Genomic DNA, 72,089 nt, shown 5'->3' with positions numbered 1-72,089 from the left:
TCTCCTACTTGACTTGGAGAAAGGGGCACATATTATGCTTCTTCTTTAACGAATACACCATTTCTACACAATCACAGAAAAAAACACATTCAAAACAATAGTTAGTCATTAAAGTTCATTACATTAGCGTGTATTAAGTTATATTTGAAGAAAAATGAAAGATAGTCTTTAAGAACCTGTTCTTTAACAAATTAGTAACCCATACAGAAAACATACAAGTCAGTAAACATGAAATTGAAGTCCTAAACCCATACAATGAGTGTCGGAAATCATTCAGTTGAAGCTTACCGAGTCAGATTTAGTTGGATGACCTATTTAGGTTTGGAAATTAAACAAACGACTGAGATTCTGGGTGACGAACAATTCGGCAATAATGGAAGAGAGAAAGAGGGAAAAAGGTGAAATGAAAATTTTTATAAGTCCCCCTTTTATAGTGTACGCTGTGCACATTTGAAAGTGGGTTTTAAATGGATTTTGTCGTTTAGCATAAGAGTACTACCAAAAACCGAATTTAAATGTACCAGCATAAAGCTTGCTTGATAAAGTGGATTTCCATAGCGTGCTCGTCTAAAAGTTTGCTCAGGTATTTAAAGTAATTAAAAATAAACTAAGTGGATAAAATGACGGAAGATTACTATACAAGATTGGTCGAGAAGTAAATCACAAGTTAAACAATTAAGTATGATTTATCAAATAGGCAACCTTACTCGAGATCAATAAAGATCCCAAAATAGTAACTTAGAGATATTTCAAAATGTCAACCTTACTTGAATACCATAGTAATGCTAACCTTACTCGGTTTCACTTAGAGAAGCAAAAAGTTAACTAATCTTTAGAAATATACATTCAGGTATACCCCAAAGCAAAGTTTACTAGACAATACCTTAAAAGTACAAAGTGTGCTTGAGAAAACTTGATATATCAATTTTAATACACAAGTTTGCTCAGAGCATTACGTGTACTCGCAAAGTAAAGCTTGCTCGAAAAAGTTTGAAGTATGCAAGTATGCTTGGAAAACACTTGAATTATTTCATTAATAATCAAGTGTGCTCTAAGCATGAAGTTTGCTCGATATAAACAATAGCCAATTTAAAAATCATGAAGTATGCTTGATAAACACAGATGTCAATTGACATCCAAGTTTACTCGAAACAAGTATTTAAAGCATATTCAAAATTTAATATCACATATTCATCAAGTGTGCTTAATGAAAATGTCGTTCTAAACAACCATGTTTACTCGAAAGTAATAATCATCAATGTGTACTCGATAATACATGAATAATCATTTTTAAGGAAAATAACTAATAAGTATGCTTGAATGAGTTAAACTTCAAATAAAAACACCTAAGTTTACTTGAAGGTTTAAAAACATTAAAGTTTACTCAAAATAACATAATGAGATCAAATTTTGACTTAAACTTCACATCAAACAGTTTTCTCATTAAAGTTCAATGTTTAAGAGCAAATGGTGCATAATGAGATCAAATTTTAGTTATATCCTTCCAAATCTTTTTATTTTTTATGAAAAGATTTCAATATGTGATCATATTGATTAAGTCACCTTTAAATACTTCATTCTCAGCATTATTATGACATAATAGGCAAGTTAATAGTAGGTATATGACTTAGCACTATGATGTTCCATATCTCTTCTCAAAGCTAATTGTGCTTTCACAAGATCACCCCAATTTGACTTCAACCCCTGATATTTGGTCAAAATATTTTTATGACAGAACACTTAAACATTTTTAATAAATTTTCTTTTCAAAACATTTCAAACAATTGAGGTTGAACTGTAAGGCCCCGTTACCGGTAGCCCTACTTTCGTGTTGGATTTACTCATAAACGTAGTTCTAAATATCAGAGTTAATTAAAAACATTCGCGGAATATAAAAACTTTAACAAAACATTTCATAACAATTCAAAACTTGTCTTAAACAACCAACTTGTCTTTCGAAAACTAAGTAATTAAAACATAACATGCCCTGAGCCTTCCGATGCCAGTCTCTTATTCAACACCACGTGTCCCCTCAAGCGAGCTGCCTCATCCTACTCACCTGCGTGCATACTAAAAGTCAGCCATGCTGAGTGATTTCTAGTTAATCATACATTATACAATACACACAATTCTTTCATTCATACTTTCATACTTTCTTTTGTACTAACTTGCTTTCATATCTTACGTTATAAAGGGAATTACGCCCTACATTCCTCGAGTATTATTAGGGCTCGGTACCCTCCTTCCTCGAGTATTATTAGGGCTCGGTGCCCTCCTTCCTCGAGTATTATTAGGGCTCGGTACCCTCTTTCCTCGAATATTACTCGGGTTCGGTTCCCTAGTTCTCGAATATTAGTAGGGTTCGATTCCCTCTTCGTTACCATACAACCATACATCATACCTCGAGTATTATTAGGGCTCGGTACCCTTTTCGTAACTATACAACCATACAACCATCCTTTCCTTCTTTTATTAACTTTATCACGTTCATACACATAAGCATACATATCATACTTACCTTATACATAGCGTTACAACCTGACAGTACGTGCAATATCCGAAGATCGTTCATGTACCATCAAGCAATCATTCAGACATTTCACATTATTCACATAAGGCATACAATTATCTATTAGGATAAGCGTATTAACAAACATATTGAGTATGTACACAGCCCCGAAAACATAACACATAAATGGGGCTAGAAACTCACCTGAACACGGTTACGTTCACCGTTAATTGTTATTCCCTTCTTGAGCTGTGCACGGCTAACTGTATAACAATACACGTATCAATCATCTATCGCTATCTATATTGCATTTCTAGTTCAATTATAACCCACAACGAACGGGGGTCAGGGGGCAGCGCCCCTGGCAGCGGGGTTCTAGGGGCGGCAGCACCTAGCAGGGTCCAAGGGGCAGAGCCCCTGGCTGGGGTCCAAGGGGCAGCAGCTCCAGGTCAGCTTGGAAAAATTTTATTTTCATTAACTGTCTTAACGCATTTTCACTAGGATTTTAATTCATTTCTCAGCGAACTTAACTTTTGGCGAACTTAATATTAAGCGAATTTAACATTAGCGAGCTTGCTGTTCAGCGAAGTTAACATTGGCGAACTTATACCTCAGCGAACTTAACATCCAAGCGAACTTAAGGTTGGCGAACTTGTTGTTAGGCGGACATAACAACAAGCGAAGTTGGCCAGCGAGCTTATTGTGGCGAAGTTAACATTCAGCGAGGTTAGCAGTGAGCGAACTTATATGCCTGAGCGAACATATAAGACAGGTGTACTTGCTTGGCGAACATGCTGGGCGAACGTGCTTGGCGAAGTTAGTTGCAGGCGAAGTTGCCCAGCAGCAACTACGGCTCATCCAAAACTCCCATAACCATCACCGTTTTAACGCGAAATCTTTGGATACGATATTTAACCAACTCGCGATCAACCCTATGGTCGTTTTTGAATAATATTTGGCTCGAAAATGCATAAAGTTCGGACTTTTAAGCTCGAAACGTTCAATACTAGTTTAAGGGTTCATTTAATCGAGCCGTTTCCATTTCCGGGTTCATTACACCATATTTACTATCAAGTTTACAACTTTATCTTTCGTTTATACTCGATCTATTCTAGGTTCAAGTTTCAAGACTAAACGTGTATAAAAATGTAAACTTTAGAGGTAAAACGGCTTACCTTTATACGTTCTTCGGTCTCGGTTAGCTTGCTTAAGGGCTCTAGATCTTGTATCTATCTCGTATATGAGAGATCTATTGTTATTCGATGTTCGTTGGTCGTTTCACCCTCTTCCTCTCTCTCGGCCGTAAATAGTAATAAGGAAGTGTGTGTGTGTTTTTGAGTGTGTAGAGATTAGGATGGATATAAATGAGGGTTTAGGGTTTTAGGTTGGTTTAAGAGGGTATTTATACCTCTTGAAGCCCATGGACCTAAAGCCCATTACCACTTAATCCACCTTAATTAATCTAAGTCCATGATCCGTTCTTTACTCGATATTAATTAATTAATAACGCGAAATCACTAAACGTAACTTTCTTTATTTAACATTATAATATTTAGGATTTTACATGAACGTTGGACTACCATGCCACGCAACACGGACTTACAACCCATCCATTCAAGGTATTTAGGACTTATAATGATGGTCCACCTCTGTAGTTCTAGTTTTAACCCTCATGTTTGTTTTTCAATCAAAATTTGTAAAAAAATATCCACTTTTGGCTGATGATAGTATTGGGTTTTAACAAGATTATCAAAGTCATATAAACCCATTTATATGAAAAACGTAGCGGATTAATTAGTTTTAAATCTAGTTAGTTTAATAAAGATAAAACCGATTTTATATAGATAAACCCAATGCCTGGATCCATATACGAAACACATGCTATCAAAACAACCATAGGGTGTTTTAGCATACTCCCTTTCAAAGAGAAACTTGAATGGGAGAATGATCTTGATTGGCTAGTCTTCAATGTAGAAGATCCTCAAGCTTGTATACCCACAAGCCAATAACAAAGCACCCTTGATTTGCAAGGATTTCACACTTGTAACCTCCTTGTTGTTCTTCCTTGTCCTTGCCCGAAATTGATGTAGAAGGAAGGAGGAGTTTTCTTGCCTTTGTGTTTGTGAGAGAAAGAGTAAAGTTGCAACCTTTGCACACTTCTCTTTGCCAATATATTCTCATGCATGTTCTTTAAAAGGTGTATTAATAAATAGATGAGAGAGAGAGAAATATTCCCTCCTAAATATTTAAACCCTTTCAAATTAATTACTTATGTTATATTTGTTACATAAAAAATGTAACATAACATAATATAAGTAACATGTATCATGTTATTTAACCAACTTAAATAACATTATAAAATATCTCTCTATAAATTATCCATATAATTTATTTAACAGACAAGTGCATATATTTAGAAACCCTTTTTCTAAATGTCGTGAGTGTTGATATTTATTTATTATATCATATCTTAAAACAAATATCATGGGTGTTTGTCTAGCTTGTTATTGGGTATGACCCGACTTGGATCATAACGTACTAGCCACATCAATTCTATTATGTATCTTGGGCAGACCGATTCCAACAATCTCCCACTTGCACAAGATACATAGAAGATTGATGCAAATAACATTTACCGCCTAACAACGGTATACTACCCCTAATACGTATGACGAAGTGCAATTCAATAACATCATCCCCTTCAAGTCCCTCACTTGAAAATGATTTACGTGAATCTATCATTTATCCTTTTGCCACATATGTCATGTCAAGTCCAGAGATACAGAGTGATCATTCTCTGTTGATTTAACTTATCAGGCCTTGGACATCTTACTCTCACGAATAAGAGGGACAAATCCCCTATTGACTACATACGTCTCTCACAATCACCTCGTACTACACTTGAGCTTAGTCTTATGTATCGTCATGTTTCAAAGCAGCAAAGAACTAAGTCAAACCACAATATTTGATGAATATCAAGACCCAATACGTATCTCTAGTCGTAGGATACTATGATATTCTCCATTACTCAAATTTACTTATTACCACCAATCACAAGGATTCCAAGTAGTAAAATTTGAGGGTGGGTCAGTCCAATATTTATATCCCATAAATATCTATGAACTTTGGAAGCAAACCCTTTCTCTATATTCATACATTATGAATATCCACTAATCCAAGTTCGTAGTAGTCTTACCTTCATATTTGTTCCAACAAATATGAACGACTACGGACATTTAGAAAAATTAACTTATTCACGGATTTAAACATGCTAAAATGGAACATAACTCAAAAGTCATAATCATAAACCATAAACATATGAATGAGTTAAAATAACAATTGTTCCGATATCCAAATACAAAAAAGATCAAATCCAATCACTAGAATATTCGAAGTCCTAAAAAAATTAAGACCCTCATGCTTCGGCCTTTCAAGGAACTTCGTGAGTGGATCCGCAATGTTTTGATCAGTGTGAACATTGCGAATACATATCTTTCCTTTTTCAACTTCATTCCTTATGTAGTTGAATTATGCTCAATGTGCCTTGTCCTTTGATGTGCACGGGGTTCATTGATTTGAGCAATCCCACCCTAGTTGTCACAAAAGATCTCTACGGGGTCCCGAATGGTATGGACTACCCCTAGATTTGCAATGAACTTTCTAATCCACGCAGCTTCTTGAGCTGCCAATGAGGCGGCGATGCATTCCGATTCAGTGGTGGACAATGCCACCACATCTTGTTTTGCGCTCTTCCAAGAGATGGTTCCACCATTCATAACGAAAACATATCCCGATTGTGATCAAGAATCATCTCGATCAGTTTGGAAACTCGCATCCATGTAACCCTTTACAACGAGTTCCTCCTCACCAGAGCCATATTTTAGAAACATATCCTTAGTCCTCCTAAGGTATTTCCATATGCTCTTAACCGCCATCCAATGGCTACTTCTCAGATTCTGTTGGAATCTACTTGTCATGCTTAAAGCGCATAATACATCCGGTCAAGTGCATATCATTGCATACATGATGGATTCTATTGCCGAAGCGTATCAGATTCCTTTCATTTTCTCTTTCTCATCCTTTGAGCTTGGACATTGAGTTGCACTCAATACCGTTCCTCTTTGAATAGGTACCAAAGCTTTCTTAGAGTTTTCCATCTTGAACTTTTTCAAGATTTTATCGATGTATGCACTTTGGTTTAAACCTATCAACCGCCTTGATCTATACCAATAGATCTTTATTCCCAAAATATAGGTGGCTTTACCAAGATCTTTGATGGAAAAACAACTCCCAAGCTAGGCCTTTACACCTTCCAAGTTTGGAATGTCATTTCCAAATAGTAGTATGTCATCAACATACAATACTAAGAAGGTAATGATGCTCCCACTAGCTTTCTTATACACACAAGCCTCATCAACGTTCTTGATGAATCCAAATTTCTTAACTTCTTCATCAAAATGGTGATTCCAACTCCTAGATGCTTGTTTCATTCCATAGATTGATTTCTTTAACTTGCATACTTTATTAAGATGTTGTGGATCATCAAAACCTTCATGCTGAACCATATACACATCGTCCTCAAGATGTCCATTTAGAAAAGCAGTTTTGACATCCATTTGCCAAATCTCATAGTCTTAATATGCGGCTATGGCAAATAATATCCTAATAGACTTTAGCATTACCACCGGCGAAAAGGTCTCATCATAATCAACCCCTTGAGTTTGAGTAAAACCTTTTGCTACAAGTCTTGCTTTGTAAGTATCCATGTTTTCATGCATATCGGTTTTCTTCTTAAAAACCCACTTACTTCCAACCGGTTTGGAGTTAAGAGGTGGTACAACGAAATCCCATACTTGGTTGTCATGCATGGATTGCATCTCAACGTTCATGGCTTCAACCCATTTGTCGCAATCGGATTGTGACATTGCATCATGGTATGTGGTGGGTTCTTCCGAATCTACCACATAGCATCCATCCATGAAAAATCCATATCTTTTGGGTGGAATACTAATTCTACCAGATTTGCGAACGTCTTGTGTGTCTTGATCTACCATTTGATCATTCTGAACAACCTCTTGTTGATTGCAAGTATCAACCAAACGTGTATAGGCTTGTGGTTCTCGATCCTCCTCGAACTCGGCCTTTCGTGCAATAAACACCTATTGCTTGGTTGGGTTGTAGACCCATTGTTGGGTTTTAACAAGATTATCAAAGTCATATAATACCATTTATATGAAAAACACAACGGATTAATTAGTTTTAAATCTTGTTAGTGTAATAGATATATAACGATTTTATACATGTTGGGTTTTTACAAGATTATCAAAGTCAAAATAAACCCTTTTATTAGGAAAAACGCATCGGAAATTATTAGTTTTAAAGCTTGTTCACCAAAACAAATAAAACCCGTTTTATAATAAAACCCAATCCAGGATCCAAATACGATATACATACTATCAAGAACAACCATAGGGTTTTTTAAAACATACCTTCAAGTCTTAGAAACACCGAAGGGGATGAATGGTTTGAATGACGAGTCTTCATTGGAGAATACCTCAAGCTTGAATACCCGAACACACCTTCAACAAACACCAAGTTGCTAGGATTCTTACACTATGCAATCCTCTTGTTCTTCCTCTTGTTCTCGGTATCCACATAACTTACTCAACACACGATTGCAAATATTTAGAAAACCCATTTTCCAATATCATAAGTGTTGATTAATATTACTTAGATCATATCTAATAATAAGTATCATGGCGTTTGTCTAGCTTGTTATTGGGTATGACCCGACTTGGATCATAGCGTACTAGCCACATCAACTCAAATATGTGTTGGGCAGATCGATTCCAACATTATTGATAAACCCAGTGCCCGGATCCATATACCAAACACATGCTATCTAAACAACCATAGGGTGTTTTAGCATACTACCTTTCAAGAAGAAACTTGAAGAGGAGAATGATCTTGAATGGCTAGTCTTCAATGTAGAAGATAACATAAGTAAATGTTTATTTACGTATAATGTTTATGTTATAAAACATAACATAAGTAACATGCAATATGTTATTTAACCAATTTAAATAACATCTCTCAAAATATAAATTATCCATATAATTTATTTAATACACAAGTGCAAACAATTAGAAAACCATTTTCCAAATATTATAAGTGTTGATATTTATTACTTAGATCATATCTAATAATAATTATCGTGGCGTTTGTCTAGCTTGTTATTGGGTACAACCCGACTTGGATCATAACATACTAGCCACATCAACTCAAATATGTGTCTTGGGCAGATCGATTACAACAATTTCCCACTTGCACAAGATACATAGAAGATTGATGCAAGTAACAAATACCGCCTAACAACAGTTTACTACCCCTAATACGCATGACACAGTGCCATTCAATAACATCATCCCCTTCAAGTCCCTCACTTGAAATGATTTAGGTGAAACCATCATTCATCCTTTTGCCATAAATGTTATGTTAAATCCAGAGACATAGAGTAATCATTCTCTGTTGATTTAACTTATCAGGCGTTAGACATTTAACTGTCAACGAATAAGAGGGAAAAATCCCCTATTGACTACATACGTCACTCACTATCACCTTGTACTATACTTGAGCTTAGCCTTATGTACTGACATATTTCAGAGCAGCGAACAACTAAGTCAAAGTATAATATTTAGTGAATATCAAGACCCAATATGTATCTCAGGTCGGAGGATAGTATGATGTTCGCCTTTACTCAAATTTACTTATGACCACAAATCACAAGGATTCCATTCAGTAAAATTTGAGGGCGGGTCAGCCAATATTTACCCCATAAATATCTATCAACCTTGGCAGCAACCCCTTGCTATATTCATACCTTATGAATATCTACCAATCCAAGTTCATAATAGTCATACCTTCAAATTTGTTCCCACAAATATGATCGACTACGGACGTTTAGAATAATTAAATTATTCATGGATTTAAACATGCTAAAATGGAACATAACTCAAAGGCATAAGCATAACCAAAACCATAAGATTGAGTCAAAATAATAATTGTTCTGATATTCAGATACAAAATTTTCATCAAATCAAATCACTAGAATATCGAAGTCCTAAGGCACAAGTATGACCTTCATGCTTTGGCCTTTCTAAGAGATTCGTGAGTGGATCCGCATTGTTTTAATCAGTGTGAATTTTGCGAATATATCTTTCCCTTTTCAACTTTATCCCTTATGTATTTGAATCTCCGCTCAATGTGTTAGTCATTTGATGTGCACTGGGTTCCTTGATTTGAGCAATCGTACCCTCGTTGTCACAAAAGATTTCTAGAGGGTCCTGAATGGTAAAGACTACCCCTAGATCGGCCACGAACTTTCTAATCCATGTAGCTTCTTGAGCTGCCAAGGAGGCGGCGATGTATTCAGATTCAGTGGTGGACAACGCTACCACATCTTGTTTTGCGCTCTTCCAAGAGACAGTCCCACCATTTTGAACGTAAACATATCCCGATTGTGACCGAGAATCATCTCGATCAGTTCGGAAACTCGCATCAGTGTAACCCTTTACAACGAGTTACTTCTCACCAGAGCCATATATTAGAAACATATTCTTAGTCCTCCTAAGGTATTTCAATATGCTCTTAACTGCCATCCAATGGCTAGTTCCGGGATTTTGTTGGTACCTACTTGTCATGCTCAAAGCGCATGACACATCCGGTCTAGTGCATATCATGGCATACATGATGGATCCGATAGCAGATGCATATGGGATTCCATTCATTTTGTCTTGTTCATCCTTTGAGCTTGGACATTGAGAAGCACTCAATACTGTTCCTCTTTGAATAGGTACCAAACCTTTCTTAGAGTTGTCCATCTTGAACCTTTTCAAGATTTTGTCAATGTATGCACTTTGATTTAAACCTATCAACCGCCTCGATCTATCCATATAGATTCTTATTCTGAGAATATAGGTGGCCTCACCAAGATCCTTGATGGAAAAGCAACTTGCAAGCCAGGCTTTTATACCTTCCAAGGTTGGAATGTCATTTCCAGACAGTAGTATGTCATCGACATATAATACAAGAAAGGTAATGATGCTCCCACTAGCTTTCTTATACACACAAGCTTCATCAGCGTTTTGATGAATCTAAAACTTTTAACTTCATCATCAAAACGGTGATTCCAACTGCTAGATGCTTGTTTCAATCCATAGATTGATTTCTTTAACTTGCATACTTTATTAGGATGCTGTGGATCGACAAAACCTTCAGGTTGAACCATATAGACATCTTCCTCAAGATGTCCATTTAGGAAAGCGGTTTTGAGATCCATTTTCCATATCTCATAGTCATAATATGCGGCTATGGCAAACAATATCCTAATAGACTTTAGCATCGCCACCGGAGAGAAAATTTCATCATAATCAATCCCTTGAGTTTGAGTGAAACCTTTTGCTACAAGTATAGCTTTACAAGTATCCAAGTTCCCATGCATATCGTATTTCTTATTGAAAACCCAGATACTTCCAACAAGTTTGGAGTTAAGAGGTGGTGTAACCAATGACCATACTTGGTTGTTATTCATGGATTGCATCTCAACGTTCATGGCTTCAAGCCATTTATCGCAATCCGATTCTGACATTGCATCTCAGTATGTGGTGGGTTCATCCGAATCTACCACATATCATCCATCAATGAAAAATCAATATCTTTCAGGTGGGGTGCTAATTCTACCAGTTTTGCGAAAGTTTTATGTCTTTTGATCAACCATTTGATCATTCTCAACAATCTCTTGTTGATCGCTAGTGCCAGCCAAACGTGTATCGGCTTGTGGTTCTCGATCCTCCTCGAGTTCCATAATTCTTTAAGTTCCTTCCATAAGGATCTTTCTTTCCAAGAACTCAGCCTTTCGAGCAATAAACACTTTATGCACGTTTGGAATGTAGAAATAATATCCCATCAAATCTTTGGGATATCCTACAAAGATACACTTAGTGGATCGGCTTTCAAGTTTGGTTTGGGTGTTGTTCTTAACATAAGCCTCACAGCCCCATACCTTTAAATATGATAATGATGGAACCCTTCCATGCCATATTTCAAAATGTGTCCTTTCCACTTTATTGGTTGGTGCCGTATTTAGAATACGGGCTGCAGAGATCAATGCTAAACCCCAAAATGATAGAGGTAATGTGCTTCTAGCCATCATAGATCGAACCATATCCAATAGAGTTCAATTTCTCCTTTCGGACACACCATTATGTTGCGGTGTTCCAGGTGGAGTGAGTTGTGAGACAATCCCACAACTCCTAAGATGATCTACATACGCATCATTGAGGTATTCACCTCCTCTATCGGAATGTAGTACTTTGATTGTTTTGTTGAGTTGATTTTGTACTTCAGTTTGAAAGACTTTGAACATTTCAAAACCTTCATCTTTGTGTCTTAACAAGAACACATACCCATAGCAACTATAATCGTCGGTAAAGGCAATGAAGTATCTTTCACCATTTTTTGTCATTGTCTTAAAAGGACCACATACATCCGAATGTATGATACCTAATAAGTCTTTTGCCCTTTCATTTGTTCCACTAAAGGGCTCCTTGGTCATCTTTCCCAATAAACAATATTCACATTAGTCAAATTATCATTTGATTCCAAAAGACCATTCTTTTGAAGTGTATGAATACGATCCTTGTTTGTGTGACCAATGCGACAATGCCAAAGAAAAGTCTTACTCAAATCCAATTTGAGTCTTTTGGTGCTACATTGGTACAACGCGTTATCAATGGATGTATTATCATGAACTAATCATATATGCCATTAGATAGCATTGCTTTAAAATAAAAGACATCATTCATGAAAACATAAATACCATCGTTTACAAACTTAAAATCATAACCAAATTGTCTTAACAAAGAAATAGAGATAATATTCCTAGTCAAACTAGGAGAATATAAAATGTCTTTCAAAATGACTTCCAAACCATTTGGAAGCTTCAAAACATAATCTCCCTGGGCTTGGACGTCAACCTTTTCTCCATTTCCCATGAAGGGACTTATATCTCCTTTCTTGTAATCACTTCTTCTTTTGAACTCTTGCAATGAATTGCATATATGAGTTTCACATCCGGTATCCAATACCCATGTGTTAGAAAAAATAATATTAAGATCAATATGGATCATGAAAGTTGTACCTGAGGTTTGCCCCTCATCCCTCTTAGCTTTCAACTCCTTGAGATTGGTTGGACAATTTCTCATCCAATGTCTTATCTCTCCACAACCAAAGCACGGATCCTCGGAGCTAACCTTTAGCTTCTTCGGTTTTGGTTCCATCTTTGCCTTTCCCTTGAACCTCCCTTTGACTTGCTCAATACCACTAGCAACCTTTTCCTTGGGTTCTGGATGATGCCTCTTCTTCAAGCCACCTTCATTGATCGCAAGAACAGCTAAAACCTTTTTACCCATTCCGGATTCGGCTGTTTTGAGCATTGCATGAAGCTCACCGATGCTCTTGTCCCATCCGTTCATGTTATAATTCATAACGAATGTCTCAAACCTTTTAGTTAAGACATCCGTGGCTAACTCTTTTGTGACTAGACAGTTAAGCCGCTCAAGCCGATCAATGTGGCTTTTCATCTTAAGCATATAAGATGAGACAGATTAGGTTTCTTCCATACGACATGCATGAAACGCTCAAACCATTTCGAAGCGTTCCACCCTAGCTTGAGTAAGGAACATTTCCTTAAGCTGGTGATCATGTCATATGCCCCATGATTCTCGAAATCCTTTTGGATCTCGAGAATCATTGTTTCCAACATGAGGCAAGAAACTTGCACCGTATCCTCGGTGTACTTCAACCAATCATTGTAGGCGTCCAAGTCATTAACATCAGGTTCATCGGGAATAGGATCGTACAAAATGTAGGATTTCTTCTCTTTTTTTTTTTTGGGTAAAGGGATTCACCCGGTTAAATGCATTCCACACAATCAAAAAGTACAAGTAATATGACAGAGTGCCATATTAGTTCTCATGTATGACATGCCATACAAGAGTAAACAAACCAAAAACCACCAAACATTGGTAAACACAGCCAAAGCTTACACAAGAACAATGTAAATAAACAAAACTAAAACAAATCAACCATTATCATCAATCTGGTGGGAAACTCCCCGCGGAAAGTGCCAATCCTCGAGAACCCGATTAACCCGTTCAGAATTCTTGAACTTTAGAGTCATAAGCTTTAGGCGCGTCCCCCTAATGATTTCGTCCGCAACCATCTTCGGGGTCTTCAAAGAGTTCTTGAAAAGCCGGTTGTTTCGCTCCTTCCAGATAACGTAAACCGAAGCCCCAAATAGCAGCCGATTAACAACATTTTCAATAGAGTTGGACATTCCAAATTGAGACACATATTGAAGAATATTCGCCCAACCATTCCTACATCCCTGAAACTTCCCTTTCATTCTTACAATACTCCAAACCTCAGCAGAGAACTTACACTCATAGAAGAGGTGGTTACGAGAATCCGGCTCTCCATTACAAAGAGGGCAGCAATACAAGTTATAATTTGGATACCCACCAATTTTCCATCCCATAATACGATTCTGCGTGCTCAACCTATCATGAAGCACAATCCACAACATAAAGGAGTGTTTTGGAACACATTGAGAGAACCAAACAACATGCACCCAAGACACCTTATCAGCCGGTCTCCGAATAAGATTCCAAATTCCAGACGCCGAGAAATTCATTGAAGTCCCATTCTCATCCATTACCACGATCTTGTCCCTCTCATCCGGACAAATGCTGACTTCTTTTAGGTTCAAAAGAATTGGATACCTCAAAATCCAATCCGGCGGCCAACCCCAGTTATTATGATGAACAACATCACTGACACAGGTCTCTAAAGACAAGCCAGCACGATGAATAGCTCTAGGGTTAATATATTCAATTAAAGGACAAATCTCATCCCACTTAAGAACAATTCTCAAGTTTTGATACCAATTCATAAAATTGTTATAATTCAGACGATTCTTATCCAGAATGGATCTCAGTGATAGATTATGCACAGATGGGATAATAGCGTTCGGTGCGTTGTTGTTTGCGGCCATCTATAAATTTAACAAGATCAATTTTAGTATTTTCGATATCATTAATAAATTTTAATCGTTAATACCCTTTAATGTCTCCAAGACAATTAATGATTAAAACCTTGAATTCAACGATTCATTCAAATAGTAATTATGTGACCTTTATCATACTATTTAAATTATCAAGGTAGTCAACGTCTGACGATTGCAACCCTTTGCAACTTCAAGTTTTATGGGATCGGTTAAACATCATATGTTTAGTTGGCATGTTTAATCCCATCAACACCTTTATACGCCATGCTTCGTTGACCCTATTCACATGGTTTCCAAATCAAGTCGTCCTACTTACACACACGTGTGATTAGGTGTCCTTTATCCCACAAGTATTGTAAATCAACCTCAAGAACACAAGTTTTCTTAATAGTGGTTAGGTGACCTTTATCCCACATTAAGTTCCCAAGTGACTCGAGTGTCGTATAAAAGGATGGTGTTCAACTTGTCTTAAAAGGGATTAAAGTTTTCCAAAATTCTAGATTGGAAAACTATTTTATGTACCGTCCATTTGCATGCATTCAATTGTAGGGTACCTTTTGAAAACCTATTTTCAAAATTCCTTTTAATAAAACCCATTTTATTATGAAATCATTAATAGTTAATAAAACCAATTTTATCACTTAATAATTACAAATGAATCAATTTTATGCAAGTTGTTGATTTTAATTGTTAACATCCATATCCAAATATGATAAAACAATAAACATAAATCAACCACACAAGCATAAAAAAACACAAGTTCATAACCATAGCCACCAAAAGTTGACAACACTTGTTGACCGAAACATGTGTCAAAAGGTCTTTCCTAAGGGACGAGCATGACGAAAGGTATGTAATAGCCACCTCTTGTTGTGATCCATTCTCCTTTTTTGGGCTTCCACTTGGGCTCCAACCAAAATGGTGTTGTAGTTGCATATCCTTTTACAAAATATATCCCAATACAATTTTCTACTAAAAGAATTACAACTATTCTACTTATTATTACAAACCAATTTGAAACAAATAAATAGATTACATGCCTGAATAAAGAATATTACAACCAATGAATAAATCACAACATATCACTTCAATATACACAAGATCATGGCTAGGTTATGAACATCCACACAAGCAGGTCAACCTTTGACCATAATGGTTCCCCTTTGACCCTTAGTTCTCGGCCAGAAACAGAGAACATAGAGTTCTCGGACAAAACCAAAGCTTTAGAGTTTTCGGCCCAAAAACTTGGGTTAGCCAAGAACCTAGTGTTCTTGGTCAACACCGAGAATTATGTTTTCGGTCAATCGAGAACCATGGTTCACAACCATGAGTTCTGGGTCCAACCAAAAACGGGTTTTTGGTCCATCGAAATCTCATGATTCACAACCAAGAGTTTTCGGTCAACCGAGAACTCGGGTTTAAGCTATTTTCGTCCAGACCAAAAACCTTAGTTTCTAACCAAGAGTTTTCGGCCAGAGCTGAAACAACCCAGTTTTGTTCGAATGACCAATTTTCCTAGATTTACCACATGCATGTGTGGTACAATCTTGAAAAAACCAAGGGGCAACCAATATGCCTAAAGTTTTCGGCCATAATGGTAAAGAATTCCCTAAAACCCGAAAAATTTAGATCCCATTTTGAAGCATGTAATCGTATAAGCGGCTCTTGATGCCATTGTTGGGTTTTTACAAGATTATCAAAGTCCAAATAAACCCTTTTATTAGGAAAAAGGCAGCGGAAATTATTAGTTTTAAATCTTGTTCACCAAAACATATAAAACCCGTTTTATATTATAACCCAATCCAGGATCCAAATACGATATACATACTATCAAGAACAACCATAGGGTACTTAAAACATAGCTTCAAGTCTTAGAAACACCGAAGGGGATGAATGGTTTGAATGATGATTCAATGGAGAAAACCTCAAGCTTGTATACTCGAACAAGCCTTCAACAAAAACCAAGTTGCTAGGATTATTACACTTCCCAATCCTCTTGTTCTTCCTCTTGTTCTCGGCCGAAGTAGAGAGAAAGAGGAGAGAGTTGTGTGTGAGAGAGAAAGTGTATTGGTGATACAAGCAAAAATTATGATCTCCCTATCACAATGTTTGCATGTATTGGGAAAACAAAAGGAGGAAAGAGAGAGAGAGAGGAAGGGGCCGGCCAAAAACAAGCTCCCCCCCCCCCCAAAAAAAAAAAAACTCAAAACCAAATTTTCTTATTATTTCCCTTATACATATTAAGTTATTTATCCAAATAAATAACATCTCTCAAATACATAAATTATCCACAAATTTACTCAACACACGATTGCAAATATTTAGAAAACCCATTTTCCAATATCATAAGTGTTGATTAATATTACTTAGATCATATCTAATAATAAGTATCATGGCGTTTGTCTAGCTTGTTATTGGGTATGACCCGACTTGGATCATAGCGTACTTGCCACATCAACTCAAATATGTGTCTTGGGCAGATCGATTCCAACAATATTGATAATCCCAGTGCCCGGATCCATATACGAAACACATGCTATCTAAACACTCATAGGGTGTTTTAGCATACTACCTTTCAAGAAGAAACTTGAAGAGGAGAATGATCTTGAATGGCTAGTCTTCAATGTAGAAGATCCTCAAGCATGTATACCCACAAGGCCATAACAAAGCACCCTTGATTTGCTAGGATTTCACACTTGTAAACTCCTTGTTGTTCTTCTTTGTCCTTGGCCGAAATTGATGAAGAAGGAAGGAGGTGTTTTCTTGCTTTTGTATGTGAGAGAGAAAGAGTAAAGTTGCAACCGTTGCAAACTTCTCTTGGCCAAAATATTCTCATGCATGTTCTTGAAAATGTGTATTAATAAATAGATGAGAGAGAAAAAAATATTCCCTCTTAAATATTTAAACTCTTTAAAATTAATTACTTATGTTATATTTGTTACATAATAAAATGTAACATGATATAATGTAAGTAACATGCATCATGTTATTTTACCAACTTAAATAACATTACAAAATGTCTACCTATAAATTATCCATATAATTTATTTATCACACAAGTGCAAATATTTAGAAACCCATTTTCTAAATATGGTGAGTGTTGATATTTATTTATTACATTATATCTTAAAACAAATATCGTCGGTGTTTGTCTTGCTTGTTATTGGGTATGACCCGACTTGGATCATAACGTACTATAATATGTATCTTGGGCAGACTGATTCCAACAGATAGAACGTTTTTTCTCACATTTGTTCTTTGTCATATTTATAAGATTGACCAAATACCAACAGGCTCGTGTATGACTAGATAATCACTTTTCTTCCTATCATTCGAAGAGATTTATTTTGAAACATGCATATTCAACAATGTATCTCCACATTAAGCTTCGCATATGCATTATGTTTATATCACCTCAGTTTTTACACATCATGGAAAACAACCATACTTATTAATGGTTGCACTAATTGTCTTTTTAGCCTATTAAATCCATATGATTGACATAAATAATCAATCTGCTATCATTTCTCAAAGGTTGGATAAATTTTCATTGAAAACCTTTTAAGCTTTTATAAAGCTTGAACTGAAAATCTTATCATTTCTCTACACCATCAACTTGCTCAGTTTGTCAAAAATGATTTTATTTGTAAAACTTCTTTTGAAAAATGTTCCTTTCACCATATAACTTTTAAAAACATATCACAGTATTGACACAAGCAATCAGTATCATATTAAAGAATAGTTAGAACATGAATGTTATTCATTAACACAATCAGACTAACATAATGTTCAACCAAGACTAATTATGTAGAGTTTATCCTCTCCTAAGCACATCATCATATCAAATTATTAAACATACTCAAGATATCAAATAAGCATACTAATTCATCAATTCAAATCATATGATTATCAAGATATCATCAATAGTTACTGAAATCAAAACCTAAGCATCATAGACACCTAATTCACACATATAGTGATTCAAAGTACATATCGGTTAAGCAGAAACACATATTCACAGGTAAAACAAAATTCAATCATCAAGACCTTTAAAAAAATAGTTAGTTAGCACATTGATCACACATCATTAATCATACTTCATCGGAGTTGATCCCTAATGCTTTTAACAGAAACTGAAATTTTGTTTTATCTAGTGGCTTGGTGAATAAATCTACCAAGTTGTCACTAGTATCAACTGTTTTCATTTCTATTAGACCTTTTTCACAACAATCTCTATGAAATGGTGCCTGATTTCGTTGTGCATGGTCTTAGAGTGTTGAGCTGGATTCTTAACTATGAACAAAGCAGCAGTATTATCAATGAAAATAGGAGTGATCAAGTAATTCAAACCATAGTCCAGCAGTTGATTTTGAATCCAAAGACTTGTGCATAGCAGGCAGATGCAGCAATGTATTCAGTATCAGTAGTAGAGATTGACATAGTTTTTTGCTTCTTACATTGCCATGACACTAGCTTGTCTCCCAAGAATTGATATCCACGTGATGTAGCCTTCGTACTCATGTTGCAGCCATCATAATCACTATCAGTGTATGCAAGTAGATCAAAGTCATGGTTCTTAGAATACCATATCTCTAAATCAGGTTTCCCTTTCAAATATCTAAAGATCCTCTTGACAGCAGTCATATGAGACACTTTTGGACATGATTGGAATCTTGCACACACACACACACACAGGGCAAACATAATGTCAGGTCTTGAAGTAGTAAGGTCAAGGATCCAATTTTAGCTCTATATTCATGTTCATCAACAGGCTCCTCCTTTTCGCCAGCTATCATCTTCTCATGTGTGTCTATTGGAGTAGAAGCGGTCTTCAAGTCTTGACATTTGAACTTTTTTTTGGGTAAAGGGATTCACCCGGTTAAATGCATTCCACACAATCAAAAAGTACAAGTAATATGACAGAGTGCCATATTAGTTCTCATGTATGACATGCCATACAAGAGTAAACAGACCAAAACCACCAAACATTGGTAAACACAGCCAAAGCTTACACAAGAACAATGTAAATAAACAAAACTAAAACAAATCAACCATTATCATCAATCTGGTGGGAAACTCCCCGCGGAAAGTGCCAATCCTCGAGAACCCGATTAACCCGTTCAGAATTCTTGAACTTTAGAGTCATAAGCTTTAGGCGCGTCCCCCTAATGATTTCGTCCGCAACCATCTTCGGAGTCTTCAAAGAGTTCTTGAAAAGCCGGTTGTTTCGCTCCTTCCAGATAACGTAAACCGAAGCCCCAAATAGCAGCCGATTAACAACATTTTCAATAGAGTTGGACATTCCAAATTGAGACACATATTGAAGAATATTCGCCCAACCATTCCTACATCCCTGAAACTTCCCTTTCATTCTTACAATACTCCAAACCTCAGCAGAGAACTTACACTCAAAGAAGAGGTGGTTACGAGAATCCGGCTCTCCATTACAAAGAGGGCAGCAATACAAGTTATAATTTGGATACCCACCAATTTTCCATCCCATAATACGATTCTGCGTGCTCAACCTATCATGAAGCACAATCCACAACATAAAGGAGTGTTTTGGAACACATTGAGAGAACCAAACAACATGCACCCAAGACACCTTATCAGCCGGTCTCCGAATAAGATTCCAAATTCCAGACGCCGAGAAATTCATTGAAGTCCCATTCTCATCCATTACCACGATCTTGTCCCTCTCATCCGGACAAATGCTGACTTCTTTTAGGTTCAAAAGAATTGGATACCTCAAAATCCAATCAGGCGGCCAACCCCAGTTATTATGATGAACAACATCACTGACACAGGTCTCTAAAGACAAGCCAGCACGATGAATAGCTCTAGGGTTAATATATTCAATTAAAGGACAAATCTCATCCCACTTATCATACCAAACTGAAGTAGATCTCCCATTCCCAATTTCATGCCATATAAATTTTCTAATCTGAGGACGGAACTGAAGAATTTTCCTCCATCCCCACGTACACGAGTTAGGAATCTGCAAGCTCCAAAAATTTCGCCCCTTCATTTTATACTCATAAATCCATTTAACCCACAACGAGTTACGCACATTGATTAAGCTCCAAATATGATAAACCAGCAGAGAGTTATTGACATCCCGTATACGCCGGATACCCAAACCACCTTCACACTTCGGCCGACACACAATATCCCAAGAGACTTTATGCTTTCCCTTATTTTGACCATAATCCCAAAGAAAGTTTTTAATCCGTTTCTCAAGATCAGCAATAAGTCTAGAAGGGAGAGAAAACACAGCAGCCCAATAAATATATAAAGACGAAAGAACAGACCTGACCAGCTGCAATTTACCCGCAAAAGATAAAGTTTTATTCTTCCAATCTCCAATCCGACTATCCATACAATCCAGCAACCTCTTACAATCCCGGTAATTTAACCTCGTGGATATAAGAGGAACCCCCAAGTATTTAACCGGGAGCCTTCCTTCAACAAAGGGCATAATATTCAAAATACCACCTTTAACACGGTCCGGGACATTACAGAAAAACGCGGTACTTTTCGGAACACTCGGAGTAAGCCCGGACATATCTTTGAAATCATTCAGAGCCCCCATAATAATTTTAGCAGAATTCACATCACCACGAGCAAACAGGAACAAATCATCCGCAAAGCAAATGTTGATAATATTTAACTTTTCACAACATCGATGAAAACGGAACGATCCATCAATACGAACCTTTCGATGCAGAATCAACGTGAGAGCTTGCATAACCAGCGTGAAAATATAAGGGGACATCGGATCACCCTGTCTCAGACCTCTTTTACCACTAAAGAACCCGTGTAAATTCCCATTAACTGCTATCGAAAAAGAAGAAGTGGTTATGCAGTCCATTATCCACTGAATCATCTTATCGTGGAAACCATACCCAAAAAGAATATCACGTATGAAGTCCCAACTGACCGTATCATAGGCTTTCTGGATATCAACTTTAAAAGCACATCTAGGCGGACCTGTATTAGTGTGGTAATTATGCATTAATTCTTGGGTCAAAAGGATATTATCAGAAATCCTACGCCCAGGCACAAACGCTGACTGATTAATATCAATTAACGACTCCAACCCCTTCATCATACGAACCGAGATAATCTTGGTAATGCATTTATATAAAGTGTTGCAGCACGAGATGGGACGAAAATCATTCGGAGTCACAATATTAGTCACTTTAGGAATAAGGGCAATAATGGTGTGGTTTACCTGTTTAAGGAGACTTCCTCTGCTGAAAAATTCACGAACCGCCAAACACACATCTTTCCCAACAATATCCCAAGAACTCTTGAAAAAGGCCGAGGAAAAACCATCAGGTCCCGGCGCTTTGGAATTCTCAATAGAGAAAACCGCATCCTTGATTTCCAAATCGGAGATAGGTCTAATCATAAACTCCGCCTGGGAGGCCGAGAGTTTAGTAGTAAACATCTGATTATCCAGTTTCCTCAATGGTTTCAAATCAGAGCCAAAGATGTTCGTAAAATGATTAACAAACACCGAAGGAACATCCAACCCCTCAAATAAACGGCCCTGAGCATCACTTATAATATCAATGCGACCCCTATGGTTTCGCATTTTCAAAGAATTGTGAAAGTATGCAGTGTTAGAGTCACCAAGCTTTAACCAATCAACTTTAGCCTTTTGTTTAAGGAATTCTTCCTCATCCTTAGCCGCCTCATGATAAGCCTTAAGATAATTACTCTGTTCCCGAATCAACTCCAAATTAGTAGGGTCAGTGTCAAGGCGGGTTTGACAAGCATCCAGACGGGTTCTTAGGTCAGTAACTTTCTTATGGAGATTGCCTTGCCGGTACAGCAAAGAACGAATAGGGTGTTTTAAGTTCTGGAGTTTCTTTACCACGCGAAACATGTGATACCCGTTCACCTCAATATTCCAGCCTTTAGCAATAATATCATGATAACCCGGTTTTTCAATCAAGAAATTAGGGAATTTAAACGGTTTAGGCTTACCTTTAATAAGAGAGGGGAATTTCAATAGACATGGAGAGTGGTCTGAAATCCGGTACGGAAGGAACACCGCCGAAGAATCATTAAAAATCTCCAAGAATTTAGAGTTTCCCATCACCCTATCAAGCTTTTTAAAATGGCCCATACCCGTTTTCGGTTTATTGCTCCAAGTGTATTTGAGTCCGACCCCCTTTATATCCTCAACTTCAATGTTGTTAACACAATCACGAAAATCAATCATTCCAGTAGAAATTTTGGAAGAACCATGCAAGCTGTCTTCCAAACTAAGAGCACAATTAAAATCACCAAGTAAAGCCCAAGGTTTATCACGAGTGAGTTGTTTATGAACAAGAAGATTACGCCATAACTCCCTTCTTTTCAAATAACAATTCTCAGCATACACGAAAGAACCATACATCACCTTGCAATCAAGCTTAAACTTTAACTGAACGTGAAGAACCTGATTCGAATAATCAATAACCATAAGATCAACCAAATCCGTATTCCACCCCACAATAATCCGAGTACCTTTATCACAAACACTACCATTGCTGGTCCAATCCCAATTATTACAGATCTTCTTACAAACATCAAAAACCGCGTTTAATTTGACGTGAGACTCAAGAATAGCGCATACCTGAATATTATTATCTTGTATTACCTTACGAACCTCTTTTTGTTTAAGAGGGCGGTTCAACCCTCTTATATTCCAAGTGGCGATGGTACCCATTAAACACCCAATTCACCGGGTGTGCTTGCACCCTCAGAAAAAATATCCGCTTTCATAGCTTTAGCCACATCCGTAAACAACTCCTCCACATCATCATCATCTTCATCACTTTCCGACTCGTCCGCCAACTTACCAAACCTGTTACTGGTTTGGACAGTATGATTTTCCTTTAACTGGACCCCCTTAGCCATGGAAGTTGTAGGTTTACCCACAGGATAATTATTGTCTTGTTCTTGAGCGGATGGTTTATTTATAGTTTGTGGCACAGCATGTTTAACCACCGGTCGGTAGACAAGATTATGTTTCTTGATTTGCGTATTAACTTTTTTCTTTCCCTTCACCCTCTGGAAACCATCATCATTAGTGACTTTCGTTTGTTCGTCATTTATCTTTCTATCGTGAACTTGTTTCGGGCACTGGGCGTTCGAATGGCCAAACACCTCACATAAAGAACATCTGGGGGGCTCCCAATCATATTCAACTTTAATCTCCGAGATCTTATTTGTCTCCCCCCACGTATCCGGAACAGCAACAACAAGCTTCCTTTTAATCTCCTGATTTGCATGGAGCTCAACCTGTACTCTAGCAAAACTACTTCTTCCCCACGATTCCTTACACATATTAGCAGTATAAGAGTCCATACTTATCGGATCCCCAATTCTTGACGCGAGCATACTTAGACCCTCCTCAGTAAAGGCACCCAGGGGAATGTTTTGTAATTTGACCCAAACCGGAACAGACCGTACATCCTCCTTCTCCAAATCTGACTCCATAGTCCAAATTTGGAGAATAATGGGAACATTCCTAATCATCCAAGGACCATCCTCAATCAACTTCATCATCCCAGCTTCCGTATGGAACTTGAAAAAGAAAAACCCTTTCGCATTCATCATTAGTCTCGTAAGCCCATATTTGTTCCAATTTTTCTTAGCAAAATCCTCAACAACCGGAAAAGGGAGTCTATTACCCAAAAAATAGCCAAACAAAGTATTATTAAACCTCTCTTTAACTTTCTTGACAGAATCAACCGGTATAACCACATCAACTCCATCCATCGTTGATTCAACATTTACTTTTCTTAAAGTTGCCTTCGATGTTTTGTTTTCAAGTTGAACAACACTCATGTAGGAAGGCTTTGAATTTTCCATATGTTTTTCCTTCCCTACATCCCTCTGAATATTAGACGATTCAGCTCCAACCACCTTATTTTCGTTCGGAACAAAAGCTGAACAACCCTTATCTTGTTGACTCTTTAGCGAACCTGATCCAATACCCTTATTTTTTGACATTTGAACTTGTTCATAAGTCTTGCACAGACTTTGATTAGCAAATGAATATACTATCCTTATTTTATTGAACTTGCAATCCCATAAAGAAATTAATTTCTCCCATTGAGCTCATGCAATACTTAGACTTCATCAATTCTTCAAACTCCAAACACATATGTTCATTTGTAGATCCAAAGATGATATCATCAACGTAAACTTTCCTCTTGGCTTGTAGAAGAGGATCTTATCAATGGCTCCCCTGTGAAAACCATTTACCAGTAGGTGATTTGACAGCTCATCATAACAAGCTCTTGAAGCTTGATGTAGTCCATTTAGAGCCTTGTTCAGTTAGTACAGTCTATTAGGATACTCAGGATCCTCAAAACCTGAGGTTTAGTGACATACACCTCCTCTTCTAATTTTCCATTTAAGAAAGCAGATTTTACATCCAATTGAAATACTCTGATGTTCTTGGAAGCATCAAAGGCTAAGAAGATTCTGATTGCTTCAAGCCTTGCAACTGGAGCAAATACTTCTTCAAAGTATTTTCCTTCTTCTGGTAACCATCCTAGTGCAACTAGTCTTGCTTTGTTGTTCACTAAAATGCCCCTTTCATCCTCTTTGTTTCTGAAAACCCATATAGTTCCTATTGCAAACTTTCCTCTTGGCTTATCTACAAGTTCCCACACTTGCAAATTTCTGAATTGAGCCAACTCCTCTTGCATTTATTCCACCCAACTTTTTTCTTTTAAGTGCTGAACAATGTTCTTGGGTTCAATTTAATATAGGAAGCATAAGTAAATACAAATGTTTGCATATTCAGATGCACTTCTTGTAACACTTTCACGAATATCTCCATTGATGTTTTCAGCATGATGATTTCTTTCTACAAAGGAAGTTTGAACAATTTGTTCTTGAAGAAATTGTAGAATCAAGATTTGAATAATTGATATTAGGTTCTTCAATGACTAAATCTGATGGTGTTTTGTTCAAATCAACATCTTCTTCAACATTCTGTTGTGATGTTGAAGCAAGATCACTTCCAATGTTCAAATTTTGAAAAAAAGTTTCAAAAGATGACTGTCTATTAACTTGTTGAACTTGATCTTACTGGTCATCAAGCTGCACATCATTCATGACAAGATTTTCCTTATCTTCCGACCAATCAAGATTATTATTGTGTCTATCTTCTTCTTCAGATTCATCATTGGTCGCTTTCTTAGTAAAGGAATACTCAGTATTCTTTTCAGCAACATTAGACCATAATTTGTCCAAATCAACGTTCTTTTCAAAAGTTTCTTCAGGGACATTTGTCCTATACAAAGTATCATCAATATCCTTAGGGTAAAGCTGGAAGGATTTGATTAACTTCTCTAGATCAAATAGCCATGTTGCTCCATCAACATTTTTGAATTGAATTTCATTAAAGATCACATCTAAAGATTTAATTACACTCAAATGGTCTTTCACATAGACTCCGTAGACTATTGAATGTGTTGAATATCCAACAAAGAAACAATCTAAGGATTTAGACAGAAACTTGATTAAATATCTTTTGTATTCAACAAGGAGTACTTGCATCCAAAAGGATTGAGAAACGTGATGAAGGGTTTTGTTTTGAACAAAATCTCCTAGGGAGTTTTTTCTTGACTTTTGTTGAGAAGGACTCTATTTTGAACATAGCAAGCGGTGTTTATAGCTTCTGCTCAAAATGTTACATGAAAATAAGCATCTGCTATCATGGTTCTTGCAACTTCAATTAATGTTGAGTTTCTTCTTTCTACAAGTCTATTTTGTTCAGGAGTTCTAGGGGCACTGATTGTTGAAATATTCCTTTGGTTTTGCAAAATACATCCATTACCCCATTCTTGATCTTAGTCTCATTATCACTTCTTGTCACAACCCGACTAGGTAGTTGTGAAAGCGTAATACGAGAATGTAACGGATAACTCTGGTATCAACCACATTGCTTATAAAGAAACTCAACAAACTACTTTACATCATATTACATTGTTTGTTACTAAGTTTACAAACTAAGTGAAAAACACATAACCAATTCTCGGCTTGTTATTTTTTTTTATATATACTTGTATCTATTCACAACAATTCCAAGCACGTAAGCAATTATTCCATCTTTGGCTCACCTGAGAAGCATGTTAAAACGTGTCAACTACGTTTAGTTGGTGAGTTTCAAGTTTTACGAGTACGAACGAAAATCAGTATACGAGTTCATAAAGTTCACAGTATGTATGTATGTATGTATGTATGTATGTATGTATGTATGTATGTATGTATGTATGTAAGTGTATGATGTTTTTATACTAAGCCACAAGTGAAACCAAAACGAGCTAAAACACATGGCTACCCCTGCCCATGCACTCCCGTTGGCATTTAACAGCCACTTTGCCCCAAGTATGTACTATGTCTAACACCACATAGCAGAATGTAATAAGATTAAACGCCAATGTACAACTGGGTTAACATGTTCCAGCATACCCCTCCGGCCCTGTCAGTTGGCTTTTTCAAACTGATAGTACTATTCACACGTAACCGGTGCGAAGTTAATCACATGTGTTTGTGGGGACTTTCAAGTGTTAGTACTTAATTCACATCATCACAAGTTTTCAAGTATGTACGTATATATAAACACGCTTTCCACCCAAAAAGTTCGTAAAACAGTTTATAAAGTGGGGTCATGAAACTCACCTTATCGTAGTATTGATCGGCTACAAGTGTAGTATGTATAATGCCTCGACTATAGCTCGTATCCTATAATCGGTATAGTACGGTTAACACTAGTACAGTGTTTAAACTAAATCAGGCTGTATAACTAGTCTGGGTATAGCTGTTACGCCCAGAACATGCTATTAGTCTTAGATTGTGACGTTGTATGTTATGAAATGTTTAAAACCAAATTTGGTTCAATTGAATCATTTTTCGTGCCTAGCCAAGTTGATCGTTTATGCGTTTCGAAAATAGGTAAGATCACACAAACTTAATTAAATATACTGTTTGATAAAATGATTTTATTTATAAAAGAAGTTTATAGTTTCGATATCTGGATTGATCGCAGGGTTCGTTTCTGTTTTCATATGGGTTTGATTGTACAAAACGCGTACATTTTACCCGAAATGTTCGGAAATCTCGTAAAAGTTCATTTTTATCAAATTCATCCAAAACTATCATATTTGACAACTTTTGAGGTTTTGACATACTAGTCTGTTCGTTAAACACAAAACTGTTGGTTTCATTAAAACATATATAATTTAAATATTCAAATACTTAATATAATCATGTAATTACATATAAATTATAAGAATTTTTGTAAATATAAAATTAATATCTGTAGAAATTTATAAAATATTTTCAGAATTTTTATAATTAATTATTTATTTATAAAAAGTCATTTTATGTGTTATAATTAACCTATAAATACCCCATTATGCCAAATGATTCCCGAAAAATCCGATAATTTTTCTAAATGATCATAATACCATAACACTACCCCCTGTACCATTCCCAGAAAATAATTCTTGGACCAAAATATCATTTTGTGCATTTTTCGGCTGTTAAAACTCGACTAAAACGCAAATGCACAAACTACACTTAGACAACTCCAAATGATCCCAAATATTTCCAGTGATCTTACCATAACATTTTGGAGTCCCAAACAAAATTTCAAAATGTTTCATGAGTTTAACTATTTATCCCAAATAAACGCTAATAAACGGTAATAAATTCGCCAAATGTTCTCCGTTTATCGAAAAATTACCAAATTTGAACAAGGACTCGCTTATGTGATCCCTAACGTCCCTACAAAGTTTCACAAACTAAAAAAAAGCACGTCACAACCTAATACTAAACAACCCCTAAACGAGTAATACGGTAATTACCTTGTCGGTTTTCGATAGTTTTCGGTGGTTTTATCGACCCTCTGGGTCTTGGGACACAAAGTTAGTTTATCTACATATAATATAACACAAAACAGAGCATAAATCATCCATAGTCCAGCTTTTTTAATTAGGGTTTCGGTTAGGGTTTCAAATCAAAGTTTTAAACCGTAAAAACGTTATATTAACGATCTAATCCGTATTTTGGGTCAAAAATCAATATATTTCTACTTTGAAAACACGTTTAACATCAAAAAATGATTTTAGTTGATTTTTAAGGTTTTTGGATGGTTAAACATGTTTAGCACTAATCAAAACCTAAATTTCTATGTTTAAAGTATGTTAATCAAGCATGAAATCTTATGAAAAATGGTTATTACCTTGAGGTTTTTGGGCTGAAAGATGAAGAAAACAGCAGAGGATTGATCTAGGTTGATTTTTGTGTCAAAATATCTACGTATTATAACTTATACAACAAGCTAGAAACAAAGGGGGGGGGGGGTCCCACCCCACTTGCGGCCGGGATTAAGGGGGGGGGGCATTGGTCCTCCCTTTAGCCCATTAATACCTCGGTTTCCAAACCATGTGTAAATATCGGTCCAAAATTTAGTTCGGGTTTGGTTTTCGCAAGAAAACTAGTTCGAGTGGGAAAATCAGTGCAAGAACGAGTATTTTTCAGCCCATTTTTGTAAAATAAAAAAAACGTATTGACTCGTTGTAAAAATCCAAAATATTTTCATGTACTGCTTAAAACATCTTATATAAGTGTTCCATAAGTCTTTTTCGGCATGACGGATGCGACAATGCTCGTTTTGGTGTTAACGATTGCGTTTAAAGTCATAGCGTATTGATAAACAAAGCCTTTTTCGTTTAAATGGTTTTAAACGTACTTGGGACTAAATTTCAATATGTTAGTCACTATAATATATATATATATATATATATATATATATAACTCATATATGACCTCTTGGTGTATATACGGGTCATAATCAGTATCAACCGGTTACTCGTTTAATCGCTATGAATTAACCAATTATTCGTTTACACGCTATGTAAGGAATAAGGTATACCTCGTTTTGTCACGAATGTCACGCTTCTCATTACCTTTACCCTCACATCCAATTGATTCTCCATCGTTGTTACACAACTCTTAATCAATTCAGCAGCCTCATCCTTTGAGTTTAGAAAATAAACCCAAGTGTATCTTGAAAAATCATTTATAATCACCAAACAATATATTTTCTTTCCAATACTAGGAACACTCCCAGGACCAAAGAGATCCATGAGAAGCATTTCAAGTATTTAATCAATTGAGTTCATGACACTTGTTTTGTGAGATGATTTGTGCTGCTTTCCTTTCTAAAAATAAATGCACTTGTCATCTAATTTGAATATCCTTGAGGGTAAACCATTGACATGCTCACCTTAAAAAGTTTATTCTTCATAGTTGAACCTCTTGTCACAAGTCATGTTCCTAGAACATCCACTTTCTATCTACCATACATCATTCATTTGGGTGGACTGTTCCTGCACATATTAAAGAAAAGTGACTCAGTTATGTGATTAATAACAAGCAATGCAGCATGCAAATTATCAGCAACATTAACATTTGTTGCATTTGGTTTGGGAACCTCATAAAACAGTTCACATGAATCATCAGATTCATAGCCAGATTCAGAAAAATAATTTGCATAAGGGACTATGCTTGTGCATTAATGACAAATTCCGTTTTCTTAATTTTCACTTGTGCTTCAGACCTTGGTTTCCATAGGAATCCATGTCGTTCAAAGCCATTTTTCACCAGAAATTTCTCATCACCATTAAGTGCATTTGATTTCTTTTTGGTGAGAAGTTTCTTCAGAGGCTTGCTTTTCCTTTCACACACTGTTGACTTATTAGAGTCAACAGATTTTTTAGATGTTTGAGACTTAACAGATTGAGATCTGTTAAGTTTCTTCAACTTTGGAGCCTTTTTATTGTTATTCACAACACTTTTCTTGACATTTGTTTCATTAATTTTGACTTGATCATATGCCATCTTATCACCTTTGCTCAAGTATTCTTTATATCTTCTCTTGTAAAATGCAAAATCCTGTTTAAACTTTATGTTGTCAGGAACATGAAATGGTTCAAGAGTGAACCTTTCCGGACATGAGTTAGTGTGATGACCATAGACATCACAAATATTGAACCAAACTTGACATTTGAATTTGTCACCCGAGATTCCCATCTTATATCTTTCATTAGGTATGGCTGGATCAACACCAATAGTCTTCTGATGTGTGATTAGACCATTGAAGTTGATTGCAAAAGGCATTAATTGTTCAATCTTTGTCTCTTCCGTTGACACTGTGATTTTCACAAATTTGATTTCTTCCAATTTGATTGGAATATCTTGTTTATGACTTCTGTATCTTGACCATGCTTTCCACTTCTCCAACATCAAATAATTCTTGGTTAGAGAAAACTGGATAGACAGGAAAAAAGAGATAATCAGTCTTCATAGTTTCTTCAACTTCCTTGTTTTCTTTGACACTTTCCCTTCTTTGTGGAACTCTACATGTTGACCTTTCAATGTTCTTCTTTTCCTTTGATTCACCACATAGATAAAATGAATTGTGTTCCCTGCTCATTTTTTCATGACACTTCTTCATTTTGGGTGTCATCTTTGGTAGTAGAGGGATCTTTTCTTTTGAATCTTGTTCACTCCTTTCCTCTTCCTTTGAGCTTTCACAACTTGAAACTTTATCACTTGAGTCACTTAAATCATCTCTATTTAGCAAATCATAGTCTTGATCATCTAAAGACATTTGGATTCCAAAAGAATTTTCAACTTTTGTTTCTTTAGACTTCATCAAAAATTCTCCCTTTTCATGAACTTCAACCAACTCTTCCCTTGACACACTAGTTTTCAACATACTCTTTTCTATCGTCAAATGCCTCTCTGAATTGATCAAGGTTAGCATTTCTCTTTTTCTTATCCACTTTTAATGGGTAGTTATCATTAAAAGTTGGAGGAACAACTTTATACTTATCCTCTTCCTTGATCTTTTTTAGCAAACCAAATATATTTCTAGTTGACACCAAATTCTTTAGAAAATCCACCTCAACTTGAATTTGAGTATTCTTCAACTTCTCATCAAGATACATTTTCTTTAATTATTTGATTTCAGTGGTGTATCTGGACTAAAGGTTATAACTGTCCACACATTCATGTTCTAAGCTTTTAATTTGGTTCTCATATATCAATTCACTCCTTTCATACTCATTTCTTTTTTTATAAAACTTTCACTTTGAAAATTACCAGTCTTTCTCAAAGAATCATTCATATCAAGTAATTCAAGATTTGTGGGTTTTGACTGTACCTGAGATGAAGAGGACTCAACTTCATTTTCAATCTTTGCCATGAATGTGAAATTTTCCTTCACTAAATCCTCAGCATAGTTACTCCAGTCAAACACACCATCTTGTTGTGGTTGAGCTAAAGCAACATTTCCTTGATTTCTTGGCAGATTGGCATTTTTTCTATTTTGATATGCAAGAGCATCTGGAGGGACTTTGGTGGTTTCTCTAAAATGGTTATTGTTGTGGGATCACTTGTTGATGATTCTGCTACTGTAAGTTGTTGTTGTTGTTGAAGTTCCTTTGTTGACCTTGATTCTAGGTTCTATATTGAAACCGATTTCTTTGTTGATTGTTGTTCTGGAATTGCATTAGCTGATACATTTTGCTGCAAAATGACCTGGTAATTGGCAGTTGTAGCAAATAGCCTTGGATTTGTCATATCCAATTCTATCATTTGGTCCTGAACCCAATGACCTACCAGTTCTATTATACAACCTTTTACTTCTCACAGCATTGCAGCCTTCTCACAACATATGGTGCTTGTCCACTAGCCATTGATGTATCACTTTCATCTATCAAATGAACATTGAATCTTGACTGTCCACCTTGATTGCTACAACACTCTTGGTGCTTCAGCACCATACTCACTTGGTTCTTCAATTATGGGAACCTGTTGTTGATTTTTAGTTGACAGATTCCCCATAGGTGCAATGAGAGCATTAGCTACTTGGCAGCTTGGTTTGTCTTCCTTAATCATGTTTTTCTCAATCTCATACTCAGCGTCTTTCAAAAAGAAAATCACATCATCAAGCTTGAAAGTTGGAAAATTAGCTTTCCATTTGATGAACTTGCTTGTAGTGTACCATTATCCAGACAAAGATGACAATAGCTTCTTGTTGAGATCAAAATCTGTTATGCAAGGTTAGTGGTTCTGATTTCATTGACAATGGCAACAAACCTCTGCAAAACATATTTCAACCATTCTCCTTCATTGAACTTGAATCTATCCAGCTGTTGCTTCAATCTTTCTTTCTGGATGTCTTTATGTTCAGTGTTTCCCTCAAACATTTCTACAATGGCATCAAACATAGCCTTTGTAGTAGTGTGATGAGCCACACTTGTTAAAATCTCCCAAGACAGACCAAGTTTCAGCATGGACAATGCTCTATCATCTTTCTTCTTCATTTGTCTTTAAACAGTTTGATTGTTGTTAGTGCCATCACGGACATATGGTCCATTTTTTTATTGAGTTCCACATTTCTACATCATTATAGCACACGAAAGCCTAAAACAAAACTCTCCACTTTATATAGTTTTCCTGTCCTAACAATCTTGGAATCTTGTTAGTAGAAACCTCTTATTCATCCACGGCTCCAATCATGTTTTTGGTATTTTGAAAGATTTTTGAAAGGAAAAATTACTTAAATGATAAGAGATTTTTGAAAATAATCAGATTTGTGAAATAAATCCTTAGATATGATGAACCTGGATGGATAATAAAAAGATCTAGACACATAAGGAAAGAAATCAATGTAAATTTGAGTAAAGAGCCCTTTTAAACATCAATAAAACAGTAGATCTGAGAAAAAAAAAACGGGGCAAATAACGTCCCAAATCAATGGAACAGTTGTCAGCTGACGTCAGTCTTCATCTTCAAAATCAACAGTTTTCTCCAACAAATTAGCACTAGTTCTTCACAAATGCAGCAACACAGATCTGATACCACTTTTCGGTCCCGATTATCTCACTTAAACACATAATAATAAGTCGCATAACCAACACAGACATGTCGAAAAGAAGGTTAAGTAATTCTGCTTTCGTGAAAAACCAAAGATTACTATAGGCGGAATCAAGAGTACTCAAAATATTGCTTAACGGACAGAAATGTAACACACACACAAATTAACTCAAAAGATTACCATTAATATTATGAAGGATACAATGAAAAACAATTAGGGTTTCTAGTTGGAATGTATGTATTTGTGGCAGTTTTTCCGTACAAAGATATTCCTTTCAGGAAAAAGACGGCCGTCGAATCACAACATTCGTTGTCCGTGCCCTAAAGGTTCCTTAAATAGGCATGCCCTAACACCTTCTAGAAACCTAATGATTGATTCTTAACATATTCAAACATATTACAAATTATTCTAAGTGTAAACAGGTCTTCGAGTAAGCTTGTAAGCTTTTGTCCTTGTCGAGCAAACCTGGTAACCAACCACTAAGTGTGCTTGGAACAGTTCTCCGAGTAATCTTTACTTTAGAATATTTCTTCAAGTAGACTTCAATCTTCATGATATTATTAAACTTTGCTCGATATATATCCTTCGAGCAAACTTGTTCTTCTTGGATTCCTTCAACCTTTTGTAACTTAACTTATTTGAACAAGTTCAAGTGTGCTGGTGACACTGTAGCATGCTTGAGGTTGAACCTTGCTCGTTAGAAGTCCTCAGATTAATTTATTTATTAACTTCCTTCAAGTTTTCTTGGACCACAGTTTATTAACAAACCTTGCTCAATCAACCAAATTACTTGGTTTTAGCTTGGTTTAGTCAAGGGTTTGCTCTTAAACCAATATTGCTTGACTTGAAGAACAACTTTGCGTGATGAAGTGTAGTTTGCTCGAACTAACACATAGAAGACTTCAAGAAGATAACCTTGCTCCTAAAGCAAAGTACCTTCCTTGACTATGTTTAAGCTTGCTCGAATGTCTAAGTTTGCTTGGTTTCCATACTTAGCCATTTTCTTAGGAGGTTGAGAAGATTCAAATCTTCCTTTACCATATTATTATCCCTTCGTTAGCCTCAGTCTTAGCAAACAACAACAGATTAAACACAACTTCTTTATCATGTGTATTCCTATGAACACCATCATTGTTCAAGGCTACCATAGTTATAGGAGTCTAGTCATTTTGATCCCATGTGGTGAAACTAGTATGAGGCTCTTTTTACTTCACACATTCACGAGCATAGTGACCTTTTCATTGATAATTTTGACATTCTTTTTGTCAAACATAATCTTTGACTTTCCATTACCAACTTACTATCTTCTCCAATATTTCTTTAGAAACCTCTTCGTACGAACAACTAATATAGCCATTTTTCATTGGAGGTCCATTTCCTCAACAACTTCCTCATTAATTTATTCAAGAGCTTCATCAGTATAATCTAGATCAGTAAGGTAACCAACATCAAAAGCTTCATAAGACGCTAGAAATAATGTTAAAGAAAGTTAACATTCTTATTATTCAGCTAGAATTGTTTGTTTGATGAACTACCTGAAGTATCAATAATTCCATATGGCATACCACCATTATACTAACCATCTTAAGACTCTTAACTTTCAACCAAAGAAAACAACGCAACATATGACGTTGAGTTACCATACATGCATAACAAATTTATGGAACCTGTACTTGTTCTGGATCTTCATATAAATGTCAAATGCTTGAATGTTACATATGACAACACCAAGTGGCATAAAGGAATGATCGCAGGTTTGTTTCACCACCAAGTTGTGCATAACCAAACTTCTTTAAAAGAAAGCATTTCATTAATTTCTTCATGCATGAAGATTATATTAAAACAACCAAATATGCTCAGAAAGTGGGAATGACAAGTAACAATGTTCTTAAATGACTTGTTTAACATATGTTTGAACACATCACGTTCTTTAAATCAAATTCCTTTTGAATCGTTGTTTCAAACCATCCCAATAGTTCCTTAGAATACTTATGATATCTAAAACTATGATAGATCAGATTCATTAATCCGATAATGAGAGTCCATCCGCATTGAGGGCCTATAACTGGCTATTATAGGCTATGATAGTAGAACTCTGGCCATTTCCTCAGTGTGCATACCGTTATGGTCAAATTCTCTCTTTAGAATGATAGGCATCCATGGGCACACCATTCCCATTTGCAAAGACCATTACCATTTTCAAATAGCATTCCCATTTGCAAAGACCAATCACATTTGCAAAGAGCATTCCTACTTGCAAAGAGTACTCTCGTATGCAAAGAATATTCTCATTTGAAAAGGGCATTCCCATTCTTTTTATGAACAAAATTTACTCGCTTAACTCGAACTAGTCCAAATAGATTTTTTATTATAAAGCTTGAGACTTTAACTAGCATTCCATCCTGATCTATTGGCATACGAAATTTAATGTACAACCGACTTAGTTTACCCATCCTTTTTACGAATTTAACTTTTCTCGGTTAACACAAACTAATCCATTTAACTTGTTATATGTCAAGTTGTCAACTTTACTACTTAATATAAGCTGATTTAACATCATACCAACTTTTATAAGAAATCGACATCAAATACATAACATTTTTAATTATAATGTACATTAATAGAGTGAGATCCGAACACGTATGCGATATTTGTTGACGGCCCTTTATCGTTTTCTTTTTTTCTAACGCTGATCTACATCTTTTGGAGTTGGAAAATAGAGATTTAAAAAAATACTTTTAAACCTTGAGCTTCATGTGTGTGTTTTGAAAGGTGAAAGATGGATAGACTTAGGGATTAAGGGTTTTAAGAGGGTACTTGTTCGCTCTATCTCATGGACCCTTAAGCCCATCATCTCTTCTTAAGCCCATTTCGACTATTCAAAGTCCATCTCCATTAAATTTTGTCGGTCCAGATTATCTCACTTAATCAGTCTCGTAACCCACACAATCGTGTCGATAAGAAGGTTACGAAATACAGCTTTTGTGAACAACCAATAGGTAGTAATGGTGGAAACACTGATACTTAAGTAATTTCTTAACGGACAAAAATGTAACACACACAAAGAGACTCAAAATATTTCCATTTAATATTATGAAGGATACAAATGAAAAATCAATTAGGGTTTCTAGGTGAAATTTATGAATTTGTGGCAACATTTCTGTACAAAGATATTCTTTTCAGGAAAGAGACAGCCGTCAAATCATAGTATTCGCTATGTGTTGGTTGTCATAGGCGTGCCCTAAAATTTCCTTAAAATAAGCCTACCCAGACACCTTCTAGAAACCCTAATCATTGATTCTTAACATATTCAAACATATTACAAAATATTACAAGTGTAAACAGGTCTTTGAGTATGCTTGTAAGCTTTTGTCCATGTCGAGCAGACCTGATAGCCATTATGTGTGCTTGGAACAGTTCTCCGAGGAAGCTATCAAACTTTGCTCGATATATATCCTACGAACAAACTTTTTCTTCTTGGGTCCCTTCAACCTTTTTTTCTTTAACTTAATAAACAAGTTCAAGTATGTTGGTGACACTATAGCTTGCTCGAGGTTGAACCTTTCTCGTCAGAAGTCCTTAGAGTAATTTCTTCATTAACTTTCTTCAAGTTTGCTTAGACCACTGTTTATAAACAAACCTTGCTCGATCCACCAAAATACTTGGTTTTAGCTTGGTTTAGTCAAGGGTTTGCTCTGAAACCAATCTTACTTGAATTGAAGAATAACCTTTTTTATGAAGTGTAGCTTGCTCGATCTAACACTTGGAAGACTTCAAGAAGATAATGTTGCTCGTTTAGGCAAAATACCTTGCTTGACTAAGTTTAAGCTTGCTCAGATGCCTAAGTTTGTTCGGTTTCCATACTTAGCCATTATCCAAGGAGGTTAAGACGATTCCAATCTTCCTTAGTCATTTTCTCATCCCAACAATCTCTCTCTAGATTGGAACAAACTCAGCTGCACCAAAACACCTGTTGGTTACATACACTTTTCTAAATACACATCATATTTTCTAAAGAAAAATTACATTACTTAATGAAAATTTTACATAGAAGAATTCTGTCACATTGACATTACAAAATAAATTAAACAGAAAGATAAATAGGTCTTCATCTTCTTGAGATCCCAGCTTCTCTCCTTTTGTCAAACTTAACTGCATCAGCCTTCTCTTTAAATAAATAGATCTCCCTGTAGTGTGGATGTCAAGAAGGCATATTCCGTCTGATTTTCTCCTAGATCATCCACGTGAAGAAACTCTAAGTCAGTGTCGTGTTCAATAATGTCCAAGGACAGTCCTTCAGAATTTCTTAAGATAAAAGTTTGGTCTTTTGGAACGAAGACTATCTTAGAAACCCTATGATTTTTCTGGACCTCATAGTTCGGCATGGTAATTTGCTGCCTCATACTGATACTCTCTCTCATGTTGGCCAGAGAGTTTGAATATGATCTTGACATTTTATAAGAAGCTTCAATCATCATGATGTCATTCATCTTCTTCTGCCTTTTAGTTCTTTCAAAGTTTTAGATTTCCAGCTTCCTCTTTTTGTTTAATAAAGGAAATCCCTTCCTAGATTGATCTTTCAAATATCTAGAAAGTTCATTACTTTGTTGTCCGGCAAACCTCTGTCTACCTTGATAGTCATTCAAATTTATCCATTCCATCTCCTCCAATTGTTCCTTCTTATAATCCTAAAAATCATCCTTGAAAAAAATGTTCTTTAAAGAACCACTCAACATTATGACTTTCAGAGTTTTTGTTCTTGCATTAAAATACAACTTCTTTGGTAGGTCCACATCAGTTTGTGGCCTTTATTGTCGCTGAAGTGTAGATATGGTAGTTGGTATTGGGACACTTACACCCTTGGAGTATATTTCTAATTGGGTACAGGTCTTCTCACATGCCCAGTTTGTTCGCCAAATATTCTTCGTTTATCGAAAAATTACTTGGTTTTGACTTGCTTTCCTTCTCCTCATTATATTCCCCAAGCTCAGACTCATAAAGGTTCAATTTTTCTTTGGTGCTCATTTTGCTGTCATCAACCTCTCCAACAACACTTCTTTCTCATCCTCCCACATCTTTTTCTCCTTCTGAGCCAAGGTCATTAATCTAGATCGTATTTTACTTGTACTGGAACTAGAGTGTATTTTCTCAATAATTTTCTTGAATTTTTCTTCAACATCTTTCTTGTTCATATTCATGACCTGCTCAACACCAACACCGTGGTCAATTAAAAACTTGCATTTACTTCCATACTTGTTGTATAACTGATCAATTTTGTCTTTTTCATTAGCATCCTTCTTTCTCAATCTTTATTTTTCTTCTTCTATAATCATCTCCTTTATTGAGTTGTTGACCCTCTCCAGTTCATCATAGCTCAAGTGGGTGTTCTTGTTCTTTTTCTCTCTCAACCTTTTGAGTTCTTTGACATTTTCTTCAAGTAGAGCATCCAACTCTTCATCAGTCATTACAGCCAAAGTTTAAAATTCATACCCATGATTCATTAAGCTTGTAATTATGGGATCTTCCCTCTTAGCATCGTCAAGCATAGTTTGAATATTCCCTATGTGAACTTCAGTCATGTTCACTCTAGGAGAATCATCCCCTTCATCTTCTAAGTCAGTTAACTCAATTAAGGCATCAATTTTTGGCTCATTATCAGGATTAGATGGCTTCACAGTTTGTACGGGCACAACCCGAGTAGGGTTCTTTTTCTTTTTAGGCATTACCCCTTCAGGGAAATTATCACCGTCTTCCTTTTCCTCACATATTTGGTCAAATAAGATGGACAGATCTTTTCATCTTTGCTAATTTCATCAATCAAGCTTTGATTCATCATCTCACTGGCCTTTTTTACCATATCATCTTGAATATTTTTGGCATCATAGATGTTAGACACCAACTGCCTATCAAAATTTTCAATGTCATGCATATCAATAGCAGTGGGTATGGTTTGTTCAAGCTCGGGAGATTTGGATTCTGCTTCTGGGGATTTGGTTTGCTAGAAATTGTATATAACAAAAGCAAGTGAGTTGTCAGCTTCCTCTATCAGCTGCAACCTCAGCAATCCTTCTATCACTTCCGGATGGATCTTCCCTTTTTCTTCATCAAGGTCTTGTTCAATTCAACCTCCTCCAGAATTATTCTTTGTTCCTCAATTTCTTTATCAGATAAGAACCTTGTAAGCATTTCCCTCTGTAACCATACACCAATAATTACATCATGTCTTTTGATGGCCTATTCAGCAGACTCATCTACAAACAAGACTTCAACACTGGATTGTATCTTTTTCAGCTTCAAGGGTTGCATCTGGCCCTTGTGTTCAGCCACTGCATTCCCCTTTAACCTCCTCTTCTCTTCTTCAACTGTTTCAGGTCTGGATGGACCAACTTCCCTCACCACAGTTGGTGGGAAGTTATCAATCTCATCAAATAGTTCATTAAGCTCCTCATCCACCTCCTTTATTTTTGATGTCACATCATCATCATCAACTAACTCCTCATATTTGTCAGTTATGGCTACAGTTTCACCTGAGATCACCATCTCCTCAGTGCCACTGTAAGCCTCAGCTATTTTATCAGTTTGTGCCTCTGTCAGCTCATCATCAACATTTTTTTCAGCCTCATTCACAATCTCTTCAACCTCCCTCTCATCCTCATTTACCATAGTCTTTTCCACCACCAAATCATCATTTTTATTTAAGCTGTACTCTTGGACAATCTCCTCAGATACATCACCCTCATAACCATCATCACCTCTCTCCTCCACTTCATCCTCCTCCTCACTTCCATACATATCACCAAGTTTTTTTTTTTTTTGGGTAAAGGGATTCACCCGGTTAAATGCATTCCACACAACCAAAAAGTACAAGTAATATGACAGAGTGCCATATTAGTTCTCATGTATGACATGCCATACAAGAGTAAACAAAACCAAAACCACCAAACACTGGTAAACACAGCTAAAGCTTACACAAGAACCAAGTAAATAAACAAAACAAAAACAAATCAACCATTATCATCAATTTGGTGGGAAACTCCCCGCGGAAAGTGCCAATCCTCGAGAACCCGATTAACCCGTTCAGAATTCTTGAACTTTAGAGTCATAAGCTTTAGGCGCGTACCCCTAATGATTTCGTCCGCAACAATCTTAGGAGTCTTCAAAGAGTTCTTGAAAAGCCGGTTGTTTCGCTCCTTCCAAATAACGTAAACCGAAGCCCCAAATAACAGCCGATTAACAACATTATCAATAGAGTTGGACATTCCAAATTGAGACACATTGAAGAATATTCGCCCAACCATTCCTGCACCCCTGAAACTTCCCTTTCATTTTTACAATACTCCAAACCTCAGAAGAGAACTTACACTCGAAGAAGAGATGATTACGAGAATCCGGCTCTCCATTACAAAGAAGGCAGCAATACAAGTTATGATTTGGATACCCACCAATTTTCCACCCCATAATACGATTCTGCGTGCTCAACCTATCATGAAGCACAGTCCACAACATAAAGGAGTGTTTTGGAACACATTGAGAGAACCAAACAACATGCACCCAAGACACCTTATCAGCCGGTCTCCGAAGAAGATGCCATATTCCAGAAGCCGAGAAATTCATTGAAGTCCCATTCTCATCCATTACCACGATCTTGTCCCTCTTATCCGGACAAATACTGACCTCTTTTAAGTTCGAAAGAATTGGATATCTCAAAATCCAATCAGGCGGCCAACCCCAGTTATTATGATGAACAACATCATTGACACAGGTCTCTAAAGACAAGCCAGCCCGATGTATAGCTCTCGGGTTAATATAATCACTTAAAGGACAAAGATCATCCCATTTATCATACCAAACTGAAGTAGATCTCCCATTACCAATTTCATGCCAAATAAACTGTCTAATACGGGGACGAAACTGAAGAATTTTCTTCCACCCCCAAGTACACGAGTTAGGAATCTTCAAGCTCCAAAGATTTCGCCCCTTCATTTTATACTCATGAATCCATTTAACCCACAACGAATTACGAACATTGATTAAACTCCAAATATGATAAACCAGAAGAGAGTTATTGACATCCTGGATACGCTGAATACCCAAACCACCTTCACATTTCGGCTGACACACAATATCCCAAGAGACTTTATGCTTTCCCTTATTGTGACCATAGTCCCAAAGGAAATTTTTAATCCGTTTCTCAAGATCAGCAATAAGTCTAGAAGGGAGTGAAAACACAGCAGACCAATAAATATATAAGGACGACAGAACAGACTTACCAGCTGAAGTTTACCCGCAAAAGATAAAGTTTTATTCTTCCAATCTCCAATCCGACTATCCATACAATCCAGCAACCTCTTACAATCACGGTAATTTAACCTCGTAGAAATAAGAGGAACTCCCAAGTATTTAACCGGGAGCCTTCCTTCAACGAAGGGCATAATATTCAGAATACCACTTTTAACGCGGTCCGGGACATTACAGAAAAACGCGGTACTTTTCGGAACACTCGGAGTAAGCCCGAACATATCTTTGAAATCATTCAGAGCCCCCATAATAGTTTTAGCAGAATTCACATCACCTCGAGCAAACAGGAACAAATCATCCGCAAAGCAAATATTGATAATATTTAATTTTTCACAATGACGATGAAAACGGAACGATCGTTCAATACGAACCTTTCGATGCAGAATTAACGTGAGAGCTTGCATAACCAGCGTGAAAATATAAGGGGACATCGGATCACCCTGTCTCAGACCTCTTTTACCACTAAAGAACCCGTGTAAGTTCCCATTAACGGATATCGAAAAGGAAGAAGTGGTTATGCACTCCATTATCCAATGAATCATCCTGTCGTGGAAACCATACCCAAAAAGAATATCACGAATGAAGTCCCAACTGACCATATCATAAGCTTTCTGGATATCAACTTTAAAAGCACATCTAGGCGGACCATTATTAGTGTGATAATTATGCATTAATTCTTGGGTCAAAAGAATGTTATCAGAAATCCTACGCCCAGGAACAAACGCAGACTGATTGATATCAATTAACGACTCCAAACCCTTCATCATACGAACCGAGATAATCTTGGTAATGCATTTTTATAAAGTGTTGCATCACGAGATGGGACGAAAATCATTAGGAGTCAAAATGGTGGTCACTTTGGGAATAAGGGCAATAATAGTGTGGTTAACCTGTTTAAGGAGACTTCCTTTTCTGAAAAATTCATGAACCGCCAAACAAACATCTTTCCCAACAATATCCCAAGAACTTTTGAAGAAAGCCGAGGAAAAACCATCAGGCCCCGACGCTTTGGAATTCCCAATCGAGAAAAAAGCATCCTTAATTTCCAAATCGGATATAGGTCTAACCATAAGCTCCGCCTGAGAGGCCGAAAGCTTAGTAGTAAAAATCTGATTATCCGGTTTTCTCAATGGTTGCAAATCTGAACCAAAGATGTTCATAAAATGATTAACAAACACCGAAGGAACATCCGACCCCTCAAATAATCAGCCCTGAACATCACTTATAGTATCAATACGACCTCTATGGTTTCGCATTTTCAAAGAATTGTGAAAGTACGCAGTGTTAGAGTCACCAAGCTTTAACCAATCGACTTTAGCCTTCTGTTTAAGGAATTCTTCCTCATCTTTAGCCGCCTCATGATAAGCCTTAAGATAACTACTCTGCTCCCGAATCAACTCCAAATTAGTAGGGTCAATGTCAAGACGGGTTTGACAAGCATCCAGAAGGGTTCTCAGATCATTAACTTTCTTGTGGAGATTGCCTTGCCGGTGCAGCAAAGAACGGATTGGATGTTTTAAGTTTTGGAGTTTCTTTACCACGCGAAACATGTGATAACCATTCACCTCAATTTTCCAGCCGTTAGCAATAATATCATTATAACCCGGTTTTCCAATCAAAAAATTAGGGAATTTAAACTGTTTAGGCTTACCTTTAATAAGAGAGGGGAATTTCAATAAACATGGAGAGTGGTCTGAAATCCGGTACGGAAGGAACACCGCCGAAGAATCATTAAAAATCTCCAAGAATTTAGAGTTTCCCATCACCCTATCAAGCTTTTTGAAAAGACCCATACCCGTTTTCGGTTTATTGCTCCAAGTGAATTGGAGCCCGACCCCATTTATATCCTCAACTTCAATGTTCTTAACACAATCACGAAAATCAAGCATCCCAGTGGAAATTTTGGAAGAACCATGTAAGCTGTCTTCCAAATTAAGAGCACAATTAAAATCTCCTAGTAAAGCCCACGGTTTACCACGAGTGAATTGTTTATGAACAGCAAGATTATGCCATAACTCCCTTCTTTTCAAATAACAATTCTCAGCATACACGAAAGAACCATACATCACCTTGATATCCAGCTTAAACTTTAACTGAACGTGAAGAACCTGGTTCGAATAATCAATAACCATAAGATCAACCAAATCCGTATTCCACCCCACAATAATCCGAGTACCTTTATCACAAACACTACCATTGCTGGTCCAATCCCAATTTTTACAAATCTTCTTACAAACATCAAAAACCGCGTTTAATTGTACGTGAGACTCAAGAATAGCACACACCTGAATATTATTATCTTGGATTACCTTACGAACCTCTTTTTGTTTAAGAGGGCGGTTCAACCCTCTTATATTCCATGAAGCAATAGTACCCATTAAGCACCCAATTCACCGGGTGTGCTTGCACCCTCAGAACCAATATCCGCTTTCATACTGTTAGCCACATCCGTAAACAGCTCCTCCACATCATCCTCATCTTCATCACTTTCTGGTTCGTCCACCAAATTACCAAACCGGTTATGGGTTTGGACAGAATGCATTTCCTTTGACTCAACCCCCACCGCCTTAGAAGCTGCAGGTTTACCCACTGGATGATTAGTGTCTTGTCTTTGAGAGGGTGGTTTATTTGCAGGCTGTGTCACAGCAGGTTTAGTAACCGGTCGATAGACAAGATTATGTTTCTTGACTTGCGTATTAACTTTTTTCTTTCCCTTCACCCTCTGGAAACCATCATCATTATTGACTTTCGTTGGTTCTTCATTTAACATTTTCTCCTGAACTTGTTTCGGGCATTGAGTGTTTGAATGGCCAAACACTTCACATAAGGAACATCTGGGGGGCTCCCAATCATATTCAATCTTAATCTCCGATATCTTGTTTGTCTCCCCCGACGTATTTGGAACAGCTACAACCAGCTTCCTCTTAATGTCCTGGTTTGCATGAAGTTCAACTTGAACTCTAGCAAAACTACTTCTTCCCCACGATTCCTTACACATATTGGCAGTGTAAGAATCCATACTTATCGGATCCCCAATTCTTGAAGCGAGCATACCTACCCTCCTCAGTAAATGCACCCAGAGGAATATTCTGTAATCTGGCCCAAACCGGAACAGACCGTATATCCTCCTTTTCCAAATCTGACTCCAAAGTCCAAATATTAAGAATAATGGGGACATTCCTAATCATCCAAGGACCATCTTCAATCAGCTGCATCATCCCAGCTTCCGTATGAAACTTGAAAAAGAAAAACCCTTTCGCATTCATCATAAGTCTCGTAAGCCCATATTTGTTCCAATTTTTCTTAGCAAAATACTCAACAACCGGAAAAGGAAGTCTGTTACCCAGAAAATAACCAAACAAGGTATTATTAAACCTATCGTTAACTTTCTTGACAGATTCAATCGGGATAACCAAATCAACTCCTTCCATTGTAGACTCCACATTTAGTTTTCTTAATGTTACCTTAGTTGTCTTGTTTTCAAGTTGGACAACACTCATATACGAAGGCTTCGAATTTTCCATATGTTGCTCCTTCCCTACATCCCTTTGAATATTAAATGATTCAGATCCAAACGCCTTGTTGTTGTCCGAAACAAAGGCAGAAAAACCTCCATCTTGTTGAATATTTAACGAATCTGAACCAATAACCTTGTTATCATTCGAACAACCACTATCTTTTTTCCCCACGGCTGAACAACCACCATCTTTGTTTATTACATCATTTAAAGGAGCATTGAATGTAGTGTTTGCAGCAAACGAAACAAACGAACTCGTAGCGTTAGGGTTTCCCGACGAACCAGATTTCAGAGCCCCCCTACGTGGGAGAACCCCATCAATGTTCGTTACCCGATTGGCTGAAAACCCTTGCTTAACACGATCAACAAAACCATTACCACCCTTCTGCTCCATGCAAACGCAAGAACGAAAACACTTCACAAACCCTAATCGGTCACTCACTCAACGAACAGCCGAAAGAACCCTAACCTTGATTAACCACGAGGTCCTTAATCAGTTAATAGGATTGTATCAATCTAACTAAACTATCACAGATAGCCGTGATCAACACAAACCTACTAAGCAATCAGAACCACGGATTAGATCAAGATTCAAGCAACACCAAAAACCAGCCAAGAAAACCCTAATCAAGATCGGCCAAGAACAATCAGCCAAGAACAATCAGCCAAGATCAAGATCAAGATCGGCCAAGAACAATCAAGATCAAGATCAGCCAAGAACAATCAGCCAAGATCAAGATCAATATCGGCCAAGCAACACCAAGATCCAAGGAAACGATCAAGAGCAAGAACCAAAGATCAAGATCGACCAAGAAAAAGATCAAGATTGACCAAGATCAGCCAAGATCTCCCCAAGAATCAATCAAGATCAGCCAAGAAAGATCAAGATCAGCCAAGATCAACAATGATCTTCCCAAGAAACGCACAAGATCAACCAAGAAAACCCTAATCAAGATCGGCCAAGATGGATCAAGATCAAGCAACTCCTAATCAAGATCAAGATGGATCAAGATCAAGAAAACCCTAATCAAGATCAAGATCGGCCAAGCAAATAGATCAATAACAAGAACAAAGATCAAGATTGACCAAGACCCAAGGAATCGGCCAAGATTAGCCAAGATCCCCCTAGGATCGATCAAGACAAACCTTAATCAGCCAAGATCAATCAAGACAAACCCTAATCGACCAAGAAACAGCCAAGATCAGCCAAGATTAAGATCGGCCAAGAATAAACAGCCAAGATCAAGATCAAGATCGGCCAAGCAACACCAAGATCCAAGGGATCGGCCAAGATCTCCTTTGATCGCCCAAAATCGCCTTTTTCTCCAAAACCCGTAGCTATAAATAATGTTTTCACAATTCTTTGAAAATGCTACATATCACCAAGTTTTTAATACATTATCATCAATCACATTGACAACGTGTAAATTATCCCCCTATTTTGGTGCAGCTGAGGTCTTCTCAACCTCACTGACCAGGGTTTGAATTCTATGTAAATCCTGCTTCAACTGGGATGCTAAGTTAGCGTTCTCCTCATTTTCCTTCTTTAACTCACAATTTCAATCAAAACATCCATATGCCTGTCAAGTAATCTCAGTATGGCATCAGGGGAAGGGAGTTTATTGGTGAGATAGGAAATGGATCAGGAATTTGGGTTTGGTGAGTTTCATGAGGTGGGATTTCTATGATATTTTAACTAGTTGAGGGTGATGGGTTTCTTGTCCGTATTGTACGTGTGTGAGTATGTATGATTTGGAAAGTTGGGATATGTGGTTGGTCAGATGTTTGGGAATGTGTTTGTGATTGGTATGGTGTATTGGGTTGGTTTATAGGGTGTTCTGGGATGTATTCAAGTATGTAAGGTTCACGTTCAGGTTGGTCACCATTGTCACACCCCAACCTACGGCGGAAATGCTGGGGCATGAACTGATTGCTCACAACTTTTCAAAGGTTACTATCAAGCAATAATATAAGTTTCAATATCTATTAATTAAACTTCATATAAAACAAAACCCATACAATATTCAAACAAAACAATAATGTATCAAACAAATATAAAGGATAAATAATATTGTCTCGTTAATATTTTCTTATAGCATGCATCCTTAATTGATCTTCTAATTACTCCACATCATACGAATACTTGAATATGCGTTGAAAATAAAGTAGTTTTGTCAACACAAGGTTGAGTAGCAACACACTAGTTTAAATGTATATATAGTATATATATTAATAAGTAATTGCAACAAGTCATATGAGAATAACAAATTAACCAAATGGGCAAGTATAACTGAGATGTCAAGAAACACGAGGCTATAACGACTGGCGTATGATCATACTATTCTGAGATTATGTTGGACCTCTCCGAATGCGGAAGCATATAAAGTAAGTAAGCGCATAAACAAGTAACGTATAAGTTGTTAACACATACGACAATAGTTGCAGATTTGAGAATAAGTATATATAAGAAATATAATTTACGCATATGTCCCCAAAACGTGGAAAAATAAGTAAAATAAGCAAGAGATAATGAATAGGTAAAAAAAGCGGTAAACGAAGCTCTTCGGGAATGTTACCGACGAGAATCCTATTTACAATAATTGAGGAAATAAATATGGATAGAATAACGAAGCTAACACTAGATAGAGGTTCGGGATTTGAAGATTGGGTATACTCTTACGAAAGTATTAATATATTTTAACTATGAAAAAAATATAATTATAACTAAAATAATCAAATAAATATTTATAAAATTTTGGACCATTACTATTAAAATGTTTATATTATATAGTGTATTCATGAAATGATAATTTATTTAAAGTTGGTTTTATATTAGTACAGTAAAAGTAAATCTCTTAACTCATAGATCGCAAAGTTGTTTTAAATAATATTAAATATTTTTTTATAAAATAAAATAAAAATCATTTCAATAGAAAGTATTTTACCAATAATTATTTTAACAAAATATATTTTAATTATCCATCAAAAACCTCGTTAACGTATTTATCATTTAAAACTTCCACCAATTTAAATAACTAATACATACATATATATATGTCGGTTTTATACAAAATATTGGTTTATTTTTTTATAGTATTTAAAATATTAACTAGTGATTATAAGATTAATTAACAATTAAATAAAATGATTATTTATAAGGGGTGAGATGGGCTAGGGGTTTCGAACCCGCATCCCCGGCTCCAGCCAAACGACCACACCAACGCACCCCAAGCCATCTAAGCTGGGGTGCCAGAAGATCAAAAGTTGATACGAAAATCATATATACAAACAGAAAAACAAGAAGACTTTTATATGAACCCTAGATATCAAATTGATTAATCGGTTAATGGTTGATTAAATCGACGTTAGGGTTAATTCTCGTGGTTTATAGACGAACAACAGGGTACAGAAAATTACCTAAAACGTTGTTGTATTGTTGGTCAATTAGATCGACAGAGATCCGGCGCTGGGATGACGAAGAACAGCATATTAAACGTTAATGAAAGATCAATTGGTTATAGGGTTAAAGAAGGCTAGGGTCAGACGATGCTTACTTGAAGTTTAATTGATTTATAAAGCTCGTTATCATTTATATTAAGAGAATATTGGTGTCGGCTAGGTTAATAAGGAAATCCCGAATCGTTTATCATCGAATTAACAAAAATATACTGTCGGTTTGGCCGAATTCAGTAATGGAATCAATATCTTTAATCCAATTTCCATGTTTAAGACATAAATTGTGGTCCAAGCTAGTGATTCGTGCATCTGGGTGTGCAAAACGGGTCACGAGTATGGTTAGGGTAAATGGGTTTCTGGGTTTGATAAGATAATTATGAGGATTTGCAGATTGGTCCCCGCACAATTGGGGTGGAAACAAACATGGGTTAAAGTTTAGTTTTGGGTTAAAATGTATATTTTTCAAAGTTAAAGTTTAAATAATAATAATAATAATAATAATGATAATAATAATAATAATAATAATAAACAATATAATAATTAAGAGAAAGATAAATAATATTTTTAAATTGATTAAAATTTCCTGAAAACGAAAACGGGTCGGGTTATTTGGTATTTGTTTATAATCGAAAGATCCAAGTTGTTACAGTCTCCCCTACTTTAGGGAATTTCATCCTGAAATTAAAGAATACTCTAAACAACCATGTTTAGGAAAGGAAAATTTCAAAATAAAATTAAAAATTTTTACCATAGGACAAAACTTTGAATACTTAAACTAACGCTCCAAATGCAAATCCGATAAGGGCACTTATATATAGGATGTACCAGCGGCGTATCCACCATGTCCTTATCATTTTTACATTTGTACCGCTACTCCAACCACTTTCAATTCTATATTATGACACAATCTTACGCATCATGATTTCCATGCGTGGACTTTGATAATTATGTTCCGGACCATAATTATTTGATCATCGGATGGTCCACTTGATTCGTCCCATTGTGTGGCTTTAGAAAATATTTGAGTAAAACATGATTTTGAGAAAACATAAATTTTATGGAGTTTTAATTAGAAAACAATTCCAAAAGTTGCAGTGAATTTTAATAAAGCAAAGAAAATTTAAGAGGACTTTTAAACGTAAAGATATAAGTATTTAAAGTTTAAGAAGGATAGCTTGTAAATAGTTAAGGATAATGAAGGTAAAGAAATAAATAGAAGTAGGCTTCAATAAATGATCTATTTAATCAAAGGAAACTTTATTTATTAGGTAAAAGATAAATAGTCCAAATACGGAAATAGCGTTACGATACGTAATTAAGAAAAAGACAAGATAAGGTAATATAGATAAAGGGAACGGAAAAGGTCTTCATGATCGTTGAGTAGCTTAATTGGCGTGACTTGAGGCACCATAAGGAATTGTAGAAGTAGGAGCAGTTGAGGTATATTGATTCGGCATTGCTAGGAAAACTGGAGCTTGAACGGTTTGCAAGAGAGTTGTTTGGTGGAAATATGTCTGGTGAACTTGAGCTTGCGGGTTGTGTGACACTCGTCAATTTCAGGTTAACTCCGTTAATCCAAACTCCGTCAATTCAAACTTAAGATCACTTGATCTATAACGCACATCTCATTACATTTAAACTAGGGTTTTAAATGACGCATGACAATCACTACACATGTAGTCTTTCGGGATTGCACCGAAACGCACACGAGTCGACTCAAACCATTGGTGAACAAACGACAAACATCAAAACAACAAATACGTGATAATTATGTGTTAACATATATGTTACTTGATATGTTATGTGTAATACTAAACACAAGAGACATGCTTAATATTATAATATTAATAAAAACCCTAATCTCCCTCCCCTCCCCCTTAAACGATCGGCTCCTCTCTCCCTCTCCCTTTGGACGGCCGAAAGCAAGAACACACACACACACAAGTATTTTCCAAGCTTCATCAAAGGAATTAAGGTGTTACAGGTGGTATCAGAGCCATTGGTTATAGCGAACTAGAATTGCATGCATACTAGACTATAACCGTAACGACCCATTAGTTATGATCTTACGCACTGCATATAAGTATATAGATATGATATATATTTAGTTACTCATTTTCTTTATCTCTTAACCTCATTCATTCGTACGCGCGTAACCCATACACGACTTATCCTGTAAGGATATCGACGCCATCGTCATCATCATCCGACCCGATGTCTCACGCCCCTGGAAATGAACCGCATCTTCCCACTCATTACCATCTCGAGTAGTCCCGGCACTAGCAGCCCCTGCACCGAAGAGGTATCGCCCATCTGGAGACGTGTACGAGGACAATGGTCACTGGAGTTGGTACCTTGAGTCTAGGCAAGCGGATCGTTTACTGTGTGCAAGTTCCACCGCTACCTCTCCCAGGTTGTCCTACATCCTTCAAAACGCTACCACCCCTGACACTCTTGATGGAGCGCGCTTTCGCAGTCCTTGTTTCTTGTTTAGAGCTTGAGGTTGACATTATGCACTCGACTAGAGCAAACGTGAGAGAATTGAAAAAGAATGGAATCGATGTCCGAGAGAGAATTTCCTTCCTGACCGAAGCCATGAAGGAAGTTCAGGATGCTCATGTTCAGCAAATGAAGATAATGAACAAAATGCAAGCAGAGATGATAGATTTGCGTGACCAAATTTTTAGTGCAAGAGCCCATGCAGCGACAGCTCTAGCCCGCTGCGACACACTAGGGGCGGAGATTGCCCCGGATGCAAAAGAACCTGAGGAAGAACCCGAGGAAGATACTGGGGAGGATGCACAATCGGACGTGTTCTCAGGCGACGACATCTCAGGATGATAACACCTAGATGTCTGGAAGAAACGCTGGTCATGGTCGCGGTAACATTAACCTAACCGCAGCAGAACTCCAAACCCTACTGAATGACTATGCGGCGACAGTTCTAGCTGCGCACGTTCAGAATCAAGCCAGAGGTCAAGCCGGAGTCTGTACTTTCAAGAACTACCTAGACTGCAAGCCTAATTCATTTGACGGAACTAAGGGAGCCATAGGTTTCCTGCGTTGGGCCGAGAAGGCAGAATCAGCTTTCGAGATGTGTAACGGTCCACCAGCCAGCAGGGTCAAGTTTGCTGCTGGAACATTGCAAGATTCCGCCATCACCTGGTGGAACTCTAATGTGCAAATTCTTGGGTTGGAATTGGCAAATGCTATGAACTGGGAAGAATTCAAGAACATGATGCGAGGAGAGTATTGTCCTAGAGAGGAAATATCGAAGCCGTAATCGGAATCTTGGGCGTTAAAGATGGTAGGTTCTGAGATTGAAGCCTACACCACCCGTTCCCACGAACTGGCGGTGATATGTCCGCGGATGGTTGACCCGCAGAGTAAGAGAATCGAGATGTATATCGATGGTTTGGTACCCCAGATTCAGGGTATGGTGACGTCTTCCAAACCGGCTAAAATTCAGCAAGCGATCCGAATAGCCCACAAACTGACGGACCAAGCAGTGGCACAAGGTGCGTTACCACCTAGAGGTTCCACCTCCAAAACCCTTGATAACACAAGCAATGAAAACAGCAACATCAACTCTAGGAATGGAAAGAGAAAGTTTGACAACACCAGGTCCTCATCATCGAACCCCCACAGCAACAACACCACCATAAACCCGAACTCGCTCGAAACTTCAATAATCAGGGTTCCAACAATAACAACAACGGTGGCGAACAGGGTTCGAGTGGCTATGCTGGAAAGTACCCGAAATGCAACAAGTGCAACTATCACCATGCTGGCCCATGTGACCGTATCAAGTGCCTGCGATGCGGCAAATTGGGTCATCAGGCCAAGGACTGTAGGGGAGACCTAGCGGCTAAGGGTGCTCCTAAACAGCCTGCAACAACGAAAGGGTGCTTTGAGTGTGGTCAGGAGGGTCATTTCAGGAAGGATTGTCCCAAACTGAAGCAGAATGAGAACAATGAAGGCAATAACAGTGGCGGGAGCAGTGGTAAAGGTAGAGGTTTCGTCATTGGGTCGGGCCAGGCCCACAGCGATCAGAATATGGTTACCGGTAAGTTCCCTGTGAACGACTGTTCTGCTTCTGTTTTGTTTTGACACTGGAGCTGATAGGAGTTTTGTATCGAAAGCGTTTAGTAAACTCTTAGACTTAACTCCAACCCCGTTAGATGTTAAGTTTCCTGTTGAATTAGCTGACGGTAAGTCTATAGAAACAACTCATGTACTAGCGGGATGTAAGTTGAAACTGTCAGGTCATACCTTCGATATCGACCTTATACCCTTTACGCTTGGTAGTTTCGATGTCGTTGTCGGCATGGACTGGCTATCCGAGAATAGAGCTGAGATCATATGTCACGACAAGATAGTCCATATCACTACCTCTTTCGGCAAAATCATCTCGATACAGGGCGAAAAGAGCGGCATGACTACAAGCGTCATCGCCCTCATGAAGGCGCAGAAATATTTACGAAGTGATCATTTGGCGATTTTAGCTCATATTGTCGAGAAACCCGCGGAGGAGAAGCGAATCGAAGACATACCGATTGTGCAAGATTTTCCGGAAGTCATCCCGGAGGATTTTCCTGGACTTCCACCTATTTGACAAGTCGACTTCCAAATCGAATTAGCCCCCGGTGCTGCACCCATAGAACGAGCCCCGTATCGGCTCGCACCGGCGAAGCTTCAGGAGTTGTCCACTCAACTATAAGACTTGTTGGATAAAGGTTTCATCCGACCCAGCTCATCACCATGGGGAGCCCCTGTCTTATTTGTTCGAAAGAAAGATGGGACTTTCCGCATGTGCATCGATTACCGGGAGCTGAACAAGGTGACGATCAAGAACCGTTATCCCCTATCCCGAATTGATGATCTGTTCGACCAGCTTCAAGGATCGAGTTACTACTCGAAGATCGATTTGAGATCTGGTTACCATCAATTAAGAGTGCGCAAAGAAGACATTTCAAAGACGGCATTCAGAACTCGGTACGGTCACTATGAGTTTTCGGTTATGCCTTTTGGCTTAACCAACGCACCAGCTGTATCTATGGATCTCATGAACAGAGTATGCAAGGCGTACCTCGATAAGTTTGTGATTGTTTTCATTGATGATATCCTTGTTTACTCCAAGAACAAGACCGACCATGAAGAACACTTGAGGTTAATCCTGGAATTGCTAAAGAAGGAACAACTATACGCTAAACTCTCGAGATGCGAATTTTGGCTTCGCGAGATTCACTTCTTAGGACATGTGATCAATGAGAATGGTATCCGTGTCGATCCCGGCAAGGTAAAGGCCATCAAAAACTGGGAAGCACCTAAGACTCCGACTGAGGTGCGACAATTCCTAGGACAGGCTGGCTACTACCGACGTTTCATCGAGGATTTTCAAAGATTGCTCAACCCCTAACCGCATTGACACACAAGGGTACTAAGTACAATTGGGGTGATGCGCAGGAATCTGCTTTCCAACTGTTGAAAACCAAACTCTGTAGCGCCCCAATCCTAGCCCTCCACGAGGGAACAGAAAACTTTGAAGTGCACTGTGATGCATCGATACAGTGTCTCGGTTGTGTTTTGATGCAACTCGAGAAAGTTATCGCCTATGCCTCTCGACAACTACGGATCCATGAGAAGAACTGCACGACCCATGACCTGGAACTCGGAGCTGTGGTGTTTGCTCTTAAGATACGGAGGCATTACCTTTACGGTACCAAGTTTACCATTTATACCAACCACAAGAGCCTCCAGCATATCTACGATCAGAAGGAGCTGAACATGCGACAGCATCGTTGGGTCGAGCTACTTAAGGATTATGACTGTGCCATCAAGTACCACCCTGGCAAGGCCAATGTAGTGGCCGATGCTCTCAGCAGAAAAGAAATCGATAAACCTAGACGAGTGCGAGCATTACAACTCACGATTCACGCCAACTTACATGATCAGATTCGTGATGCTCAACTCGAAGCCTTGAAAGACGATAAACACCCATCAGAACTCATGCGGGGCATGGACAAGCAGCTTGAAACCAAATCGGACAGGGTCCGATATTTTGAAAACCGGATTTGGGTCCCTCGATACGGAGACTTGAGGAATCTGGTGATGGAAGAAGCACACAAGTCCCTATATTCCATTCACCCTGGCTCAGATAAAATGTACCATGACCTAAAGGAACTTTACTGGTGGCCAAACATGAAAGCCGACATTGCCACCTACGTGAGCAAATACTTGACTTGTGAAAGAGTCAAAGTGGAATATCAGAAACCATCTGGTCTGCTACAGCAACCGAAACTCCCAACGTGGAAATGGGAACACATTTCCATGGATTTCATCACGGGATTACCCAAAACACCGACGGGATGCGATACCATATGGGTGATCGTTGACCGGTTGACTAAGTCTGCGCATTTCTTAGCGATCAAGGAATCGGACCAAATGGAAAGACTGACTCGCATCTATATGAAAGAAGTAGTGTCTAGACATGGAGTGCCTGTCTCAATCATATCTGATCGAGATTCCCGTTTCACTTTCCACTTCTGGAAGTCACTACAGAGCGCACTAGGCACCCGCCTTGATATGAGCACAGCATACCATCCTCAGACGGATGGGAAAAGTGAGCGCACCATTCGGACCTTGGAAGACATGTTGCGTGCATGTGTGTTGGATTTCGGAAAAAGTTGGGAACCTCACTTGCCTTTGGTAGAGTTTTCGTATAATAACAGCTACCACGCAAGAATTAAAGTAGCGCCGTTTGAAGCGTTGTACGGACGAAAGTGTCGATCACCTATCTGCTGGGCAGAGGTGGGTGATAGCCAAATCACTGGTCCAGAACTAGTACTTGAAACCTTTGAAAAGATTGTCCAAATCCGAAACCGCATGGCAGCAGCACGAGATCGCCAAAAGAGTTACGCCGACAAGCGCCGAAAACCTCTGGAATTCCAAGTGAACAACCAAGTTTTACTCAAAGTCTCACCTTGGAAAGGTGTAGTCCTCTTTGGAAAGCGAAACAAACTCAACCCACGATACGTTGGCCCCTACCGGATAACTGAGTGCATTGGTCCGGTAGCATACCGACTGGATTTACCAATGGAACTCAGTAGCGTACACAATGTATTCCATGTATCCAATTTGAAGAAATGCCTTTCCGATGAAACCCAAGCAGTTCCTCTGGGCGAGTTTCAAGTTGATGAACAGCTACGCTTCATCGAAGAACCAGTCGAAGTTTTGGATTGGGAAACCAAAACACTCAAGCACAGCAAAATTCCCATCATCAATGTCCGTTGGAACTCGAGACGTGGACCAGAGTACACGTGGGAACGCGAGGATCAAATGATGAAAAAGTATCCTCACCTTTTTGAAGGGTTGACCAAACACCGAAAACCGCAAAATCCGACAAACCGTCAGAAATCACCAGAGGTATGAATTAAATTTCGGGACGAAATTTCTTTCTACTAGGGGATGATATGACAAACTGAAAATTTTTCTTGCTTTTTCAGACACCCATCGCGACTTGACTCAAATTTTCGTGACGAAAATTCTTTCAATATGGGAATAATGTGACACTCGTCAATTTCAGGTTAACTCCGTTAATCCAAACTCCGTCAATTCAAACTTAAGATCACTTGATCTATAACGCACATCTCATTACATTTAAATTAGGGTTTTAAATGACGCATTACTACACATGTAGTCTTTTGGGATTGCACCGAAACGCACACGAGTAGATTCAAACCATTGGTGAACAAACGACAAACATCAAAACAACAAATACGTGATAATTATGTGATAACATATATGTTACTTGATATGTTATGTGTTATACTAAACCCAAGAGACAAGAGTTATTGTTTACACTAGAAATTGAATAACTAAAAGTAGAGGGGCCTATGTGAAACATGCTTAATATTATAATATTAATAAAAACCCTAATCTCCCTCCCCTCCCCTTTAAACGATCGGCTCCTCTCTCCCTCTCCCTTTGGATGGCCGAAAGAAAGAACACACACACACACAAGTATTTCCAAGCTTCATCAAAGGAATTAAGGTGTTACAGGTGGTATCAGAGCCTCTCTTGTGCCGTTCGGGATGATGGGACACCCCTCATCGAGGACGATGAGTCCAAAGGGGCGTTATTTGTAACACCCTTGCCAAACACAACATCGTCCCACTCTTAGGCAAATCCCACATCGGCCGTGGACAAGAGAGATCCTTGGTTCATAAGTAAATGTTCTGCTTCTTCAATCACCAACGCGTTTTGGGCAACCAAAAACAAATCCGTGAGCTCTTCGTGGGCAGAGCGGACAATATTGGTGGTGCAAGGGGCCGGGTGTTACAGGTTGCGAGGTTTGGTACTGTTGGGTTAAGTAAGGTTGACCTTGATTGATGGGAGGAGCTTGAGGGACATGAGGTTGATGGGTTTGATCATGGTGAGCGTGGGTCAAGTAGTAGGGCATAATCGTAGATTGGGCTTGATGAGCTTGGGTAAATTGAGGGCATGCATTACGGAGGTGATTTGGGTTTCCACAATGGTAGCAAGCACAGTTATTAGGAAGATCATGTGGAGCATGAGGGGTATGTTGTTGCGGGACGGCTTGTGCAGTCGGCGGGACACGACAGGTGTTATCAAGATGGCCATAATGGTTGCGTTAGATGCAGTGACGGCATAGGGATCTAACCGAGTGATGATAGTTACAAATGGAGCATGACGGAAAAGGACCGAGGTATGGTTTCTTGTTTAAGGAGACTTGCGGGTGGGTAGGATTTGTTTTTTTTTGGGTAAAGGGATTCACCCGGTTAAATGCATTCCACACAATCAAAAAGTACAAGTAATATGACAGAGTGCCATATTAGTTCTCATGTATGACATGCCATACAAGAGTAAACAAACCAAAACCACCAAACATTGGTAAACACAGCCAAAGCTTACACAAGAACAATGTAAATAAACAAAACTAAAACAAATCAACCATTATCATCAATCTGGTGGGAAACTCCCCGCGGAAAGTGCCAATCCTCGAGAACCCGATTAACCCGTTCAGAATTCTTGAACTTTAGAGTCAAAAGCTTTAGGCGCGTCCCCCTAATGATTTCGTCCGCAACCATCTTCGGAGTCTTCAAAGAGTTCTTGAAAAGCCGGTTGTTTCGCTCCTTCCAGATAACGTAAACCGAAGCCCCAAATAGCAGCCGATTAACAACATTTTCAATAGAGTTGGACATTCCAAATTGAGACACATATTGAAGAATATTCGCCCAACCATTCCTACATCCCTGAAACTTCCCTTTCATTCTTACAATACTCCAAACCTCAGCAGAGAACTTACACTCAAAGAAGAGGTGGTTACGAGAATCCGGCTCTCCATTACAAAGAGGGCAGCAATACAAGTTATAATTTGGATACCCACCAATTTTCCATCCCATAATACGATTCTGCGTGCTCAACCTATCATGAAGCACAATCCACAACATAAAGGAGTGTTTTGGAACACATTGAGAGAACCAAACAACATGCACCCAAGACACCTTATCAGCCAGTCTCCGAATAAGATTCCAAATTCCAGACGCCGAGAAATTCATTGAAGTCCCATTCTCATCCATTACCACGATCTTGTCCCTCTCATCCGGACAAATGCTGACTTCTTTTAGGTTCAAAAGAATTGGATACCTCAAAATCCAATCAGGCGGCCAACCCCAGTTATTATGATGAACAACATCACTGACACAGGTCTCTAAAGACAAGCCAGCACGATGAATAGCTCTAGGGTTAATATATTCAATTAAAGGACAAATCTCATCCCACTTATCATACCAAACTGAAGTAGATCTCCCATTCCCAATTTCATGCCATATAAATTTTCTAATCTGAGGACGGAACTGAAGAATTTTCCTCCATCCCCACGTACACGAGTTAGGAATCTGCAAGCTCCAAAAATTTCGCCCCTTCATTTTATACTCATAAATCCATTTAACCCACAACGAGTTACGCACATTGATTAAGCTCCAAATATGATAAACCAGCAGAGAGTTATTGACATCCCGTATACGCCGGATACCCAAACCACCTTCACACTTCGGCCGACACACAATATCCCAAGAGACTTTATGCTTTCCCTTATTTTGACCATAATCCCAAAGAAAGTTTTTAATCCGTTTCTCAAGATCAGCAATAAGTCTAGAAGGGAGAGAAAACACAGCAGCCCAATAAATATATAAAGACGAAAGAACAGACCTGACCAGCTGCAATTTACCCGCAAAAGATAAAGTTTTATTCTTCCAATCTCCAATCCGACTATCCATACAGTCCAGCAACCTCTTACAATCCCGGTAATTTAACCTCGTGGATATAAGAGGAACCCCCAAGTATTTAACCGGGAGCCTTCCTTCAACAAAGGGCATAATATTCAAAATACCACCTTTAACACGGTCCGGGACATTACAGAAAAACGCGGTACTTTTCGGAACACTCGGAGTAAGCCCGGACATATCTTTGAAATCATTCAGAGCCCCCATAATAATTTTAGCAGAATTCACATCACCACGAGCAAACAGGAACAAATCATCCGCAAAGCAAATGTTGATAATATTTAACTTTTCACAACATCGATGAAAGCGGAACGATCCATCAATACGAACCTTTCGATGCAGAATCAACGTGAGAGCTTGCATAACCAGCGTGAAAATATAAGGGGACATCGGATCACCCTGTCTCAGACCTCTTTTACCACTAAAGAACCCGTGTAAATTCCCATTAACTGCTATCGAAAAAGAAGAAGTGGTTATGCACTCCATTATCCACTGAATCATCTTATCGTGGAAACCATACCCAAAAAGAATATCACGTATGAAGTCCCAACTGACCGTATCATAGGCTTTCTGGATATCAACTTTAAAAGCACATCTAGGCGGACCTGTATTAGTGTGGTAATTATGCATTAATTCTTGGGTCAAAAGGATATTATCAGAAATCCTACGCCCAGGCACAAACGCTGACTGATTAATATCAATTAACGACTCCAACCCCTTCATCATACGAACCGAGATAATCTTGGTAATGCATTTATATAAAGTGTTGCAGCACGAGATGGGACGAAAATCATTCGGAGTCACAATATTAGTCACTTTAGGAATAAGGGCAATAATGGTGTGGTTTACCTGTTTAAGGAGACTTCCTCTGCTGAAAAATTCACGAACCGCCAAACACACATCTTTCCCAACAATATCCCAAGAACTCTTGAAAAAGGCCGAGGAAAAACCATCAGGTCCCGGCGCTTTGGAATTCTCAATAGAGAAAACCGCATCCTTGATTTCCAAATCGGAGATAGGTCTAATCATAAACTCCGCCTGGGAGGCCGAGAGTTTAGTAGTAAACATCTGATTATCCAGTTTCCTCAATGGTTTCAAATCAGAGCCAAAGATGTTCGTAAAATGATTAACAAACACCGAAGGAACATCCAATCCCTCAAATAAACGGCCCTGAGCATCACTTATAATATCAATGCGACCCCTATGGTTTCGCATTTTCAAAGAATTGTGAAAGTATGCAGTGTTAGAGTCACCAAGCTTTAACCAATCAACTTTAGCCTTTTGTTTAAGGAATTCTTCCTCATCCTTAGCCGCCTCATGATAAGCCTTAAGATAATTACTCTGTTCCCGAATCAACTCCAAATTAGTAGGGTCAGTGTCAAGGCGGGTTTGACAAGCATCCAGACGGGTTCTTAGGTCAGTAACTATCTTATGGAGATTGCCTTGCCGGTACAGCAAAGAACGAATAGGGTGTTTTAAGTTCTGGAGTTTCTTTACCACGCGAAACATGTGATACCCGTTCACCTCAATATTCCAGCCTTTAGCAATAATATCATGATAACCCGGTTTTTCAATCAAGAAATTAGGGAATTTAAACGGTTTAGGCTTACCTTTAATAAGAGAGGGGAATTTCAATAGACATGGAGAGTGGTCTGAAATCCGGTACGGAAGGAACACCGCCGAAGAATCATTAAAAATCTCCAAGAATTTAGAGTTTCCCATCACCCTATCAAGCTTTTTAAAATGGCCCATACCCGTTTTCGGTTTATTGCTCCAAGTGTATTTGAGTCCGATCCCCTTTATATCCTCAACTTCAATGTTGTTAACACAATCACGAAAATCAATCATTCCAGTAGAAATTTTGGAAGAACCATGCAAGCTGTCTTCCAAACTAAGAGCACAATTAAAATCACCAAGTAAAGCCCAAGGTTTATCACGAGTGAGTTGTTTATGAACAAGAAGATTACGCCATAACTCCCTTCTTTTCAAATAACAATTCTCAGCATACACGAAAGAACCATACATCACCTTGCAATCAAGCTTAAACTTTAACTGAACGTGAAGAACCTGATTCGAATAATCAATAACCATAAGATCAACCAAATCCGTATTCCACCCCACAATAATCCGAGTACCTTTATCACAAACACTACCATTGCTGGTCCAATCCCAATTATTACAGATCTTCTTACAAACATCAAAAACCGCGTTTAATTTGACGTGAGACTCAAGAATAGCGCATACCTGAATATTATTATCTTGTATTACCTTACGAACCTCTTTTTGTTTAAGAGGGCGGTTCAACCCTCTTATATTCCAAGTGGCGATGGTACCCATTAAACACCCAATTCACCGGGTGTGCTTGCACCCTCAGAAAAAATATCCGCTTTCATAGCTTTAGCCACATCCGTAAACAACTCCTCCACATCATCATCATCTTCATCACTTTCCGACTCGTCCGCCAACTTACCAAACCTGTTACTGGTTTGGACAGTATGATTTTCCTTTAACTGGACCCCCTTAGCCATGGAAGTTGTAGGTTTACCCACAGGATAATTATTGTCTTGTTCTTGAGCGGATGGTTTATTTATAGTTTGTGGCACAGCAGGTTTAACCACCGGTCGGTAGACAAGATTATGTTTCTTGATTTGCGTATTAACTTTTTTCTTTCCCTTCACCCTCTGGAAACCATCATCATTAGTGACTTTCGTTTGTTCGTCATTTAACTTTCTATCGTGAACTTGTTTCGGGCACTGGGCGTTCGAATGGCCAAACACCTCACATAAAGAACATCTGGGGGGCTCCCAATCATATTCAACTTTAATCTCCGAGATCTTATTAGTCTCCCCCCACGTATCCGAAACAGCAACAACAAGCTTCCTTTTAATCTCCTGATTTGCATGGAGCTCAACCTGTACTCTAGCAAAACTACTTCTTCCCCACGATTCCTTACACATATTAGCAGTATAAGAGTCCATACTTATCGGATCCCCAATTCTTGACGCGAGCATACTTAGACCCTCCTCAGTAAAGGCACCCAGGGGAATGTTTTGTAATTTGACCCAAACCGGAACAGACCGTACATCCTCCTTCTCCAAATCTGACTCCATAGTCCAAATTTGGAGAATAATGGGAACATTCCTAATCATCCAAGGACCATCCTCAATCAACTTCATCATCCCAGCTTCCGTATGGAACTTGAAAAAGAAAAACCCTTTCGCATTCGTCATTAGTCTCGTAAGCCCATATTTGTTCCAATTTTTCTTAGCAAAATCCTCAACAACCGGAAAAGGGAGTCTATTACCCAAAAAATAGCCAAACAAAGTATTATTAAACCTCTCTTTAACTTTCTTGACAGAATCAACCGGTATAACCACATCAACTCCATCCATCGTTGATTCAACATTTACTTTTCTTAAAGTTGCCTTCGATGTTTTGTTTTCAAGTTGAACAACACTCATGTAGGAAGGCTTTGAATTTTCCATATGTTTTTCCTTCCCTACATCCCTCTGAATATTAGACGATTCAGCTCCAACCACCTTATTTTCATTCGGAACAAAAGCTGAACAACCCTTATCTTGTTGACTCTTTAGCGAACCTGATCCAATACCCTTGTTATCGCTCAAGCAACCACTAGCTTTGTTCCCCACTGCTGAACAACCACCAACATTATGGATAACGTCATTTAACGGAGCAGTGAATGTAGTGTTTGCAGCAAACGAACCAAAAGAACCCGTAACAATAGGGTTTCCCGAAGAACCAGTTTTCAGAACCCCCCTACGAGGGGGAGCCCCATCAATGTTCGTTACCCGATTCGCTGGAAACCCATGTATAACCTGATCAACAGAACCAATGCCACCCTTTTTCTCCATGCAACCCCAATAAAAATCCAGCCAAGATACCCCAAAATCAATATCAAGATCAAGATCAATAAATAAGGAAACACGAATCAGCCAAGATCAAACCAAATCAAGAACAATATCTCACTCACAATAAACCAAATCAGCCAAGAACAAGATCAAAAACAAGATTCGGCCAAACCAAGATCAAGATCAAGATCAAGAACAAGGTCCGCCAATAACAAGATCAAGATCAAGATCAAGAGCAAGATTCAGCCAAGAACAAGATCTCACGTAACAGCCAAGAACGAAGAAACCAAGAACAAGATCAAGAACCAATAACAAGAACCTTAATCCAGCCGAATCCAAGAAACCCAAGCCAGCCGAATCCAAGGAACCAAGAGGAGAATGGAACCTTAATCCAAATCTGCCCAAAGATCCAAGATCTAACAACCCCAAGAACGAACAAGATCAAGAAATAAGAAACAACCCTAACCTTGAAAACCACAAGATCCTTAATCAATTAATAGGGTGTTATCGATCTAACTAAACTATAACAATAGCCGTGATCAATAACAAACCTACTAAGCAATCAGAACCAAGGATTGGAACAAGATTAGAGCAACAAAAAACCCAAGGAAAGCCAAAAACCCTATGCGGCCGATCGCATAGGGTTAGGCACCAAAATCGCCTTTCCTAGAGAGAGAAACTTTTGGTGGGTAGGATTTGTTGCAGCAAGGTTCTTACGTTTCTTGTTTTGAGGATGAGTGGAGGTAAATGGTTTGTAGTGACCAGTAGGGGTATTAGTGGGAGAAGTTGAATCGGTGGCACTAATGTTTTGAATTTGGGTCACTATCCTAGGGATCTCAATAGTTATCTCTTTGGCGATACAGGCAGCCATTCGGTGATTGTGAGAATCAAACGAGTGATGTCGAGGATAACGTTAGTTTCTTGAATGAGACATTCTATAGGGACCAAAAATGAGGATTTATAAGATGAAGGATAAATTGAGGAAATCAAAAGAATAAATGTTTATCTATGCGGATAACTTATAATAATGTTGCCTTAAGAAGTAAGAGGATTTGTGCCATAAGGATTAAATGTGGAAGGTTATAAGATGAGGGGGTACATTGCGTAAATAGTTATTAAATGATGTTGATGACTACATGAGGAGACAAGTCAGTTTAAAATTTAGATTTGATTAAGTTTACAGTAAACTAATGAAAAATAAATTGTGGATGTTGGCCTCCCATGGCAATTTTAATGGCCCAACGAACAAACGAAAAACAACTGAGTTAGACAGCCCATGAGCGTTACATGGCAATTTGATTGTCGCAACTAATTAACGAATAAACAATGCAATGAAGTTTGTCGGCCCATTGAGCGTTACATGGCATTTTAACACCAAACTAAATAACGAACTGTCGAAATAAATATGGGTAGTCGGAGTATCATGTGAATCACCATGTTGATCACTCCAACAAAAATAATAAAACAAGTTAAGAAATGGATGGTATGAGTGCCCACAGGTTCCATGGATTTTTCACCCAACTAAGCATTTAAATAACGAAACACAATAATTGGAAAAAAACCGAGTTTAGCCACGAATCATCGTGAATTCGGTTTAAGATATTATAGGGATGCAACCACTAACATGGTTACGGTTGACAGCTTATTGTTCCAAAACATGATGTTCCGGACACGCAAACCGGCCCACGCCAGACCGTCCCAGGTCCATCACGTGAGAGGTAAATCAGCCTCACTCAGCGGCAAGACGATTGGGCTTAGGGTCAATTTCGAACCCACGACCTCTAGGTTATTGTTCCAAGTCTTATGCCCCCTTAACTAACTGAGCTACACGGCGGGGACCGGTTGACAGCTTAGGGTGTCAGTCATATAGCATTTATGGGTCTCGCTCGGGTCCATAAGGTTGAATACTGTGGTCAGGTTATCACCCAGGTAAGGAAAAGCATCTTACCTTTGGTTCTTGGAACCGTTTTGCCAGTGCCCAACTCACAGTTTCTCTTCCCCTTTCATTTATCGTAGGGACATGCCACATAACCTAGCTTAAGGTTTACGAGCGAAAACAACAAGTGGGAATTTTTAAGGAATTTCCAGAAAATAAAAGGGATCTAATTTTTCTAAAAGTTTTCTTTGAATGTTGAGGCATAGCCTCGGAGTTTTTGTGTGTGTGCATAACAATACAATATTTAATCAATAATTATCTAGGAAAGCTGTAAAAAATTTTAAAATTGAACACATAAGATAAACAGATAGGCACGTATAGGGCTCCTAAACATGTGTCTAAGGCAATTTCTAACGACCTATCTTAAACCTTCGGCTCGGATACCAATCTGTCACACCCCAACCTACAGCGGAAATGTCGGGGCATGAACTGATTGCTCACAGCTTTTCAAATGTTACTATCAACCAATAATATAAGTTTCAATATCTATTAATTAAACTTCATATAAAACAAAATCCATACAATATTCAAACAAAACAATAATTTATCAAACAAATATAAATCATAAATAATATTGTCTCATTAATATTTTATTCTAGCATGCATCCTTAAGTGATCTTCTAATTACTTCACATCACATGAATACCTGCATATGCGTTGAAAATAAAGTAGTTTTTGTCAAAACAAGGTTGAGTGAGCAACACCAGTCTAAATTTACATATAGTATATATAAAAATAAGTAATTGCAACAAGTCATATAAGAATAACAAATTAATCAAATGAGCAAGTATAACTGAGATGTCGAGAAACACAAGGCTATAATGACTGGCGTATGATCATACTATTTTGAGATTATGTTGGACCTCTCCGAATGCGGAAGCATATAAAGCCAGTAAGCACATAAACAAGTAAGGTATAAGTTGTTAACACATATGACAATAGTTGCAGTTTTGAGTATAAGTATATATAAGAAATATAATTTACGCATATTTCCCCAAAACATGGAAAAAGAAGTAAAATAGGGGAATGTGGTACTCACCTTAGCGATTATGGAAGAGATAATGAATTGATAAGAAAGCGGTAAACGAAGCTCTTCGAAATGATACCGACGAGAATCCTATTTACAATAATTGAGGAAATAAATATGGATAGAATAACGAAGCTAACACTAGATAGAGGTTCGGGATTTGAAGATCGGGTATACTCTTACGAGAGTATTAATATATTTTAACTATGAAAAAAATATAATTATAACTAAAATACTTTTGGACCATTACTATTAAAATGTTTATAATAGATAGTATATCCGTGAAATAATAATTTATTTAAAGTTGGTTTTATACTAGTACAATAAAAGTAAATCTCTTAACTCATAGATCGCAAAGTTGTTATTAAATAATATTAAATATTTGTTTATAAAATAAAATAAAAATACATTTCCTTAGAAAGTATTTTACCTATAATTATTTTAACAAAATATATTTTAATTATCCTTCTAAAACCTCGTTAACATATCTATTATTAAAAACCTTCTCCAATTTAAATAACTAATGCATATATAACCTTCACCAATTTAATATTCCGGCGTTGGGATGACGAAGAACAACATATCAAACGTTAATGAAAGATCAATTGTATATAGGGTTAAGGATGGCTAGGGTCAGACGATGGTAACTGGAAATTTAATTGATTTATAAGGCTCGTTATCATGGATATTAAGAGAAGATTGGTGCCGGCTAGGTTAATAAGGAAATCTGGAATCGTTTATAATCGAATTAATGAAAATAAACTGTCGGTTTGGATGAATTCAGTAATGGAATCAATATCTTTAAACCAATTTCCATGTTTAAGACGTACATTGTGGTCCAAGCTTGTGATTCGGGCATCCGGGTGTGCAAAACGGGTCACGAGTATGGTTAGGGTAAATGGGTTTCTGGGTTTTGATAAGATAATTATGAGGATTTGCATATTGGTCCCTGCACAATTGGGGTGGAAACAAATATGGGTTAAAGTTTGGTTTTGGGTTAAAATGTATATTTTTCAAAGTTAAAGTTTATAATAATAATAATAATCCTCACTCTCTTCATCATTATTAATCTCCATCATTATTATCATCATCGGACCCAGAAGTCCCATCATCATCCTCACTCTCTTCATCACTGGTCACTCTTGGTGACTCTGGTACCTCCGTGATATATCATTGTCAACTATCCATGTGAGAATGTCATACTCAACTTCAGGATTGAAATTACTCGTAGCCCCCAACCTTGTAATTCTTCTATAAACGTTTGGGTCTTGTAATACATGTGTTATGCCCAAGGTTGGTAGATCAGGGCACACAATATTAAAAATGATTTGTAAAAATCAGGGATAAACCAAGAATCTGTCATCCATTCTCTTTCGAAGATCAGTCACCAATCTTTCAAAGATGAGTCTCGAAAAGTTGAAAGGCTGGTTGTAGATGATAGCAATAGTAGCATTTGCTATTTCTTTGCTCATAAGGGTCCATGTACCCCTCCTTGGTGTGAATCCTTGTATTAGGTGGTGTATAAGAAATCTGTACAGAATAGGAAAAATCCCCTTCTTCAATTGCCCTTCATGAACATCTCTTTGATCTCCCATTGTCTATAGAAAAATCCTCAACAATCTCTGGGTAGTAAAGGATATCGGATTATCCACATTATCGTTCAACTGAAGACTGGCCCTTATCAAGTTCTCCGTGATTTCGACCACTTGTCCAGCTATAGTGGCCTCAATTCTTCGTCCATGTTCATTATCTTCCAACTAAGAAGAGTTCCAGAAATCCAAATAGTGGTCTCTGTATATGAAAGGGCTTTCAGTAAATGAGAAGCGAAGATTAGAGCAAAGCAGCCACCGAATCATCAACTATATAGGCCGGTTTCATCTGTTACTTGGAGAAAGGCACACATGTTATGCTTCTTTTCGAATGGATACCTCATATCAACACAATCACAGACATTGATGCATTGAAAGCAACAATTAGTCATTAAAGTTCATAGTTTTATCATGTATTAAGTTATATTTGAAGAAAAAATGAAAGATAGTCTTTAAGAACCTATTCTTCGACAAATTAATAACCTACACGGAAAACAGAGATGACAGGAAACATGAAATTGAAGCCCGAAACCCATACAATGAGTGTCGGAAATCATTCAATTAAAGCTTACCGAGTCGGATTTAATTGGATGACTAATTTAGGTTAGGAATTTTAGTTAAACGATTGAGATTCTGGGTAACGAGCAAGTCGGCAATAATGCAAGAGAGAAAGAGGGGAAAAGGTGAAATGAAAATTTTTCTAAGTCCCCCTTATATAGTGTATGATGTGTACATTTGAAAGTGTGTTTTAAATGAATTTTGTCGTTTAGCATAAGAATACTGCCAAAATCCCAATTTTAAATGTACCAACATAAATCTTGTTCGTTAAAGTGTATTTCCAAAGCTTGCTCGTCCCAAAGTTTTCTAAGGTATTTAAAGTACTTAGAAATAAACTAAGTGGGAAATGAAGGAAGCTTACTCGAATATAAATCTTGCTAATTAAAGTGTATCTCCAAAGTTAAATAATCAAGTATAATTTCATCAAATAGGCAACCTTACTCGAGATCAATAAAGATCCCAAAATAGTAACTTAGAGATATTTTCAGTTGTCAACCTTACTCGATTATACTTAGAAAAGCAAAAAAGTTAACTAATTTTAAAAATATACACTCAGGTATACTTCCAAAGCAAAGTTTACTCGACAAAACATTAAAAGTGCAAAGTGTACTTGAGGAAACTTGATGTATTAAATTCAATACAAAGGCTTGCTAAGAGAATACATAGTACTCGAAAAGTAAAGTTTGCTTGAAAAACTTCTGAAATGTGTATGCTTGGAGGACACTTTGATTATTATAATAATAAACAAGTTTGCTCTAGGTATGAAGTTTGCTCTGTAAACAAAGTTTACTTGAAAACACTTGTAATTTCAGAATATATTATGTAATCCAATCCAAAGACCTGAAGTATACAAATACAAATTTCAACTATAACACCCAAGTTTACTCGAAACAAGTATTTAAAGCATAATCATACATGTATCACATATTCATCAAGTGTGCGTGATGAAGATAACCTTCTAAACAACCAAGTTCACTCGAAAGTACATAATCATTAAAGTGTACTAGATAATACATGAATAGTTCTTTTCAGATTAATTAACCATCAAGGTTGCTTGAATGAGTTAAACTTCAAATAAAAACACCTAAGTTTACTCGAAAAAACATCAAAGTTTACTCGAAAAAACATCAAAGTTTACTCGAAATAACATATGCAGACATATTCAAGGTTAAATTGCAACTTCCTTTGGCTTAAACTTCAGATCAAACAGTTTTCACTTTAAACTTTAAAGTTGAAGAGCAAATGGTGCATAATGAGATCAAATTTTAGTTATTTCCTTCCAAATCTTTTTCTCTTTTAAGAAAAGATCTCAACATGGGGTCATATTGATTAAGACACCTTTCAATACTTCATTCTCAACATTATTATGACAGATCAGGAAGGTTAATAGCAGGTATATGACTTAGCATGAATTTCATTACTTTGGTGACATGCATAAGGTTCAATGTCACACCCCGACTAGGTCAATGCGGAAGCGTAATACGCAAATGTAACAGATAACTCTGGTATCAATCACATTGTTTATAAAAAAAATCAACAAACTAATTTACAGCATATTACATTGGTTGGTACTAAGTTTACAAACTAGGAGAAAACACATAACCAGTTCTACGGATTCTTATTCTTTAATATATACTTGTATCTATCTACGCGGTTCAACTTCACTTTTAACACCGAGCACGTAAGCAATTCATTCCAACTTCGGCTCACCTGAAAAGCATGTTAAAACGGGTCAACTACGTCTAGTTGGTGAGTCTCAAGTTTCACGAGTACGAACAAAACCCGTGTACGAGTTCGTAAAGTTCACATTATGTATGTATGTATGTATGTATGTATGTATGTATGTATGTATGTATGTATGTATGTATGATGTTTTTATACTAAGCCACAAGTGAAACTGAAACGAGCTAAAACACATGGCCACCCCTGCCCATGCACTCCCGTTGGCATTTAACAGCCACTTTGCCGCAAGTATGTACTATGTATAACACCACATAGTAGAATGTAATAAGTTTAAATGACAATGTGCAACTGGGTTAACATTTTCTGGCATACCCCTCCGGCCCTGACAGTTTGGTTTGTCAAACCGATAGTACTATGCAAACGTCACCGGGGCGAAGTTGATCACTTGTGTTTGTGGGGACTCTCAAGTGTTACTACTTAGATAATTCACATCATCACAAATTTTCAAGTATGTACGTATATGTAAAAACGATTTCCACCCCAAAAGTTCGTAAAACAGTTTAGAAAGTGGGGACATGAAACTCACCTTATCGTAGTACTGATTGGTTACACTTGTACTATGTATAATGCCTCGACTATAGCTCGTTTCTTATAATCGGTATAGTACAGTTAACACTATTAAAATATTTAAACCAACTCGGGTTGTATAACTAGTCTAGGTATAGCTGTTACGCCCAGAACATGCTAGTAGTCTTAGATTGTGATGTTGTACGTTATGAAATGTTTAAAACCAGATTTGGCTCAATTGCATCGTTTTTCGTGCCTAGCCAAGTTGATCGTTTATGCGCTTTGGAAATAGGTAAGATCACACAAACTTAAGTAAACATATTGTTTGATAAAATTATTTTATTAATAAAAGAAATTTAAAGTTTCGGTATTTGGATTAATCACAGGGTTCGTTTTCATTTTCATTCGGGTTTGATTATACAAAACACGTACAATCCACACGAATTGTCCGAAAATCTCGTAAAAAGTTTGTTTTTATCAAATTCATCCAAAACTATGATATTTGACCACTTTTGATGTTTTGACATACCAGTCAGTTCGTTAAACGCAAAATTGCCGGTTTCGTTAAAACATATATAATTTAAATCTTCAAATAATCATAACTATTTATGTAATTATATATAAATTATGAGAATTTTTGTAAAAGTAAATTAAAATCTGTATAATTAATTAAAAATATTTTCGTAATTTTTATACTTAACTGTTTATTTATAAAAGTTCATTTTCTGTGTTGTAATTAACCGATAAATAACCCGTGCATGCCAAACGATTCCTGAAAAATACGATAATTTTTTTATGTGGTAATAATACCATAACACAACCGCTGTACCATTTCCAGAACTTAATTCTTTCACAAAAGTAACCTTTTGTGCATTTTTCGGCTATTAAAATTCAATAAAAACGCAAATGCACAACCTATATTTAGACATATCCAAATGATCCCAAATTTGTCTGGTGATCTTAACATATCATTTCGGAGCCCCAAAAAAAGTTTCATAATGTTTCATGAAGTTCAATTATTTTTCCGAATTAAACGCTAATAAAAGGTAATAAATTCGCCAAATATTCTCCTTTTATTGAAAAATCACCAAAATTGTATGGGGAATAACTTATTTGATCCCTAATATCACTGAAAATGTTTACAAACTAACAGCAAGCACGTCACAACCTAATACTAAACAACCCCTAAACGAGTAATACGGTAATTACCTTGTCGGTTTTCGATAATTTTCGGTTGTTTTATCGACTCTCTGGGTCTTGGATCACAAAGTCAGTGTATCTACATATCATATAACACAAAATTGAGAATAAATCATCCATTTTCCAGCCTTGTTAATTAGGGTTTCGGTTAGGGTTTCAAATCAAGGTTTTAAACTGTAAAAACGTTATATTGACGTTCTAATCCATGTTTTTGGTCAAAAATCCATGTGGTTCTGACTTGTAAGCATGTTTAACATCAAAACATGATTTTTGGAGATTTTTAGGGTTTTTGGATTGTTAAACACGTTGAATACTTATCAAAACCTAAATTTATATGTTTAAATCATGTTAATTAAGCATGACATTCATGAACCCTAAACCACTTCTTCTTTTTCGATAGCAGTTAATGGGAATTTACACGGGTTCTTTAGTGGTAAAAGAGGTCTGAGACAGGGTGATCCGATGTCCCCTTATATTTTCAC

Source organism: Bidens hawaiensis, unplaced genomic scaffold (assembly GCF_021521415.1).
Source record: "Bidens hawaiensis isolate Kalapana, Puna unplaced genomic scaffold, B.hawaiensis_p1.1 tig00027094_1, whole genome shotgun sequence".
NCBI lineage: Eukaryota > Viridiplantae > Streptophyta > Magnoliopsida > Asterales > Asteraceae > Bidens > Bidens hawaiensis.
This window is presented reverse-complemented; position numbering follows the sequence as displayed.